Here is a 72,089-nt window from a genome sequence, read left to right as displayed (position 1 = left end):
ATTGGAACGCAGCCTTGGTATTCCCATGTCGCTTTTAACGACAGTACGCTTGGTTTGTTGACTGTCAAGACGTCAACGAGAAACGAGACGTTGCACTCTGAGCCAATAATGCAGCAGGAGGAGAATCACGCGGAATGCCTTGTTTTGGAAACAGACGACGACGACAATATTAATAATGGGGGGTTGACGTCGCGAGACAACTGAGATCATGAGCGACGCCACAGCGGTCGGTCTGTGGATTGCTGTTTAACGTTGAGGGTTCTTTCACGTGCGATGAAAGCTCACCACACGGCACCCCGTACTTAACGTCCCTCGCGGAAGACGACGTGTCTAAGCGACTTGTACCCTGCCACCAAGTTGCTGCCGTCCTCGGCCGGGTTCGAACCCGCGATCAGAAGGCAAACACGCTGCCGACTGAGCCACCGAGGCCGGGAAAGTGGTGGACGCGAGGGGATTCGATTGCCGGGCCTAATACACAGGAACCGAGCCCTGTAGCCACTCTGCTACTTCCGGATATGTGGCTTAAACTTCCTTTATTCTCTAACTCGCCAAATTTTTCGTTCTCATACAGCATTGTGCAAGGCCGTAGCCTCATTACGGGTTAACTCGTTCTAATAGCAAAATAATGAATATGTTAAAACTGCCATGCGTGCTTATTGTCATATACAGGGTGTCCCAGCTAAATGTGACAATTTTTAAACGACATTTAAAAAAAAACTTTTTTCTTTGTTTTATTCATTGCGCATCTCTAGAGTCGCGTCTTTCCTTATTCCCCAACACGAGAGGATGAAAGGGCGGACTATTGCCTCTTGTGTCCTGGAAAAAGATTAAAAGAAAACAGAAAATGCAGATCAAGATAAGGACAGCTCCGCTGGAGTCACCCGATACATTTGTTTTTGTTTTCTTTGCGCAAGTTAAAGCCAATCGTCGACGCATGGGGCGGCACTGTGCTCTTTCACTCTCTCACACTGTGGGTGAACGAAAGACGCTTTATCGATGATGCACAATGAACAAAAGAAAAGAAAAACGAGGTGTTCCTTCACAAATTTTTTTCGGATGATCTATCGAACGGATTTTTGTTCTGAAAACGGCTTTGGTATCTGGTGACCGACGAGATAAGATGTTCTCATTGGAACAACTTCGAAGCTTTTATAATAAAAAAGTTAATCATTTAAAGTTAATTAAGACATTGCCTTAGGAGTCTGCTAATGCTGTATTGTAATTGATTTGATATAGGAAAAAGTGATATATTTAAAAAATATATGGGCACATTTAGCTGGGACACCCTGTATACAGGGTACGTGAAGTAAGATTGAATACAAAAATACCCCAAAAGCCGGGAAACGACATAACTGGGCAAAAAAAGTAGAGAACTCCTACATAACATAACAAAATAACAAGTTTTACTCAGACGTTTCGTCCGTCATGCGACGGACATCATCAGTGCCAAACTGGATGAGAGATCATACAACCGGTCGCTATTTAAGGAGATGGGAGTATTGTTCGGAAAGGGGGCCACGGTTTTTGTTACAAGCCGATGGGTCACCACGTATGTGCCACGACTCTAGAAGCTTCCTGGGTCCCCATCTTTGTTCGCGAGCCAAGATCGCCGCGTTGTCGAAGTCGAAACAATGTCCCGTGTCCCAACAATGCTCTGTAAGCTCCGTCTTAAACCGAATGCCGTCGGTCGCGCTCTTTACGTCCCGTTTATGTTCTTTGAAACGAGTGTCCCGTTTTCCGCCCGTCTCGCCAATGTTGCTCGTGTCACGGTCTTTACATTGTACTTTGTAGACTACTCCAGACTGGTCTTCGGTGGGGACGGGGTCCTTCGGTGGAGACGGGGTCCTTCGGTTTCGATATTACACTTCGAAGTTTAACATGCGGTTTGAACGTAGTCCTGATATCCAACGGAAGCAAAGCCCGGCGGATAGATTCAGACAACGCGTGTCTGGCGGGTGCGGTTCCCGTTGCGCGGTCCAGATGTTTGCATGCGCTTGCCAGTGTCCTCGATAAACCTGCGTGTGTAGCCACGTTTCTCCAGATAATCGGCGATCGTCGCGTCCTCAGAAGCTTGTAACTCAGTGCAGGATGATAACTGTTCAGTTAAACTGTTCAGCTGTTCATTGAACAGTTATCATCCTGCACTGAGTTACAAGCTTCTGAGGACGCGACGATCGCCGATTATCTGGAGAAACGTGGCTACCCACGCAGGTTTATCGAGGACTCTCGCAAGCGCATGCAAACATCCGGACCACGTGACGGGAACCGCACCCGCCAGAAACGCGATATCATCCCTTATGGCAAAGGCGTTTCTGAATCTACCCAGGCAGCACAATGTACCGAAAGTCGAGTGCAATAGGGGTGGACGGTATCTGTCTTATCAGTGTTCTTTAGTTTCACGAGTCTGTTCAAGGCCTTCCGCCTACCCGTCCACCCCTATTGCACTCGACTTTCAGTACATTGTGCTGCTTGGGTATGAGCCGGGCTTTGCTTCCGTTGGATATCAGGACCACGTTCAAACCGCATGTTAAACTTCGAAGTGTCATATCGAAACCGGAGGACCCCGCGTCCCCTCGGAAGACCAGTCTGGAGTAGTCTACAAAGTACAATGCAAAGACCGTGACACAAGCAACATTGGCGAGACGGGCGGAAAACGGAACACTCGTTTCAAAGAACATAAACGGGACATAAAGTGCGCGACCCACGCCACACGGTTTAAGACGGAGCTTACAGAGCATTGTTGGGACACGGGACATTGTTTCGACTTCGACAACGCGGCGACCTTGGCTCGCGAACAAAGATGGGGACCCAGGAAGCTTCTAGAGTCGTGGCACATACGTGGTGACCCCTCGGTGTGTAACAAAAACTGTGCCCCCCTTCCCGAACAATACTCCCATCTCCTTAAATAGCGACCGGTTGTATAATCTCTCATCCAGTTTGGCACCGATGATGTCCGTCGTACGAAGGACGAAACGTCTGAGTAAAACTTAAAACTTAAAACTATTTTGTTATGTTAAGTCGGAGTTCTCTACTTTTTTCTCCAGCAATTGACGCGGCAAAGCTTGGTTTTCCCTGGAAGGGGTTCGACAATAACCCCAAAGAGTTCGTTCTCTTTTTGATTCTCCATCCACTGTTCTTACCCGTATAAATCCCGAAGTCTATCACAAAGATTTGTGATGTAATTATTGATGAAATTATTGAGCTTCACCGTGACCGGTTCGGTTAGGAGATATTGTCAAGCCGGTCACTGACCTCCAGACGAAGTCATTTACTGGTCCAACCATAAGTTGTGGGTTCTTAGAACCTTCAAAGAGACTCATCGAAACGAATCTAAAACAGGCTGAGTATGGCACAGCTTGTTCTCTGTTTCTTCAACTGAGACTACCAGGGATGCTTACAAAGTGGAGTCCGTTTCTTAGTTCAAAGGCCCTATCTCTTGTCATGGGTTCGTTGACCAGGGCAACACACAGCGATCGAGACGAATACGTGCGTGCTCTTGGGGGACCATCAAGTTGATGACCGTGCAAGCGCATCTTTCGCTTTTTACGAACTTGTGATTGCTTCTGGGTCATATCTTTTCCAGCAAATTGTGCTTCAGACTGCAGCTGGTGCCGCATCCTGTGCCTTGGAATATTAATCTCGTTCCTCTGGTTCAAGGTCGCTGGTATCGTCAGCAAACCCTGTCTTCAGTCAGCAAACAGGCCAACAACGGCACATGAAAATGTGATGTATTTGTCTCCAGAGTCACACATATCGCTGGAGATGAATCCCTTCGTCCGTAAAAACTTCTCTGAAAACATGAGAGAACTGATGTTCTGAGGCTGGAACAACATAGAAGGGACAAATACATACAAAGCCTCAATTTGCCTAAGAAATTAACGATGAAAGTCACTGAAAAGGTTAGCCAGCTGTAGCAGTCGAGCCCACATCTTCTGAATTGCCGGTCCAGTGCTCTACCAATTGAGCTAAGCTAACACGCCTTCTCAGCGGACGCACCCTGGAAGTCGCTGAGAAGGCTTGTTAGTTTAGCTCAATTGGTAGAGCCCTGGACCGGCAATCCAGAAGATGTGGGTTCGACTCCTACAGCTGGCTATCCTTTTCAGTGACTTTCATCTTTCTCTGAAAACGTTGAAATCACGAGCGCAGAAAAATGCACACCTGCATAACAACGGACAAGTGACCCAAAATACCCGATTGAGTACCGAAAGCAAAAGCCGGTTGCCAGAAAAGAAGGTAAGGCTCGCATCGGACTTCTGGGGCAATTAACAAAGTCAGTCGGGTTCACGAAGTTCGACGGTACACCTCTGTTTACCCCACCGGAAGGTGACGTAACATCCATTTCTGTCAGGTTCTGTCACAGGTTCCGAATCACCTTATATCTGCTGTCCTACCTCAGGAGCATCTTGTGGTTGCCTCTGTACGTGGTCGCTTGAGGCCTTTCCTTCCTCCTGGACGACCGTCGCCGTCACCGATCCCTTCTCTTCGGTCACCTGCAGTAAGGCTCCCCCCGTTCCCTGAGTCGCAGACGTGGTTTCAGGATCACCATCCTCCTCCATCTCGTCCGGTTGGAAGCCCCTGGTACATGCGTTGTTCACTACTGACGTCACTACGCTAGCATAAGTGAAGACCGTACACGTGGTGGTAGTGTGGTCCTCTCGCAGCTTTTGGCAAGGTGGCCAAAGTCCCCGCATCTCTTGCATTGTGGCGTCTAGCAGTGGAACGAAAAATGACCCTCCATGCCACACCGCCTGCATGCCTTTTTCATCCCTTAAATGCACATCACCTTGAACCCGTCCTTGAACCCGGGCTTCGACGTAGTTTGGAGTGTCAGTCTTTACTTCGATGATGACCCTCCTGCTACCTTTCTCTTTACCGATGGAGCTTCAAGAAAATACTCCCTCTAGGCCGATATGACCTTCCCGTACATCTTCATTACGTCGGCAAGGTCCTCGTTCGGCACTTCCATGGGGAGGAAATGCACCGTAACCAGAGTCGTAATGCTGGCAAGAAGCACGAGCTGGTATTCTCTGCTACATCCAGCACACCATACTCGAACAGCCCTTCGGCAGCGCCCTGCCCGAAGGGGTTAACACCCCTGGCGTCTTTACCAACTGCCTTAAGCAGCCCCATGTCTCTCAACAGTCCCTGTGTTGATGAGACGCCATCTTCAGGTCCTTGCCGTATTCCCCAACTCGTGGGCTGCACCCTGGTACCCTGTTGCGTGCTGCATATCTACACTTTGATCTTAGCCAAAACGCCGAGAAGCGATCTTTACACACCACAGTTTACACTTTACAAGTTGTTTGGGAAAAATTCATTCAGTGAGAGTCGTAATTACGGGTTGCACTTACACAGGTGTATTGTCATCAAGCAGGAGAGCTACCACTTGCACTTATATGTATTGGCATCAGGGGCGGATCCAGGGAAGATTCTCGGGGGGCGGGGGAGGGCTAAAAAAAGAGAGAGAAGACGGGGGGGGTCGCCATGTAAGACAGCGAGCTGCTTCACTCTCACTTCACACCAGAACTTTAACCACTGTGCAGTGTCCTGTCCGGCGAGTTCCGCGCTCTGGGAGGAGGCGAATGTGATTCCTCCTCGCACCACCAGCGTCTTCGCTCCCTTTTAGGCAATGAAGTGTTCGTCGGCGAGTATATGTCATGCCCTTCGCGCAATCTTGGGGCGGAAGGCGCACGCGGGATTGGCGGGATAACGGAGCGTGCGGCAGGAAAATCTGCCGGAAGGGGGGGTAGGGGTATGTCTCAGGGGCGGACCCCCCCCCTGGATCCGTCCCTGATTGGCATCATGGTGGAAGACCAGCCATATCTCTTGGCTGGCTCCCTTTAACGCAACAAACGCACTAGTCTACAACCATCGCAACGCCAACACCCGAAGACGAGCTCACGGCAGGTCTGGGATTGATGTACGTGCTAGATGCCACTTTGCACTTATGCGTGTATTGTTATCAAGCAGGAGAGCTGCTGATGGAGGTAGGCTCCTTTACACTAGAAGCGCACTATGCTGAAAGGCAGGACAACAACGCTCCTAAGGGAGATTGCTGTTTTTGCGTGCCATACTATTCGAACAATTCATGATATACGGGAGATGATATACATGGAAGTCTAGCAAACTGCCTGGAACTCATAGGTATATTGCCATCAAGCAGGAGAGCTACCTATGGAGGTAGGCTCCTTTCCACGAGCAGGAACACTAGTATAGCACTATGCTGAAACGCAGGATAACAACGCTCCTAAGGGAGATTACTGCTACGGGCCGTACCATGCCAACAATCCATGATATACGGGAGAGTGGCAACGGAGGACAGTACAAGTCTAGCAAACTGGCTAGAAGAGAATGTGCCACTCACCCTGATCATAGCGGAAGATGCGAGTGGAGCAAACCAGCGAGGGGAGCACTCGGCTGGGCCGAGCACTGCGTGCTCTTTGGTGACCAGCGCCCGCAGTCCAGTACGAACTGCCAGAAACAGACTTAAACTCCCGCAGTCGGGGCCACCGAAGGCTAGCCGGCACCGGCGTATCCAAATTTGGAAAGTTATTTGGTTGTAGACTAGAGCGTTTGTTGCGTTAAAGGCAAGTTATTGGATAGCAGAGAGAGAGTGTATTGGCATCAAATGGAAGGCCGGCCACAGGGGCCGGCTTCCTGTAGCAAGTTGTTGGATCTCATGCGTGTATTGGCACCGAGGCGGAAGACCAGTCACAAGGTGTGTATTGTCATCAAGCGGGAGAGTCACAAAAATCTCAGCTTATATTCTCACCAAGCATCAGAAATCTCAGAATAAAGGTTATTCATTCTATGTGGGTTACACACGAACCAAACAAGTGATAAGCCGCTGTAACGATTTCGTCAGCATGCAGCTTCAACGGTGTGCAGGGTAAGCTCTCTCTCACAGCGCCCCCTACGTCCAAGTAAAGAGAAACGGTGACTTGTCGGAAAGTGGCCCTATGGGCACCGTGCGCTACAGTTTTCTGTCGACGGCAGCGGCCCCTCGAGGGGAAACGCGCCGTATTTCCCTGGTACCAGCCAGCAGCGTCTAGCAGTGCTGTGCTGGTGTCGCCGTTCGAAAAGAGCGATTAGTTGAAGCTGCCTGCATAGAAAGTCATAGTTGAAGATAAAATGGAAAGTAATTCTATGTGGTAATCCGCCACGACAACTAACGATGAAAGATGGAAGTCACTGAAAAGGTTAGCCAGCTGTAGGACTTCTGGATTACCAAGTTAGAGTGAAAGAGAGGCAACTTGCCGTAAAGTGTTCGTCCTTCTCTCTGTGTCGTCCCGCCGGTTCCCGCCGGTCACGTATTTGAGAGAGCGCTTTCACGGCAATCCATCTAACTTCCTGCTCAATCCGTTGTTTCTAACTCATTTCGTACAATTAGTATATTTGTCAGTGACCAGTTGGGCATCATGATGCGGACTAGGCACAGCAGCTTGCGTGCAATAATTGCGAAATACACCAATGAATGACCAATGAATATAGTGGAGCTTGGCTTAAAATAAGGTCTGCTATGTGTCGGACAGTATCTATCCCTTTTACTCGGACCCTAATTTTGCGGCGTGTCGGCAAAGACTGGCTTTTGGAAGCCTGGTCTTCCTTCAATATACAGCTTGCATGCGAACACAGGGGAACATGGGAATTATTTGTCCTCCCCGAGCTGCGCTTCGCCACCCGTCATGTTTTATGTAGTACGTGCATTCTGTCCCTATGATCTTATTATCCTTGCCAAACCTTGCGATCTCGGTTTACAAGTGGTTCTTTGCTCCTTCCTATTCATCCACAATATAAAAAATGGAAAGAAAGAAAAGAAAAAAAAACTGATCATGCGTTTGTCGAACAGCAAATATGTGTGTCTTCTTAGCTCTCGTCGATTTTTGTTTCATTTTTTAGCATAGTTTATGTCGTGTTTTTCTTTTGCATGATATTGCTGGCTGCTTCTATGTTGTAGTTTGCGACAATGTGTCTGATGCTATGTGCGCCTATACGAAGGCCGCTGTGGCCGTTCTCTAGCAGTAATAAAACGTTATTATCATCATTACATATCCATTTTCAAAAAAAAAGGAAAAAAACACGCCTTATTTATATCCTGAAACGATCTTGATTGACTGATTGATTTTTATTATTATGACCGTGTGTCAAATGCAGGCACAAATGGCTAAAAGGGCATCCCCTGCCTTGAGCAACATCTGTGTGAGATATGTGTTGAATGATGCAAGGCTGGGAACAACAACAACAAATAAATGAATGATAATGAATGGGGAAGTTCGCCACGTAAGTTGCGGCCCACTACCCCAAGTGAGGCAGGATGAGATGTGTCCTGATCATGAGGTGATGAACAATGCTAAATAGGGCCGATAGTCAGTGGAGTCAGCAACGCATCAGAACGTAGGCAAAACCACAGCACACAAAACCACACACACAGCACACAGGTACGCCGGCACATCATAGGGTAGAGAGGAGACCAGTGTCCCGGGATTGGGAACAAGTTGGCTACGAAACTTATCATTACAGTGCATCATCACGTTAACGGATTATGCATGAGAAAGAAACGAAAACGTTTTTTGCTGCTATCTTCATGGTGTATATTCAAATTTGTTGTTGTCTGTTGTTGTTGTTGATTTCTATCCTCGTAGCCTATGTACTGGACGTAGCTGGCCTCCGATTTGTAATCAATAATTGGTAATCCCTTCCGGATACCTGACGTAACTACAGGCCACAAATACTGCACGTTTGTTTGTGCTACACACTGTGTCACACATTGTACATAGACACATAATGTTCTACGTGCAAATGCTTCCTCCTCGCATAGATTTTACGTGTTTCGTATTGCAGAGGAGATGCCCTTTCTACAAACTTCCACACAAGTAGTCTCACTGTTTAATGAGGCCAAAGCCCCAAAGACGACAAATAAAATTCGGAAAACCATCCCGTACGCACCAAAGCTGCATACGCGAAGGCGCCGATACGTCAGGGCGTCAGTACCAGACCGTTACGCAAGAAATCGCCACGGGTGTCGCCAGGTGGGCGCAAGTCGCCATTTTCCCATGCATTTCGCCCTATTCCCCGCATCAAACGCCGGCGGCTGCCATCAGACGTCCCATGGTTATTAGCACAGAAATTTCTTCCTGCCATATTCGGCGCAAAGTATAACGTGTCTGGTTACATTGTGCTCAAAGTTGGATAATTGTTTGGATCGCAGTGGATTACTGATTCAATCCAAGACATCCAACCGATCCGAGCCAAGCTAAATGTGAATGTCAACTGTAAACAAACTGTGCGAAGGCGAAGATCATGCGAAATCGGTGGTGTATTGTACTGAGGACAAGACGTCTTTTGAAGTTCTTGATCTCCAGTTCGCTGCAGAGCCTTGTGGAATAGGTGTTGTGGCTTTCGTCGCTTCAAGCCTTCTTTACGTCGTCGGACTCGTTGGAGTAGTCTTGTGGTGTTTGCCTTTGCGTGTCATTTAGCGGTTTTATGGTTTTACCGTGAGCAGTGGCCTGTGTTCTTTTTGGTGAATTCGTTTCAAGTAGTTACGTTAGTTAGTCAAGTGAGTTACGTTGCAGATGGATGATTGTGCTAGCTGCATCATGCAATTGAACTATTAACAGATGTATCAAGTTAACATCTTTGTACACGTGAGTTTAAAGAAAGAAAGAAAAATGAATTGAGCATGCTGACGGGTACGTGGCAAAGAGATCGTAGCTCGATGCACGATATGAAATCTGCCTTGATGAAGCAGGATAACGACTGCACAAGGTAAAGGGATGCGTGTAGGTGAATGAGAGAAGTACACAGAACTTTGTTGCAGCAAACAAAATCTGTTTATTAATATCAGTGGAGCAAAATTAAGCCGTTTCAATCGGCAGTCGGCAGACATGCCGTTGCTGCTGAGTACGCCAAAACATACTGTACAGTGCACTCAACAGTAGACATGGGTGCTATACAGGCTATATTTGAACTAACTGTACTTGGGTATGGCTTTTTTGGGTTAGGTAACAGAAGAAAAATGTGGAGGTACCATGTTTGGAGTTCCCAATTTGTAAATCAGGATGACATCAGGTACTGCTGATGCATTTGGGTGTTACTGGTTTCTTTTTTTTTCCTTCTTCTTCATTTTTTTGTTTTTTGTACAACTTGATCTCAGGTAAAGGAGTAAGAAGTCAAATATACACTTGTCGCAAGTTATAGTCACAAACGCCAGATCTTGTGATAATAAATGTGCCTTGCATAATTTATTTTCTCACTATAACAATTTTGCATAACACATATGCATTCACATTGGCACTAAATAGTAGATGTGATATGTTTGGAGTTACGACAAGAATTGTGTTAAACCTAAACTGGTCCTCAACTGATTTGGGAGAATAATAAAGTGGCAGATGAGTTTAACCCATCAAAGTCAGACCTTAAATATAATGTCATAGATATAATAATTATACAGGCTGTTTGAAATGTGATTCTAAACTGGCCATGCCTAACATTCAATACAGGAGACACGAGCACACAGCAAAGGACACAGGGCATAATACAATCACAAACACATCTAGTGAACATTGTATCATCTAACATAAAAGAGCAGGGACAGTGACTGGTTTGTGGTGATCCATTGAAGTGTCTCACATGTCTCACAGACATGGTCACTCTAAATATTAAGCTGAAGCATTGTTGTGAAAAATAACTGCCTATGCCCTTGCCACTGCTGATAGACAAGCTATATATTATGGATCTCACTCTGTTAAAGCCATCGGTGACAGCGTCCCCAGAGCTGTTCCTAAAACATATTCGATCTATGGTCGACAAATGCTGACAGCGACACATGCAGGGATATTGTAAATTTATGACTTAGCACCTCTTAGGATAGCAGCACCTTTGCTCTTACACTGAACGAGCTAATCTGTGCAAAAACATATAAAATGCTTAATTGGGAGCGTGTCAGCCTAGCTAACCCGGCTAAGGATGCCAGCAACTTGGTGGTAGGGTACAAGTTGTTTAGATACGCAGTCTACAGTGAGGGACGTTAAATGTGGTGTGCCATGTACTGAGATTACAGTGCACGTTAGGGAAGCATCAGGTGGGCAAGAATAATTCACATACTGGCCACTGTGGCGTCGTTCATGATCATAGGTGTACTTTGACGTAAAGTGACAAATTATAACAATATAGAATCTGCAATGATTGGATACATCATCACTTGAGCATCAAGTATGAATGAAACATTATATGCTTCATTTGCGAAGTGTCATTTTCAGCTACATACACCGTGAAAGCAAGGAAAATCTACACATATACATGCACTGATTCCTGACCAGAATTTGTTTTGGTAGGATGTCCCTTATGTAGGACTTTTAGCTCGCTCACTTTCCCATTTAGATAGTTATGTGACTGGAGTGCAATATGCTCCTTCATGGGAGCCTGCATTATCGCAAAAAAGGTTATCAAGGAAGTGACAGACCTCTCTTGTGAAGCATGATGCTTTTCTACAGAGAGTTGAAAAGTGTAACAACAGTAGCGGGTTAAGGGACTTCTTTTTAGGTCACGTCTCTGCTGCATCTAGGGGATGCTCGTAAAAAGCGTGCAGAAATACACAGCAAGACAAACAACAAGACTAGAAAGCATACGAAGAAAATCTTTACACTGAATTTTTAATTCCTACCAGTACATGGATTCATTGTCTGCTAGAATACATGTGAGAGCAAAATTTTTCACATTACCAGAGAGATGGCATCTAAGCAGGCTAGAATACTAGTACACTCGCTTAGCAAACAACATAATTAGTCTTCACAAAAGCATGTATCTTGGTTACATACGTGGCACCAGCAAGAAAAGTGCAGACATTTATATATATGTACAGATACACATATACAGAACACAATATATACACACATAACCCTTTCTAGCACTTATTGGTTCTTGAACAAAATTTGTTTTGTTAAGATATGCCTCACATAGGACCCCTGGGCTTTCTCACTTGTCCGTCTAGATAGTTCTCTCAACCGAAGTGTTATATACTCCTTCATTAGAACCTTCGTCACTGCTATTACATGCCCTGGGTTTTCAAGGAAGTGGTCAACTTGTGTTGCAGCATGATGCATTTCGACAAAGAGTTGAACCGATGACAGCACTAGCGAGTTAAGAGACGCTTTTCCAGGGCATGCCTCTGTTTTGTTTTTGAACACTCTTTCAGCACAACGTAGGGCATTCAGCACGAAGAGGGAAGGGTAGATAACGTCTCCCTTACCTTTGAGAAAGCGGAGGATACTGCTTTCATTGGTGTCCACAATGGTGTCAAGGCACCCAGAACACGTTATTTTCTTGCACACAGTCCCGACTAGCACTCCCCCAATGTACTTCATCACTTCGTCACTGAAATCTGTCAGGCCAAACACATTTCGGTAGTCATGGTCAAGGAGGAACAGAGCTGAACTTCGTGAAGCATGTTCACCAGGGCTCTCCTCAGTGACATCCATGTCTTGACGATGAGCTTCTCTCTCAGTCCCTTGGTGTCGCAGCATTACTATGCCCTCCAGGTCTGGAGCCACATTTCCCGATGCAGAGCTGCTAACGTCAGCATGCACTAGAAGCGCTCTGTACGCGTAGCGGAACTGGAGAGCTGAGGGATTGTTGTTCCATCCACCTCTCTGTCGGACGCATCCAAGAAACGTCTCCAGGTGGTCCTGGCTGAGGCGATAGGTGCAGATGTACCTACAAGGAATTGTCATTGGGGCGATGTAATGTGTACGCTCTTTTGCAATGCAGCATAATGAACTGAATCATTAATAGGGTACACCTACTTATGTATAACGTGTGCTGAATACTTGTGCAATTACCTCAGGTGCATTTCATGTTTTGTACCTCGTAAACGCCAAGTATTTAACATCATATGTTCCCGTCATGATCCTGAGTGCCAAAATTGCACATGCCTAAATCTTGCTTTAGTATTCTGTGTCAAGGAAGGTCCTAAATAAAAGACTGTTACAAAACCAAAACAAATGAGCAACTGATAAGATACAAATACCATTGAAAGTCTGTATAGATAATGCTACTAAAGGCATCAGCTCAATGTGGAAGAACAAAACTTTTGAATTATTTCTGCTGTTCCTAACATTCTCAATAATGGCATGCAATACACACACTATACACTACTGGTAAAAGCTCCTGTGCTCCCATACCTGCACATGCTTTGAAGGGAAAGATAGTCTGTCAGCTCTGCTACACTTCGAAGCGTGAAAGCAAGGCTGATCACAGACATCCTCCGGCCATCTTCGACAGCTAGCCTTCCAGATGGGAGTCTAGGCGCCATCAGCCTGGATGAAATCTCGAGCATTCTTCTTTTCTGCTCTGGAAATTTTTCAGGGTGAAGAGGTGCTTTGGACCCGGTGCCGTGTGGCTTGTACGAGTTCAGCAGGTCGAAAACCCTACAATAACAATGATATATACAGCTTAGTGGTACATGCATTATTTGGATTTTAAGATAGTTGGACTTACTCATTCACATCTTCCAGAAACTTTTCCGTTCCTTCACTTCCTTGAAAGGACGGCAAGCCAAGTGTCCTGGCCAACTTTAGTGCAAGGGTTACTGATCCACTGAAAGTCTCTGCTGCGAGTCGTACCTTCATAATCTGCATACGGTAGTCAATGTGTGCCCTAGTGAGCTTATTCGCTGCTCGGAAACCCTCCTTGTCTTGGAGCTCATGCAGCTGCACGATGTAGCTCCACTGGATCACCTGCAAGGCATTTTGTTTTAAGTTTCGAGAGGACTATGAATCATTTGGTGAAAACTTACTCCATACTGGTTGCAGTAGAAGCTGCCTTTGTCTCCTAGGAGATTCCGCAAAAGCTTTAAGGCGTGAGCAGCATCAAAGATGACAAACACTTTGTCATCTGCCCTTGTCGGGTGCGGGAACCATGTGCGGAACTGCTCAGATGCCTGGACGTGGATGTGGCAGCCAAAGAGCTTTCCCATGCTGACGTTCGACGCGAGCCCATCACATACAATGCAGACAACATGAAGGCCACATTCCTCCAGATTCTCAATTGCATCAATAACGATGGACTTCAGCAGGTCCCCTGAGCAGCCGTTGTTCAGAAAGTATGCAATAGGGAGCTTCCATGGTGACGCCACACCAACTGCCATCAGGACAAGGGAATCCGTTGCTAGCCGTACGTCGTCACAGTCTTCACGTGTCATAGACTGCCCAAAATTTACATACCCAACAACCTTTCCACTCTTTTGGTCGAGCTCACACTTCTTTCTAATGCTCATCCCATCCATCATTATGGAGCACAGCCACTCCTCTTCCGTCGCACTCTTGTGCTTTTCCTTGAGGTGATGGAGTGACTCTGCTGTGAAACCTGGCCATGCGTCAACTACCTTTCAACCAGCTTCTGATTGTTTCTTCTCTTGGCATTGGGAAGTGCTCAGATAAAAATTTGTAGGCTCTTGGCGAGTAAAAGTGGAGTATTGTAGAAAATTTCCTAAAATTTTCAGTGTACCGGCGCCCAGATGGTTTCCTTTTCTGGTTTTTCTTCCACTCCTTTAGAGTTCATCTGGGAGTTCACCGAATGAGTCCAGCTCCTTCTCTGCTTCATCCGATATGAGATTCCTCTTCTTCAGGTCACTTATTAGTTGCTGCAGGTTCTGAATTTTTTTCTCTCTTCTTTTTATGACTTGTTTTGTTGCATAGAGCTTTTTTCTTGCTTTGCCAAGATGTTGATGAATAACTCTTAATTTTGTGCGTGGTATTGTCTTTGAGGAGTAGGAATGGTCTTCTAAAGTGACCTTTCTCTGCTGAGGAGTTGACATGAAATGGTGACTCTCCTATAATTATAAATGATGTATTAGAGCTGCTTCCTTAGGAGTGAAGATGCACATGTACAAGATACACTCACATGGAATTGCCTCTTCGAAGGGGAACTCTGTGCCTCAGGTTCTGAAATGTCACTCGAAGTAGCCATTGTCTGAAAAGAAAGCAGAACAGGCCTATTGTAAACTGATAGAAAAAGTACAAATTGTTTTAAATGTCTTTCACTTGTCGCAAAGGGTAGATGCTGCCCTGCGTTGACATGTTCATGTATGAGAGTAAACTTAACAAAAAAAAATCAGAAGCACACTGATGTGGCATTTGGAACATCTGAGCACTCACTAACCATGTGAAATTACCACTGACTTGCAACGAAGCACACGTGAACCTCCATATTAAAAAAATGCATGGTGATCGTGATTTATTTAATCATCAGTTTGTCAATGGTCAATGTTCCTGCAAGATATTCCCATTAGCTGAGGTTCATAAATCGAGATTTGTAATAAGGAAAGGGATACGTGTGTTCCAGAGGGCACGCTTAATAAAATGAGGCAATTTGTAAATGGAGAGTTCAAAAATCGAGGGATGATTGTTTTTTGTTTCAATGAAGATATAATTACATTGACATATTTTTCTCTCTCTTCTCTCACCCACTACACGCTCCGACAAAGGAACTGCCCCCCCACACACACACACACCAAGGGTCTGGATTCACCCCTGTACATAGGTCCCCTCACTATGCTACGTTGCACTCTAAGCTACCCCACATATCAAAGAGATGAACGACTGAGCAGCCAAGATGTAGAACATGTCGTAGCACATGGATCTTTGATAGAGACAGTTGTAGTGTCTGCACACTTTGCTGGAGGTTCTTGCTTGTTTTGGTTTTGCATGAAAGTCTAAGCCATAATTTCATGGTTTGTTAGTGAATTTTAATTATTCATCATGTGGTGGATGATTATGCCTCAGATAAACCCACCCATGTAACACAATTTTCAATATTACATTTATGCAGTGATCATGTATTTTTGCTAGACCCTAACAGATTTGAAAAAAAAACCTGCTCAAACAAAAAAGTGTACCTCGAGCACATCTTCAACTGAGTGGTCCAAGTCAAGCTCTTCCTCTGTCACGGCTTCGTGGCAAATGCTTGAAGGTCCAGGGGCTCGCATTTCAGGTGTACTTTGCTGTGGGTACTCTTGGACAACCTACACACGAGCAAGATAAAATTACATTTATAAGTTACATCTATGCAGCAATCAGGTATTTTTATTAGACCTTGGATTTGAAAGACCCCTGCTCAAACAAAAGGTGTACCTCAAACAGATCTTCAAGTGACTGGTCCAAGTGAAGCTCTCCCTCTGTCACGGCTTCGTGGCAAATGCTTGAAGGTCCAGGGGCTTGCATCTCGGATTCACTTTGCTGTGGGTTACCCTGCATGACCTACATACAACGACAAGTAGAATAAAATTACATTTATGCAGCCCATCATGTATTTTTATTACACGTTTCAAACGGATTTGAATAACGCTGCTCAAACAAAAAGTGTACCTCAAGCACATCTTCAACTGAGTGGCCCAAGTGAAGCTTTTCCTCTGTAACGGCTTCGTAGGAAATGCTTGAAGGCCCAGGGGCTTGCATGTCGGATGCACTTTGCTGCAGGTACCCTTGCATGGCCTACACACAAGCACAAGTAGGATAAAATTGAGAAAATGCGCAGACAGGCATGTTGACACTAAAAAGAAAGAAACAGTGTAAAGTGTCCATCACCTGAATATGTATACTTTCTTGACCTGCTGCTGGAATGCTAGGGCGTGCATCAGGCTTCAGGACAGCTCGACTGTATCCACCATAAAAAGAGGACTGATGAAAATGAGTTGAGCGTACGAGGTCGTGTTTGCGGTACGTGTAGGGTTTCGCATTCACTTCCTCAAGCCACTGAACACATTTCGAATATTGTTCCGTATGTTGTCGGGGAAGCCTGTAGGGTGAGAAAATTTCATTAACATTACAACAGAAACGATAGAAGTAGTGCCCTTATTTCCTTATGTAATGGTTGCATAATACACCTTAAAATATGTCAGAAAAGGCAAGTGCATGCATCCCCGTGACAACAGGAACAAAGCCTTCCCGTGTAAAGCCGCGATACTGCAGCTTCTACTTGGCATATGTGCAGAGTGAAAATGTCTGGGTCAAACAATATAACTAGCTGGGATAAGGTCGGTGGCAGCTCTGAGGGCAGGGGTGTTCAACGGCATGTGCCCTATAAGCCCTATCTAGGCAATGTTCTGTCAGTACAAAATTTATTGAGTTTAAATTTAAAGTTCGGGTAAATATTACAAAAATAAGTGAATATTTGCATACGTTGGTACTCTGATGTACGTAGATGGTTTCAGAGACTCCATTCGCATACAACTGGAATGCAATTTCTTTTTCTGATTCAACATTACCACTTTTTAGATATGGTTATTGGAATTGATGGAATACCTCAAGTGGAGATGTTTATTTTCCCTATATGTTGGTTTTCAGTAACTGCAACTTATTTTTAAACCCTCACGTGCTAATTAAGGTACGATCTCTCTGGATTGTTTCCTGCTTCGGAACAACGTCAGTTAACCTCGATTTCTCTTGGAATCCCAGTTACATATTAGGTTCTTTCACTTGTACTTCATATTCTTCGAACAGCATAGCGATCTGCGCGCCTGATGGGTGAAATTCACTATGCAACAGTGCGCACATTTAATGTTGTAGCACGCTGCACCTTCCGTTATAACACGCGAGGACATTCGATCATCACATGCACGCGTGTAGCTATCGGCCGTTTGCAGCACAAAAAAACGAAGAAGAAAAAATTCGGTAGCATCACTGATCTCGATTGTAAAAGGCTGGATGGCGGATAGGGAGCGCGAGCGTGAAGAAACCGGCCGCCATCTTACTGTACCCACAACAGTCGCCGCAGCGATCATGGCAACTTCTTGCAATTACGGTCGTACCAACCGTACTGGCAAGGTTACAGGGCCTAAATTTATACAGGTGAGTCACTCTTTATCGAGGAATAAATAGGCGTCCATTCTGTATATTTAGTTGACCATTATGAAGTGTTTTTTTGCCCAAAACGAGCACTGGATGCAGGTTGCTTGATCGCTCTTCCGACGTTCAATCGAGCACACTTGCATTATACCCGGCGGCAAATACAGTTTGAGTGCATAATATGCTTGAAAGAACACGTTACACTACACAGGTAGTGTTGTCATCAATATATGTGCGAGCACTCGAGCGCTTTTTTGCATGCATTGCTAGCATGGTACACGGTGTTCTCTGCGGAAGCAAGTGGCCAAGTGCCACATTCATTTCTTTGAATTACCTTCACGCACAAGTTCGGTATTACGTCATAATGAGACCACGATTGTCACCTTTTTTCATGTATTGGTATTGTTTTGTGCCTTGGTTTGATTTGTGACAAAGAATCCTACGTAACGGTGGTGTGGCGCGACTTGAATAACGCCTTTGTGTCTGAGCTGTATCGTCAGCTTGTTACGATAGTAATAATTTGTAGCGTGTCGTGCTATTTGTAGCAGTTTTTAAGGCAAAAGTGGTCTCTCAATACAGGTTTTGTCATGAGGGCTACCCAGTGAATTATCTGTGCAGTGTGATACGGCTGGGTGTACAGGTAAGTATCACGTTCCTCATCCACTGGTTTCTACTTTACAGGAAGGAACAACCTCAGTGCACGCACTGTGGTTAGCCTCTCTCAGTTCTGCATATTTTCTTACATGTTCACATCAGAAACACACCTTAGACTTTAGGCTCCTTCACCCAGCAATAAAATAATTAGAGACTATAATTCTTTTTAGAAGAGTTCCCCATATTCTTTTTAGAATAGTTTTTAATCTTTTTAATTTTTAGAAGATACAGGGATTGTAAACCATGTTTTAAACTGATGTTTTAACATTTGCCCAATGCATTTATTAAACAACATATTCATTTTTAACTGGTTGCACCCAAACCAATGTTCTGATGTATTATTTCTTTTGTTGTCGATGCACCATAAAAATTGGAATAACCATCATCAATGCAGGTTACTTCACAGCTGCCTCAACATACTCAAGAAATGGGTGCAGAACCTGCGTAATGCCCACAAACTTTGACTACCACAGCACCTCCATAAAGTAAAGGCATATGTGTCACATGGGATTTTTAAAGGCATTCACAGTATATAATACCTTGTATGAACTGTTGTTGATCTAAGCAGCCTCTACAGTACACTCTCAGAAATTAAAACTTGTCAGGGAACTGTGATAATTGTCCCAGTTAATAGGCATGCATATGTACGCTATAAGAAGAAAATTATTTATTGAGAATGCACTACTGTTGATCACACTCGTGCAGCTGTAGGTTTACCTTCGGCCTCTTGGAACTCTTTTTTTTTAGTTGCCTTAGCTGCAGGAGGAGTGTCATCGAGCATGTCAACTACTTGCAGAAATATTGACGTATTTAAGATTATGACACAGTTTGAAGGGTTTCAATTCAGGAAATTTGCAGTGGCAGGGCCTGCCAGAGTGAAACCTACTGAATATTTTATGGTGTCGAAGTGGCAGTTCCTCCAGGATAGGAATATCTTAGATGGGAGCAAAAAGCTTGAAATTAACAAAGTGTTGTTTGCATTAAGCAATTTGTAATACACTGAACACATAGGCAGCAAAACAAAAATTTAAAATTCAGCATGTATGAAAATTGGGTGCAACAAATTTGCATAGTGTACGTGTACATTGTCATTCCTGAGATATATATTGTCATTGCAGGGAGGTCACAAAACAATAAATGTATTGTTTTGTCACTTCCCTGCACATTCATTGTATCTTGAAATGCGTATATGCCAGAATAAATGTTGAACTTGAAAAATGTATATTCTCTTCATTCATAGAGCATAACATCACTTATCTTCTTTACAAAAGCATATCGTGTTACATCTTTGTCACGCAGAACGCACAACCAAGAAAGCCATCTTCCATTAAATATCACGTTTCAGACATGATTCAGTTGGTATCATTTCATAGACAGGGTACACCAGGGCTCGAGTTTCAAGCTCCAAATCGTCATGTTGCAGTTTGGGAACCGTACATGTGTAGTGCAAGAGAGCCCTCGCACATTAAAATGTAAGATGGGAGTCACCGTTACTGAAAAGTAACTCCTATGAGAGAGTCTGACGCTGCAGAAAAGTGTGCAAACTGCGGAAAGTGTCATAGAAGATCTTCAGAAATCGTGCCTGGTTTCACGGCAGTGCTACCACACTCCCTTTTAGATGACGATGATAATGATTGGAGTTTCAGATGTGCAGCTGCATTTTTTGCAACGTGCTCCTCCTGCTTCTCTGGCTACTCATGTTGTTTACATCTACTGTTGATCACATTCATTTATCACATATTATATTAGTAGTATAGATTCGAGCCCCACAACGACATCCTTTTTCTAATCCAGTTCTAGGAATTTCTAATCCACCACCCATTTCTAATCCAGGTGAAGCCAGGTCTAATCCAGGCTCCACCACTTCAGGTGATCCATCCAATTTCTATGAGATTGGCTACCCTTCATTGCCGCATTTGTTCATTCGCTTATAGACACCAAAATTATCTATTCTATTCAATTCTAATTTGGCTCATAGGCTTCCAAATCGCTCTTTTTTCTAATCAATTTCTAGGAATTTCTAATCCGCCACCCAATTCTAATCCAGGTCAAGCCACTTCTAAGTCCTCTGGTTGGTTGGTCACAGCTCCACCCCTTCATCCATCTAATGTCTATGTGATTGGCTGCCATTAATTGCCACAACATCTGGTCACTCGCTCGTAGACACCAAAATGATCTTTCTATTCAATTCTAAGTCGGCTCATAGGCTTCCAAATCGCTCACCGGTCTATTGGTCCGGGGGTGGTCACTTCCACCCATTTCTAAAACCTAGTGATTGGCTTGTTGGCTTCCTGTCATACATGCTCGATAGACTCATTTGTCATTTCCACTCTCTAGTTACTCGGTCACACGCTTTCAACTGTATATTGCTTCATAATTCCAGCTGCAACATAGACAACCGCTCGTGGGTCAATCCCATTCATTTCTAGGCCAGCTCACAATTCCTTCCAAATTGCTTATTGGTCCTGGGCGGCATTCTTTTTTAGCCTGCGTCGACTCTCAGCAATGGTTGGCACACAAAAACATGGTAAATAGTTTTCAATGTTTATTGAGTACATCATGGCAGTCTCGGAGATATTGTAGTTCTCCCTGGGGACACATCCATGCACGCTGTATATCTCCGCTAACATCCATAGTGTTCTTCACATAGGTACTATATGGATCACCCAGGCACTCATCCCTCTCTGTCCATGACCCAGAGGCAAACCGCAGGAGAGAACAGCATGTGACAGAAGCATTAATTCTCTTCCTGCACATCTTCTGAAGCAAAAAAGAACATTATGAGCTTCACTAGTTATATCACCCACTTAAACTTACCATATTCATAGCTTCCATAAGGATAGGAGTCGATGTCATTGCACAGGTATCTCTTGTCGTCGTATGCCATCAGACTTCTTTTGACATTTCTGATGGTGTACATACACTGCTTCTTTCCAACGATTGATACTTGTTCATTCGATACGCTCATGTGATTGAACAAGGTATTGCAGTACGTCTCATGGAGGAGGTGCTTGCGTACAATATTCTTTTTGACTCCTTTAGCTCTTGCAATTTGCCTTCCTCCAGCTAATTTGATGGAGTACATTTTAGCTTTCAAACAGACTACTTCCTCAATAGGTACACTACCAGTTTCGCTTTTGAATGCCCCAAGCCTTCCACGATTCTTTTCACTGTACAGTGGATGATCCCGATCGAAGGAAGACAAATCTAAGTGGTCGTCGGCAATCGCTCGTAACTGATCTTCGTAGTCCTTGCAGAACAGGCCGAGGATCAGAGAATCCGTGTCAAAGTAACAGGTAATCACCGGACAAGTGAGCTTACTCAGCAAGGTTTCATAGTAGAATGAGTACATGGTTAATTTACTCAGTTCCAAAATCGTAAACCCAATCTGGAGCGGGAAATCGCATCGCACTTTTCTTTTGCGCATTTCGTACATGACACAATCCGGAGACAAAATTTCCATCCTCACGCATTCCGCCCGACTCCCGAGGCGACTCGCCGTCTCCTCATCGAAGGCTACTCGAATATCACGCATGTTAAATTTATTTAGAAGTGTTCTCCCAAAGACTGCATTATTTGAGAGTTTGTAGAAGTTTTTTTCGAATGTCGTGCCCGAGGCAACACGTCTGGCAACATTGTCCTCGATGTAGGGACGCAGGAATGGCGCCTGGCGAAATTTTAGAATTCTGTGAATTTTTGTCACCCTCATGCCTAATCTACAATAGAGTGCGAGCAGCGCGTAATGAACGACGTACTCGACTTTGTCCTTGCACGTAAGCAACAGCTTTTTGCTGTTAGCGGGCTGATACATTAATTCTTCGAGAAGCCCTTGCTGGAATGGCGAGAGCCATTCCTTTGGGACGACTGCCTTCTCAGGAGCCAGGGGAAAGTACCGTGTCAGTGCGTGGATAGATTTTGGATACTCCAAGTCACATACATACACGTAGCCAACGTCTGAATCAGTGGGGTGACGCATAAAATCCACGGAGCTAAAATCCTCGACCCATTCGAAATCACCAACGGGGAGGTGCTTTATCATACTGAATCCGTAAAGATTGTTGCAATCTATGTATGATATGTACACCTCCTCTTTATCGGGATCATACCCACTACACAGAGGGTTGTTAGCCCGCAAATGACGCCTGCTCGCTTGACAGAGCCCGCCTCTAACGCCTGATTCGATGGTTCTGTACATGTCCTCATCGATGATTAACTCCAATTTTGCCTGCGTGTAATTTAGAGCACATTGCCACGAATAGGATGCCAGAGAAACACAATGAAGCAATTCCAATCCACGCGCGCTGTAGCACAGACGTCGGAAGTGCTGCATCACGTCCGCATGTAGTAGGGCATCCGTTTTCAAGTACAGTGCATTATAATCTCTCAAATTTGAGCATCCAAAATGTTCAAATACGAGCAACGCATACTGGTAGTCCTCCTCACTTATATCCTCCCCCGTGAGATCGTTTCGAAAGGAGGATTTTTCTGGCAAGGTCAATTCATCATAGACTGCAAAAGAACTGACATGGCTGTACGGGAATACACCTTTACGAAGTAAAATTTCGTAGTCGTTTCCAAATGCCTGCTTCAAACATTGGAATGCCTCTGCACCACCCATGGATTTGACGGTTTCCACGAGCTCCCCCAGCGACGAATTTAGATATTGCATGGTATCTCTAAACAGGAAGGTGCCAATTTCGAACGAACGAATTTTTTCCATGGAGCTGGCCACAATGAAGGGAGGTCGCTTCCACCCAAGAATGTGAAATTCCCGCAGCAGCCCGGCCAAATCGTAGGACAAATTGTGTACCATGATCGGCAATTTTTCCCTCGTCGTGCACGCGACGTTACAGGGGTTACACAATGTCGCGATATAATTTGTCTCGCCCGCACTACAACGCTTTGAATGGTCGTGATGCCGGACACGGGGTAGATCTTCGGTAAACTCCTGTTTACAGTACGCACAGTGGGTAGCAGCTCTGTGCTCAGCGCATTGCTCATCATTCAGCACCATTGCGGCGGGGCAAGCGTTCAGGGCGATCATCTCATCCCGCATTTCCATCAATGCTCTCACACACTGCCTCGCAGCATCTTCCCCATGGTGCGTTCTGATGCGCATCACCTTTGAGTCGTGGGTGCGCACAAGCACAGCACAGAAGCTAGAGGTAATGTGACGTTGCATGCCAACACCACTGGGTGCGAGTACGCTCTCAGTGTCCAACGCAACGACGTAGTTGTACTGCTGCATGTACTGTATTTTAGTAAATTCTACAAAATTTTCTCCGGGTTCACAAAATTCTAATAGGATTTCGTTCACGTCCGCGCAAAGGCGTCGATGTTTCGCCATGCTCTTTTCCTCATTAAAAGAGCGAGTGCAACGTTCGCATACGAAACGCGTGTTCTTTCTCGTCAGCAAACGCTCGAGGGACTTAATTCCGAAAAAATGCTCGTCAACCTCCAATAAGTGAATTTTCTTTTCGCTTTCCAGTTTTGGGGGTCGTGACACGTGCACTCCCTGATCGACGTACGCGTACACGTACACAGATATCCTATTTTTCTCTTCGAACTCGTCCAGATCAGAGAAGGATACAGGGAAGTGACTAGGCCACCAGTACTCTGTTGCATAATTTTCACATTTTTTCCACGAATTCCTTTCCTGTGGATGCAGGAGAGCGAGTGTATTGTATTTAAAACATTCACCCTCCTTGTGTGCTGGTAAATGGATATTCGTTAACACGTTCCTGCGTTTAGCCAAATTTGTGGGAAGTACCCCCTCGCATCCAAACTTTTTAGTTTTCACAGCGGAAATACACAATTGAACTTTTTGCACGTCAGTGGATACAAACCCACTACCCTCGCGCTGGTAATTTTCAATGCGTCCGGTGGACTCCTGAATCACATCCATCAAAGTATTTATGATAGCTCCATCGCTGTGGACTTCGCGAGCAAGCGCCATAAAATGAGCTATGTGTGCGGTTACATCCCCTCGATTTTCTTTCATCATTAGAACGTCAGAACAAATGCAAAACCTAAAGGGTATTCTTTGCGCTCGCAAAATAGCAATTATATTGTGGAGGTGGTTCATTAAATATTGTCGCAAGTCTCTACTCCCTGATCGTGAACAGATGCCAATAGCACAAACGCTTTGACGATACCTCGAAATGCGCTATCAGTTTTTGAAAGAAAGGCAGGAAGGAAATGTCCACATAGGGATGTGATCGCTCGACGTGAGCATGCAATGTGCAGGTGAAATGTCTGGAGAAGATGGTGAATTCTCTTCCAATGGCTCATCACCCATGATATCATGAGGATCAAAAAAGCAGAACACGCATCTAGGCACTGAAAAAAAAAGAAGAAACACTAAGAAAACGTGGCACCACAGAGCGTGGATGAAAAATACTTACTTTTGAAGCGAGCTCCGCACACTCCCGAAACGATGCGAAGACTGCTGCCGCTTTACCACATCCTCCCCACTTATATAGCGGCGACCTCGCTGCATGCCCCAACATGCACGGGTGCGAGGAGTCGTCATATCCTAAAAATAACTCGCTCTGCATGTTCAAGGTCGCAGCTTGCCTTGGCTTCACGTAATGCTCCGTCCGCCTACACCATTGCCGCACCTGAGCGCAAAGTTCGCGGTCTCATCACATGTCATTCCGACATGCAAGTCGCTTCCATGAGCATGCACACAACCACCCCTTTTTGGCTCCGGAATTTCAATAATATTACTTAAATGAAAACAAATTACAGTGAAATGCAGATTCGTCTCACACAGGAATTTCTACCCTCAGCGTTAAACCCTCAGATACCAGCATTTCTGCTCGAATAGCAAAATAGCTATGACTTCAAAAATTAAAGCTAACTACCGTCAACTGACAAAACACCCATTTCTCCTATCAGATAATTATTGCATAATGCTACATTCAGTCGCATTGTCCCTTCGTAGAGAAACCACAGGACAAGGGTACACAAATTCACTTAAGGGAAAAGGCTCAAGACCTCAGGAATAATCGCAGAGTCACCACACATCGCTACGCGGCTAGCACAAGATAACAACAAGATACTAGCAGCGAGTAGAATCGTAACACTGCTAAACAAGTCTCAACATGCCATGATGACGTCACAAACCAAGAAAAAAGCACACACGCGCGCGCACACAGCAGCTCAGGAATGCTCAAGGAGAGGTGCTTTATAGGAATCTATACTCCTGGCTCAGACACCAACATTTCTGCTCAAATATCCATAACTGCAAGATTAAGTACTGCTTACTTCATCGAGCACCCAATAAAATCAAACAAACAAACCAACTTTCCATGATAGAACACTATTCAGCTTTACCAAGTGATTTTCTTCTGCTTTAGCAGTGAAATAAAAAAAGAGCCATGAAAAATTACATATACTTTTGCTTGAATAGCTATAACTGCAAAAAGAAAGAAAACGAAGCACATGCTAATAAACGGAGAAAAAGGCACCCATTTCTTGCTATCAGATAATTATTGCATAATGCTACATACACAGTCGCGTTGTCCCTGTGTAAAGAAAGGCACAGGACAAGGGTACACAAATCGAATTGGGAAAAATCACTTCTACTTCGCGCAGCATAATACGATATACGCTGATTTTTTTTTTTTTTTTACGGGCGAAAATTGCAATAAGAAGCCACTGCTATACAAGTGCAACAACCTTATTTTTAAACCAACATTTCATGCAATACCACATAAATTTATCACTCGAGTCACACGAAAAGGCATACACAATGTACTTACAGGTTAAGTGGGGTCACAGTAGCACACACACACACACACAACACACAACACAACGAGCGACAGTGAAAAATAAGAAATTACACGCACTTCTGCTTCGAATAGCCAAAGTGTCAAGCATGACAAAACACATTTTTCTACCACCAGAAAAATTATTAAACAGAATAATACAATATTCGCAAAAATTAAGCTTGTGTGGCAAAACACACAACCTGAGGAACACACCCATTCACATCTGCTTTCTGAATTGTTATACAGGCGTGAGCGATTCGATAAGAATATAAAGCACACTGCTTGGAAAAGCATATATCATGTGCAGCGCGGTCTACTCTATTGAAAATGCGATAAACCTTATTTTCAAAAAAAAAAAATCACAGTCGGCATAATATACGGCAATATCGGCAATATCACTGAAGTCAAACACATTGAACTTACTTGTCAAGTGGGGTCCCAGCTGCACAAAACGCGCACGCACACTCACACATTTTTAGTGCCTCACAAACGAGCAAAAACCCAAGATCTAATTCACAGCCACATAAATTCATATATTCCTCACGTCAATAATTATCCAGCCATCGTCAAAACGGGGAACACGCATATGCCAATGCGAAACAATAGGCCTTCGCGCCGGATGTAATACGATATCGCCAGTCGACCGTCCCAAAGCAAAAAAGAAACACTGCATCTCAGGAATTGCATGTTGCCTATACATCCAAGAACAGCGTGCAGCAATTATAACACAGAATGAGATTCATTTCTTTGTACTTTTGTTTGCTTGCATATAAATTATTCACAAGAAATATTACAGAGTGTAAAAGGAGAACAGCATTCGCTACACCCTGTAGCTCTTATCATTTTTAAAACAAACCAGTTTTCATAACCACACTACCATTCACTAAATAGGGGAGTCACTAATGATTCAAATAAGATAAAATATCATTCCATCATCATTGATTGCAAACTTCACGCAAGAATAAGCAACTGCTTGCGCGTCGTATTTCTCTTCTAAGAAACATCAAATCTCGCCGTGTTAAACACCAACAGCAACGATTTTTTTGTATTTTGTATTTATTTTTGTCGTTTCCAGCAGCTCATTACTTTGTGCGAGTCATCAAAAATTAAAAATTCTGATCTGCTGCTGTTAAAGTGATAAAACAGTGTGCCTGCACGGGAAAATATAACGGAGCGCGCGTCATCGCGTCAAGCGTGTCCTCATTGCGTGAACGGGCCGGGATGCGGCTCACGTGGGGGGCACACTGTTTATCACTTTAACAGCAGCAGATCAGAAATTTTAATTTTGGATGACTCGCACAAAGTAATGAGCTGCTGGAACGACAAAAATAAATACAGAATACAAAAAAAATCGTTGCTGTTGGTGTTTAACACGCGAGATTTGATGTTTCTTAGAAGAAAAAATACGACGCGCAGCAGTTGCTTATTCTTGCGTGAAGTTTGCAATCAATGATGATGGAATGATATTTATCTTATTTGAATCATTAGTGACTCCCCTATTTAGTGAATGGTAGTGTGGTTATGAAAACTGGTTTGTTTAAAATGATAAGAGCTACAGGGTGTAGCGAATGCTGTTCTCCTTTTACACTCTGTAATATTTCTTGTGAAATATTTATATGCAAGCAAACAAAAGTACAAAGAAATGGAATCTCATTCTGTGTTATAATTGCTGCACGCTGTTCTTGGATGTATAGGCAACATGCATTCCTGAGATGCAGTGTTTTCTTTTTGCTTTGGGACGGTCGACTGGCGATATCGAATTACATCCGGCGCGAAGGCCTATTGTTTCGCATTGGCATATGCGTGTTCCCCGTTTTGACGATGGCTGGATAATTATTGACGTGAGGAATAATTATGAATTTATGTGGCTGTGAATAGATCTTGGGTTTTTGCTCGTTGTGAGGCACTAAAATGTGTGAGTGTGCGTGCGCGTTTGTGCAGCTGGGACCCCACTTGACAAGTAAGTCAATGTGTTTGACTTCAGTGATATTGCCGATATTGCCGTATATTATGCCGACTGTGATTTTTTTTTTTTTTGAAAAATAAGGTTTACGCATTTTCAATAGAGTAGACCGCGCTGCACATGATATATGCTTTTCCAAGCAGTGTGCTTTATATTCTTATCGAATCGCTCACGCCTGTAATAACAAATTCAGAAAGCAGATGTGAATGGGTGTGTTCCTCAGTTTGTGTGTTGCCACACAAGCTTATTTTTGCGAATATTGTATTATTCTGTTTAATAATTTTTCTGGTGGTAGAAAATGTGTTTTGTCATGCTTGACACTTTGCTATTCGAGCAGAAGTGCGTGTAATTTCTTATTTTTCACTGTCGCTCGTTGTGTGTGTGTTGTGTGTGTGTGTGTGTGCTACTGTGACCCCACTTAACCAGTAAGTACATGTGTATGCCTTTTCGTGTGACTCGAGTGATAAATTTATGTGGTATTGCATGAAATGTTGGTTTAAAAAATAAGGGTTGTTGCACTTGTATAGCAGTGGCTTCTTATTGCAATTTTCGCCCGTAAAAAAAAAAAAAATCAGCGTATATCGTATTATGCTGCGCGAGTAGAAGTGATTTTCCCAATTCGATTTGTGTACCCTTGTCCTGTGCTTTCTTTACACAGGGACAACGCGACTGTGTATGTAGCATTATGCAATAATTATCTGATAGCAGAAATGGGTGCCTTTTTCTCCGTTTATTAGCATGTGCTTCGTTTTCTTTCTTTTTGCAGTTATAGCTATTCAAGCAAAAGTATATGTAATTTTTCATGGCTCTTTTTTTCTTTCACTGCTAAAGCAGAAGAAAATCACTTGGTAAAGCTGAATAGTGTTCTATCATGGAAAGTTGGTTTGTTTGTTTGATTTTATTGGGTGCTCGATGAAAGTAAGCAGTACTTAATCTTGCAGTTATGGATATTTGAGCAGAAATGTTGGTGTCTGAGCCAGGAGTATAGATTCCTATAAAGCACCTCTCCTTGAGCATTCCTGAGCTGCTGTGTGCGCGCGCGTGTGTGCTTTTTTCCTGGTTTGTGACGTCATCATGGCATGTTGAGACTTGTTTAGCAGTGTTACGATTCTACTCGCTGCTAGTATCTTGTTGTTATCTTGTGCTAGCCGCGTAGCGATGTGTGGTGACTCTGCGATTATTCCTGAGGTCTTGAGCCTTTTCCCTTAAGTGAATTTGTGTACCCTTGTCCTGTGGTTTCTCTACGAAGGGACAATGCGACTGAATGTAGCATTATGCAATAATTATCTGATAGGAGAAATGGGTGTTTTTGTCAGTTGACGGTAGTTAGCTTTAATTTTTGAAGTCATAGCTATTTTGCTATTCGAGCAGAAATGCTGGTATCTGAGGGTTTAACGCTGAGGGTAGAAATTCCTGTGTGAGACGAATCTGCATTTCACTGTAATTTGTTTCATTTAAGTAATATTATTGAAATTCCGGAGCCAAAAAGGGGTGGTTGTGTGCATGCTCATGGAAGCGACTTGCATGTCGGAATGACATGTGATGAGACCGCGAACTTTGCGCTCAGGTGCGGCAATGGTGTAGGCGGACGGAGCATTACGTGAAGCCAAGGGCAAGCTGCGAACCTTGAACATGCAGAGCGAGTTATTTTTAGGATATGACGACTCCTCGCAACCCGTGCATGTTGGGGCATGCAGCGAGGGTCGCCGCTATATAAGTGGGGAGGATGTGTAAGCGGCAGCAGTCTTCGCATCGTTTCGGGAGTGTGCGGAGCTCGCTTCAAAAGTAAGTATTTTTCATCCACGCTCTGCGGTGCACGTTTTCTTAGTGTTTCTTCTTTTTTTTTTCAGTGCCTAGATGCGTGTTCTGCTTTTTTGATCCTCATGATATCATGGGTGATGAGCCATTGGAAGAGAATTCACCATCTTCTCCAGACATTTCACCTGCCACATTGCATGCTCACGTCGAGCGATCACATCCCTATGTGGACATTTCCTTCCTGCCTTTCTTTCAAACTGATAGCGCATTTCGAGGTATCGTCAAAGCGTTTGTGCTATTGGCATCTGTTCACGATCAGGGAGTAGAGGACTTGCGACAATATTTAATGAACCACCTCCACAATATAATTGCTATTTTGCGAGCGCAAAGAATACCCTTTAGGTTTTGCATTTGTTCTGACGTTCTAATGATGAAAGAAAATCGAGGGGATGTAACCGCACACATAGCTCATTTTATGGCGCTTGCTCGCGAAGTCCACAGCGATGGAGCTATCATAAATACTTTGATGGATGTGATTCAGGAGTCCACCGGACGCATTGAAAATTACCAGCGCGAGGGTAGTGGGTTTGTATCCACTGACGTGCAAAAAGTTCAATTGTGTATTTCCGCTGTGAAAACTAAAAAGTTTGGATGCGAGGGGGGTACTTCCCACAAATTTGGCTAAACGCAGGAACGTGTTAACGAATATCCATTTACCAGCACACAAGGAGGGTGAATGTTTTAAATACAATACACTCGCTCTCCTGCATCCACAGGAAAGGAATTCGTGGAAAAAATGTGAAAATTATGCAACAGAGTACTGGTGGCCTAGTCACTTCCCTGTATCCTTCTCTGATCTGGACGAGTTCGAAGAGAAAAATAGGATATCTGTGTACGTGTACGCGTACGTCGATCAGGGAGTGCACGTGTCACGACCCCCAAAACTGGAAAGCGAAAAGAAAATTCACTTATTGGAGGTTGACGAGCATTTTTTCGGAATTAAGTCCCTCGAGCGTTTGCTGACGAGAAAGAACACGCGTTTCGTATGCGAACGTTGCACTCGCTCTTTTAATGAGGAAAAGAGCATGGCGAAACATCGACGCCTTTGCGCGGACGTGAACGAAATCCTATTAGAATTTTGTGAACCCGGAGAAAATTTTGTAGAATTTACTAAATACAGTACATGCAGCAGTACAACTACGTCGTTGCGTTGGACACTGAGAGCGTACTCGCACCCAGTGGTGTTGGCATGCAACGTCACATTACCTCTAGCTTCTGTGCTGTGCTTGTGCGCACCCACGACTCAAAGGTGATGCGCATCAGAACGCACCATGGGGAAGATGCTGCGAGGCAGTGTGTGAGAGCATTGATGGAAATGCGGGATGAGATGATCGCCCTGAACGCTTGCCCCGCCGCAATGGTGCTGAATGATGAGCAATGCGCTGAGCACAGAGCTGCTACCCACTGTGCGTACTGTAAACAGGAGTTTACCGAAGATCTACCCCGTGTCCGGCATCACGACCATTCAAAGCGTTGTAGTGCGGGCGAGACAAATTATATCGCGACATTGTGTAACCCCTGTAACGTCGCGTGCACGACGAGGGAAAAATTGCCGATCATGGTACACAATTTGTCTACGATTTGGCCGGGCTGCTGCGGGAATTTCACATTCTTGGGTGGAAGCGACCTCCCTTCATTGTGGCCAGCTCCATGGAAAAAATTCGTTCGTTCGAAATTGGCACCTTCCTGTTTAGAGATACCATGCAATATCTAAATTCGTCGCTGGGGGAGCTCGTGGAAACCGTCAAATCCATGGGTGGTGCAGAGGCATTCCAATGTTTGAAGCAGGCATTTGGAAACGACTACGAAATTTTACTTCGTAAAGGTGTATTCCCGTACAGCCATGTCAGTTCTTTTGCAGTCTATGATGAATTGACCTTGCCAGAAAAATCCTCCTTTCGAAACGATCTCACGGGGAGGATATAAGTGAGGAGGACTACCAGTATGCGTTGCTCGTATTTGAACATTTTGGATGCTCAAATTTGAGAGATTATAATGCACTGTACTTGAAAACGGATGCCCTACTACATGCGGACGTGATGCAGCACTTCCGACGTCTGTGCTACAGCGCGCGTGGATTGGAATTGCTTCATTGTGTTTCTCTGGCATCCTATTCGTGGCAATGTGCTCTAAATTACACGCAGGCAAAATTGGAGTTAATCATCGATGAGGACATGTACAGAACCATCGAATCAGGCGTAGAGGCGGGCTCTGTCAAGCGAGCAGGCGTCATTTGCGGGCTAACAACCCTCTGTGTAGTGGGTATGATCCCGATAAAGAGGAGGTGTACATATCATACATAGATTGCAACAATCTTTACGGATTCAGTATGATAAAGCACCTCCCCGTTGGTGATTTCGAATGGTTCGAGGATTTAGCTCCGTGGATTTTATGCGTCACCCCACTGATTCAGACGTTGGCTACGTGTATGTATGTGACTTGGAGTATCCAAAATCTATCCACGCACTGACACGGTACTTTCCCCTGGCTCCTGAGAAGGCAGTCGTCCCAAAGGAATGGCTCTCGCCATTCCAGCAAGGGCTTCTCGAAGAATTAATGTATCAGCCCGCTAACAGCAAAAAGCTGTTGCTTACGTGCAAGGACAAAGTCGAGTACGTCGTTCATTACGCGCTGCTCGCACTCTATTGTAGATTAGGCATGAGGGTGACAAAAATTCACAGAATTCTAAAATTTCGCCAGGCGCCATTCCTGCGTCCCTACATCGAGGACAATGTTGCCAGACGTGTTGCCTCGGGCACGACATTCGAAAAAAACTTCTACAAACTCTCAAATAATGCAGTCTTTGGGAGAACACTTCTAAATAAATTTAACATGCGTGATATTCGAGTAGCCTTCGATGAGGAGACGGCGAGTCGCCTCGGGAGTCGGGCGGAATGCGTGAGGATGGAAATTTTGTCTCCGGATTGTGTCATGTACGAAATGCGCAAAAGAAAAGTGCGATGCGATTTCCCGCTCCAGATTGGGTTTACGATTTTGGAACTGAGTAAATTAACCATGTACTCATTCTACTATGAAACCTTGCTGAGTAAGCTCACTTGTCCGGTGATTACCTGTTACTTTGACACGGATTCTCTGATCCTCGGCCTGTTCTGCAAGGACTACGAAGATCAGTTACGAGCGATTGCCGACGACCACTTAGATTTGTCTTCCTTCGATCGGGATCATCCACTGTACAGTGAAAAGAATCGTGGAAGGCTTGGGGCATTCAAAAGCGAAACTGGTAGTGTACCTATTGAGGAAGTAGTCTGTTTGAAAGCTAAAATGTACTCCATCAAATTAGCTGGAGGAAGGCAAATTGCAAGAGCTAAAGGAGTCAAAAAGAATATTGTACGCAAGCACCTCCTCCATGAGACGTACTGCAATACCTTGTTCAATCACATGAGCGTATCGAATGAACAAGTATCAATCGTTGGAAAGAAGCAGTGTATGTACACCATCAGAAATGTCAAAAGAAGTCTGATGGCATACGACGACAAGAGATACCTGTGCAATGACATCGACTCCTATCCTTATGGAAGCTATGAATATGGTAAGTTTAAGTGGGTGATATAACTAGTGAAGCTCATAATGTTCTTTTTTGCTTCAGAAGATGTGCAGGAAGAGAATTAATGCTTCTGTCACATGCTGTTCTCTCCTGCGGTTTGCCTCTGGGTCATGGACAGAGAGGGATGAGTGCCTGGGTGATCCATATAGTACCTATGTGAAGAACACTATGGATGTTAGCGGAGATATACAGCGTGCATGGATGTGTCCCCAGGGAGAACTACAATATCTCCGAGACTGCCATGATGTACTCAATAAACATTGAAAACTATTTACCATGTTTTTGTGTGCCAACCATTGCTGAGAGTCGACGCAGGCTAAAAAAGAATGCCGCCCAGGACCAATAAGCAATTTGGAAGGAATTGTGAGCTGGCCTAGAAATGAATGGGATTGACCCACGAGCGGTTGTCTATGTTGCAGCTGGAATTATGAAGCAATATACAGTTGAAAGCGTGTGACCGAGTAACTAGAGAGTGGAAATGACAAATGAGTCTATCGAGCATGTATGACAGGAAGCCAACAAGCCAATCACTAGGTTTTAGAAATGGGTGGAAGTGACCACCCCCGGACCAATAGACCGGTGAGCGATTTGGAAGCCTATGAGCCGACTTAGAATTGAATAGAAAGATCATTTTGGTGTCTACGAGCGAGTGACCAGATGTTGTGGCAATTAATGGCAGCCAATCACATAGACATTAGATGGATGAAGGGGTGGAGCTGTGACCAACCAACCAGAGGACTTAGAAGTGGCTTGACCTGGATTAGAATTGGGTGGCGGATTAGAAATTCCTAGAAATTGATTAGAAAAAAGAGCGATTTGGAAGCCTATGAGCCAAATTAGAATTGAATAGAATAGATAATTTTGGTGTCTATAAGCGAATGAACAAATGCGGCAATGAAGGGTAGCCAATCTCATAGAAATTGGATGGATCACCTGAAGTGGTGGAGCCTGGATTAGACCTGGCTTCACCTGGATTAGAAATGGGTGGTGGATTAGAAATTCCTAGAACTGGATTAGAAAAAGGATGTCGTTGTGGGGCTCGAATCTATACTACTTATATTCTTATATATTATTGTTATATTACCACATATTCGATCACATTAAATTTAAAATTTAGCATATATGAGAAAATATCAGGATGGAAGTTGCTATTCATTGCTCATTCCAACCTAAAATTGAGTGCTACAAATTTAGAGAGCGTACCTGATCATTGTCATTCCTAAAATATATATTGCCATTGTAGCAAGGTCACAAAACAATAAATGTAGCCTTTTGCGACCTCCCTGCACGTTCATTGTATCCTGAAACGCATAAGTGCAAGAAATAAATCTTGAACTTGAATAAACTTGATGTTGTATAAACTTGACATAAGACGTTGAATAATATAATGAATGATATAAAATATTGAATAAACTTGAACTCGTATATTCTCTTTACTCATCATCAGTGATCTTCATTACAAAAGCATATCGTGTTAGACTTTTTTGTTTGCGTTTCACAGACTGGGTACACGAGGGCCAAAATGACAAAATCACAACTGTGTCAAGCTCCAAATAGTCCTGTTGCAATTTGAAGACCATATGTGGAGCTGCATTTTTTCGAACATGCTCCACATAACAAGCATGACAAACTTTTCTCACGCTGCAGTTGTATCCAACAAAAGCATATGAGCGCTGGAGAAGGACATTCAGTTTGGCACAACCGCGCCTGCAAATAATCAGAACAAATAAAGGAAGAAGCAAACAAACATAGAAGGGCTGTACTTCAAAAAGAGATAAGTCCTGTGTCTCAAGGAGGTGTTACCACTTTCTAAGTAACTTAATTGATTAAGCTTACATCACTATACCTGATTAACTGTCCTAAAGAGTGTGATCTAATTGCGTGAAGTAATTATTTGGGCTGCTTCGGTGTGTCCATATTTGCGAGGCAAAGCACCGCTGTCGTTTACTAAGAGACTCGTGCTAAGGCGATGCTTGATATAAATCATACTAAACGCATACACGGCTAAAACAACGGCTGTGATTCTACAGAACGATCTCTTTCTGCCATGCGAGTATATCTCTTCCCGGACCGTTCTTTATGGAACAATTTTTGTCCAGAACGCAGTACGGGATATTATATACATGGTTGTTGTTAACCTCAAGTCGTTTCTTATTGAAATATTGGCTGGGAAACGTGCTGTAGTACAATCCCCAGCGCTGCACTGCAGTGACGGTCTAGTTTCGGAATGCAAAACATAACGTAATTAAGAATCGAACGGCAGGACACCTGTGAAACACTGTTAGGATACATCAGTATACTGGCACCTTACAAAATTGTGTGATGACAAACAACGACAAATGCTTGCAGCGCAATAAATACTCACAATCTCTGTTGCCTCCCATTGTTTTCTATGGGCGCACACAGCACTTTAGGGCCCACCAACATGGCGGCCCGAAGGCACGCCTCTCCCCCACGAGCCCCTCTCCCATGCGCGATCCAGCCTTTATACATAGAGATCAGTGGGTAGCATGTGGATGCGCGTATATACAAACACTACACCCGATTTCAGATGATCCCTTTTTCCGATTATTTTGATTCTGTAGCAGAAAGATAGCGTAGCAGAAAGATAGCTCGCTTGTACTTTCGGGTGTGCTTTTGCGACCATATCCAAGTATCGGTTAACTATAGGCTATAGCTATCATCGGTTTGTAATCCTGCGGAATCTCTGCGTCGATTTGAGAAAGCGAAAGTCCGCACATTAGGCCACGCAATTTCTCAAAATATATGGGTTGAAACGTAATTTTATATACACGTGGTTGATTATTCTCTATAGAGTTTCATTGCTTCAGTCTCAGTTCCTTCATGTTTAATTATGATTTTTTCTTCTTTTTTTTCGCGAAGGTTATATGCGAAGCCCCTTGTTTTCGTCGCACACAAAGCTTACAAACAGGTCAAACTAAAGTGAATTGCTTGGATATTACGGTCTAGCTAAAGGCAACAAATAAGACATTTCACTTTCACGATAAGATTTGCTGTCTGAAAAAAAAGAAAAAGAGAAAAGAAAAGAAAGGAAAAACAGTACGGAATGGTTCGGAAGGAGAAAATACTATATCGTTACAACGAAGTTGTACAACCAAGGAAACACGAACTCAGTTCACTCAAAAACATATTGGAAGAATTTGACGCAGATGAAAGTTGGTTACTTACTTGTGGAAAGATATTCTTGGTCCCTTGTCCCTGTAGTGCTTGCAGCTCTCTACGATGCACTTATTGGGCATGTTGACGTTGCTGGCTTCCAAAACTGAACTGGAAGCTTTCCGATTTCGGCTCCTTTTAAAGGCATCGCTAGCCAGGAAATCCTTGAAACCGCTGATAAACTCACTAATTAAAGTCGCCTTGACACGTTTTATGGCTTGACCGGACTGACGGCGCCGGAATAGAAACCGAAACCTAAGTGGACTCTATAGTTACAAAGTTGTGTGGGAGGCTGGCTTGAAAGACTACATTGGAAACAGAAAATGCAAGATATGACTCAGTCTTCTTTTAATGGATTTATTAGCACATTTTACAAGTATTTGTTTGGCATTACAGTGAAAAACGTCAACCATGAACCAAAGACATCGTTCAGATTTCTTCCGTCAAAACTAGCGGACTCCTCCATTTCTGGCGGGGCAACCCGGGGACGCCTGATGGCGGCTTCCTTCGTTTGACGGTAGTTCTGGGTGAGCTCCGGTTACCTGGCTTCCCCCGTTTGTCAGGGAGAGGAGGAAGGCTGAGCGGTTTTTGGGTGAGCGGGAATCCAATCCTGCAACTGAGTCAGAAGTTAAGTTTGCAAAGGAAAGACTATTGATGTCGATCGCGTTCAAGAAATGATCCGATCCGAACAGAGAGATATTTTCCATGTGAGTGACAGGGCTCCAGGCACTGTGTAGGTCATCATAGTGGAAAGCAAATAGTAACAAAGCGCCCACTTCACAGGTCTCGAAGAAGGTTACAAAAAGGACCTCCTCCTTTGCTCTTCTTTTATGCGTTCTGTTAATACAGTTCAGGCGTTCAGAAAACACGCTATTAACCGGCTGAAATAACCCCTAGAAAAAGCTTGCAAACAGTATGAATGCATGAAACCAACATACCGTCTGAACTGTCGATCTCCTCTGAAGGCGCTTGAGGTTTGTGTGTTTTCCGCCGTCCCGCTAAATGTTCCAGCCACAGAACATACCACTCCCACCATGCCCTTTTTCCGTGTGAATCATGACGCGGACTTCCATGACCTTCCGAAGATAGTGCTTCTCCCGTCAACAACATGCATACCAATAAAATTCATTTTCGGGATACCTCTCCGTTCAGATCACTTCTTGAATGGGATCTCATTTGTACACACCGAGTATCGTGTCATTTCTATCCAACTACGCTCAAGCTTCTTTAATATAGATCTCGTGCATCAGCTCTCATATTTATATTAGTCATATATGTTACATCTCTAAGGAGAGCTATTAGTAAGCAGGGGAACAAAGGAAGCTGTGCAAATCAACGGGCCGCATACCTCACGATACAGAACATTTCGAGCACCGGATGAGTAGCAGTCAGGAACCCACGTGACCCTCTCTGGCGAGTTGAAGAAAGTACAGCTCGAAGCAGAGTTAACTGGAACGCCACTTCGACCGCTGAATCGGGAAGAAAATCGCCCTAGCGGCGCTTAGGAGAAATAAAGGGAAATAATGTTTCCACTGTCCTACTTATGGCGAATTGGGGTGGTCATTTAATTACAACACCGCCTGGCGCTCGGAAATTGCTAGGTCGGCTCCGGAGCTGGATCATGTGACAGTTGCCACCCGAACATGAGTGCCAGGGATCTGGCGGTTAGGATCAGGATCAGGCTCGCCTCATCCCTTTTGAATCCGGGCAGAGTTCGTACACTTGGATCACGCTAGGGCCATCGCGGTCGCCTGTCTTCGGGTTCCGTTGTCTGCTAAATCACGTAAGCTTCGACGTGCGGTCCAATGAGAGCACTCGCCACCGTTGCAGTGCGGATTTGACGACACCGGATATAGTTGGGCAACCCGCTGCTCGATCGTTTCGAGACCTGACGAAATAAGTAAAAGCTGGGAAATTCCGGGCGCACGGAAAGTGCCACGCGAACATGCAAGATTGCTTGACTGCTCGGGATCTGTCAAAAAAAGAAAAGAAAAGTTGCCACCAAATGACCACCACTCGCCATGATACTGCGAGGGTGTCCGCCTTGGCATGAGTTGTTGACTCGGCATTACTCTCAACGGTGGTTATCATCGCGATGTTTGTTTGGGTTTGAGACGATTATGCAAAGGTGTATGCTGGCCGATATCACGCGGATACGATGCTGTTATCTCATTGATACGCGCAAAGGTGGACAGCAACTCCAATAAATTTTCCACTAGACCCTGTGCATCTTCATTTGTTTTATCACAAATCTGAAAATGCCCCACTGAGCCAACGCGACCACTTTCGCGTGTATCAATGAGATAAAGGCATCGTATCCGTGCGATATCAGCCGGCATACACCTTCACATAGTCGCCGCAAACATAAAAAAAAAAACATTGCGACGATAACCACAGCTAAGGGCAATGCCGAGTCAATAGCTCAGGGCAAGACTTACACCTCCACAGCAACAGTGGGACAGTCGGAACACTGTTTGCCTTTATTTCTCATAAGAGCCGCTAGGGTAGCTCTCTCCCCGAGTTTAGCTCCGCCAGTCGAAGTGGCGTTCCAGTTAACTCTGCCTCGAGCTGTACATCGCATTCCCGCATAATTGAGAACCGCTCACCCTTCCTCCTCTCCATGTTAAACGGTGGACGCGTGCAGTCTTGGGTAGTAACTAAGTTACTTTTAACTTGTAACTGTAACTAGTTACTTTTGGGGGTAACAAGTTACAGTAACTAGTTACATTTCCAGAGAAGTAGCTTTTAACTGTAACTAGTTACTATTTATGTGAAAGTAACTGCAAAATGTAACTAATTACTCGAATAAATGTCGTTCCTTTTTATTTCTTTACTCTACCTTCCCCTACTTCCCCCTAAAAGTGTCTTCCTTCCTTTTCTCGGTAATCGGTATGAGCCTCCTGCCTTGGGTCCTGACCAAGCAGGGAATTCCAGTTTTGCGAACAGAAATTAGTTGAAGTTAGTGACCCTCAACGGTCGGAGTGAGTCATGTGTGAGTAATAGTGTCACTGCCCTAGTTTGCCTTCTGTGGATATGGACAAGGGAATGATTATGCACAAAGGGAAACTCACTTGTGCTCCGACCAGTGCAATGGCTAATCCTGCTCCGGTTGCTGCTACCGTAAGGTTCCGTGGCCGCTCTATGAAGCAACCTTCCGAGTTTTTATCATGGAAGGACGAGAATAATAAAGTGCAAGCTATGGAATAAGACGTACTCGGCAAACAGGACGTCAACTTCAAACCTGAACAAGCATCTTGAGGCGTGTTCCTTGTTCTAGTGCATGTCTCTCTCTGTCTACACGCTAAGAAACGCGTGCGTGTCACCGTGCTCTTCTTTTTCACAGCGATGCGCCAGGTCACATGCACATGTCGTATTTTTCCGTGTCGGATAACCGCACATTAACTTATACTGCTTCTGGTTAAGTGCAAGACAACTTTTATTGCACTTCAGTAAACATAAATAAATGTATGTTTTATCAGCCTCCCATTGTCATTTTTATAAAAGTCACTGTAATGTAACTAAGTTACTTTCGCTCAGTAACTGTAACTAGTTACTCGACCAAGAAAGTAACTATAACTGTAACTTAGTTACTATTTTTGGCAGATAAACTGTAACTGTAACTCAGTTACTTTTGAAAAGTAACTTACCCAAGACTGGACGCGTGTCCTTTGAAGTATCCCGCTTTCGGTGGTTCTCGGCGCTTGGATGAAAAGATCATTTGGGGGATATGGGTCACTGCTACTCGCATGCCCAGATCAACCGAAAGCCCAGAACCTCCGAATATTTTTTGAAGGAAATGAGCTTTTGGTTCAATTGGGACGTCGGTGGAAATGGCCGTTTGGAGGATATGATCTGCTACCGCGCTAAAGTTCTCAAAATTCCAAGAAAAGCTGCACGTCAAGCGGAAATGAGTGACGAAAGCCAGGTTGAAAGACCTCCGTAATCCCTTTTTCTCGGTGTTCAGAAGAAACAACGCAGAAAGGCCTCTGATTCACCCTGGCATCGACGACCTTACTGGGGGAGCCGGAAAAAATGTCCCCTGCGGAGAGGCTACTTGGAGTTCTCCCCAAAAACCAACATAAGGGTGTTGATCGATCGCACGATGGTACTTAGACGGCAGTTTGTTGCTACACGTTTACTGAGCATCCTGTCATTATATGCTGTATGTCCCCGGAAGAAATGCCCCGTGTGGAGGGGCTACCAGGAGTTTCCCCAAAATAAAAAATCGGGGTGTTGAACAATTGCAACAAGTTGTGCTTGTTGGTGTGATAGCATACTGCAATATTTGTGTACGGGAAAGACGAGGACATTGCTTATCATTATTATGCCTGTATTGCCTGTCATTGCTTATGCTTATTCTGTGCTAACAAGTAAGGGTCAACATGTTCGAAGGAGTAAGTTGAAGCTAAGTCTATTCACAATTACAGTCTAATGATTCTCTTGCTGTCGCATCTACACGGAGATATTTGCACAAGAGATACTTTCATCGATACTTACACAAGTCCGCTTTAATTCATCAAGACGCAATAGGAACACTGCTGAAAAAGCGTGTAAAACTGACGACTGTGGATCTGCAAATGCGGCTTCTGAATATTTGTATGCATTGGGAGAGAAGAGCCCGGAGCAATTTCTTCGCGGCATTGGACGAACAATACGATTTTAACGTCAGCCGAACACGTTCGGACCAGGAGGTACGTCAATAAATATGGAATTGCGGAAGAAATATAATGGGCGGCATTTCTTTCTATTCGCTTCACCGTTGTTTCGTGCCTATTGAGAATAATATCCTTTATTCACTCTTGTAACTGACTCTATTCCACCCGCGTCTGTAGGTACGTAATTTAATGTTAAATACGTTCTCTGGTACGATCAAATCAAAGTCGGTACATTGTTTTGCGCTATAATGCTGCCAGAGGGGTTGGGAAATTTGACGTTTTTTTTCAGGTGGCAATTTTTCCGGGGACATTTTTTCCTACACCCCCTTACTCGACATGGGGAACTGCGCCCTCGTTGCGTCTTCCGAGCAAACGGCGTCGATCAAGTGGTGCATGTTCCATCAAACGCCTTCGATTAAACGGCGTTCGACCAAGTGTCCAGCCTCCTGTCAAACGTCCTTCGATCGAACGGCGTTCGATCAAATGTCACGGAACCCCAAGTCGGTATCAAGTTCGCAAAATATGCAACAAAAACTGGTAAAATATGCACAAATATGCAAAGTTGCATTTCAGTGCTTTGTGACCACTCGTACGCCTCTCAAAATGAACAACGGCGTGCCAGCACGCCCTTAACCCCCCCCCCTTCAATAATCAAGCGCAGCCGCTGCAGCGCAAGAACACGCTTGGGAATCACTATGGCTGGCCACTATCAAAAGAACGCTAATAACAAGGCCGAGTCATCAAAAGGCTGAAGGCTCAAACTGCAGAAAAAAAATCCCAAAATGCGAAAACGCGGAAGGCCTGGCAATCATGACGTCGGAAACCTAGAATGCCAGATAATCGAGAAATAATCGTGAAAATAATCATGAAACGGAATCTAGCGGAGTTCCAGTCGCGTGTTATTTAATTTATTATTTGCATTGGTTGCACGTATTTGCACTTTAGTAATTGAACTGTGCTTGTCGACATCACATTCATAACGCCAGCTTTGATGCTGTTATGGCATCCCCGAAGTGAAGTGAACAAAAGTCTGGTCTTTTCCAGCTGTCACATTACACGGCGCGAGCTCCGTCACATGTCACAACAAACGGGCTCCCCTCGTTTTCCCTCTTGCCAAGGTCTCCCCTCATCCCGCAGCCAACCCCCCCACCCCCACCCCGCCTCCATAACAATGCCCTCTCCCAACAACGTACGAAAAAAAAAAGCTTGCACGAGCTGCTACGAGTCGAGCCGAGCACAGCCGAGCAACGGCGCGGCGGATGGACACCCTGCGGTCGCTAGCGGAAGTGTGTTCCTCCGCCGCTCAAAACCGTGTGGAAACCTACGTTCCCACAACCTCGGGGCGTCAGCCCGTTCGTTCCGTGCGCGAAGGAACAAGCAGCACAACAGATTCAATCAGAACACATACAGGTTTATTTTACCTCCAACAGCTTGCATCCTCAACTGCCCATGTTCACTTTTCGCCCGGTTTTTAAATCCATTGGGGAACGCCCCCACGGTCCCGACCGGTTCGCTCCGGTGTCGCTATCAGACTGCGATGCGGTTGCCACACTCCCCCTCCTTTTAGCTTACACAGACATCAGGTCCTCGTGGAGGTCAAGTAGGATGTCTTCAGTGGAGAGAGGTGCCTGCGCCGTCTGGGGTGGGATGGGTGGTCGGGAGGGTCCCGACTCAGCGAAAAGCTCTGGTTCAGGTTCAGGTTCGCCTCATCCCTTTCGACACAGGGCAGGCACCTTGAGGTGCCATAGGCGAGGTGGGGTTCGGGCTCGTCTGTTCCGTGGCGGGGAACACTCTGCACTGTTTGGTTGTACTAGTTTTTTTTGCGTAGTTGAGTAGTTTATTGTAGTAGCTAGAGTTTTTTGCTGTTAGTTTTTTTTGTGTTTGTGTTCTTGCGTGTGTTTTTCTGTTTGTTTTTGAGTTTTCACAGCTCTCGCCCGCTACCTGTGTCCCGGAGCGGATGCAGCGTTCACCGCCGCTACACAGGTACCACCTCCGTAGCGGACCCGTGGTCCCTGGACGGGAGTGTGCCCGTTCGGAAGAAAGGCTGCACTCCAACGCCTCGGCGCCATCGGAGCCGAAACGACCAGCCGAGGGCAAGGAGGCACATGCCGTGCCTTCGTTCCAAGCTACGTCGACTGAGGTACCTGCAGTGCCGCAGTCTGACGCCATTGCAACAGCAGAAATCCTGTCACGCATGACGGAGTTGTGCTCGTTGGTGGTTCAACGCCTGGATGCCGGGTCGGTTTCGCCGCCGCAGGCACAAGCGCCTCTACGACTCAAGTTACCGGTGCTTACCTTCTCAGGTTGCACCGATAGGAAGTCTGTTGCCGATTTCCTGGACGACCTTACCGCCTATCAGACGAGTATGGGAATTTCGGAGGAGGTTCTAATCCAACGCATCCTGCAGGTTGCTTTGGTCGGAGACCAAAGTGGTTGAGGAGGGGCGGACCGGCCCGGCTAGCTCAGTCGGTAGAGCACGAGACTCTTAATCTCGGGGTCGTGGGTTCGAGCCCCACGTTGGGCGCCAGTTGTGGAAACCTAGGTTCCCACAACCTCGGGGCGTCAGCCCGTTCGTTCCGTGCGCGAAGGAACAAGCAGCACAACAGATTCAATCAGAACACATACAGGTTTATTTTACCTTCAACAGCTTGCATCCAGCAAATCAACTGCCCCTCTTCCCTTTTCGCCCGGTTTTTAAATCCATCGGGGAACGCCCCCACGGTCCCGACCGATTCCCTCCGATGTCGCTATCAGACTGCGATGCGGTTGCCACAACCGGTCGTGCCCCTCCGCGAGCGATCCATAGGAAATACATGGGGTGCGCCTGAGCACGACGTAGATATAGTGCGCGTCTAAAATCAAGTTTCCACGTTCCGTTTATTGGGCGTTTCCGTTTATTCGGCGAAATATTCGAAAGCGAGCCATAATTTTTATATTTTTGGGATCACTGATTCATAATAAATCAATAATTAGTCATATTTCCGGTATACAAGATGGGGCACTGATTCTGAACTTATTCTGATGGGGCACTGATTCTGACTGCACGTAACACAAGTACTAGCTGTTTTTCTGTTTCATCACGTTCGGTATTATCAACGTACACCACGCTCATCACTTAAAAAGAGCCTGTGGTATACTGAGTGCGTACCATTCACTGCGTTTCGCGGCCGCTTCTAGGGTTACTGCCATTCACACTGAACAGAGTAAAGTGAGTAATACCAACTTTGTTCCCGTCGCTGTCTTTGGTTCCACGTTGTTTACACAATGGAACGCAGCAGTGCGTGGGCATTCTTGTGTAAAAAAAAGGTAGATCCCGCAGTGTATGTGCACGTACAGGACGATACATGCAGCACAGGAGCAGCCTAACGCGCGCGTTTCTCGACTCCACCAATATGGCCGCCCTAGTTACAACTGTTACCGGTGTTACCGTGAGATGGCGCGTCGCATTTTGCATATCTCCTATTGTGTTCACTCCGAAGTCAGAGTGGGTTTCGCCAGAGCCTTGCGGGTTAAACTGGATCCCCTCTGAAAGTCAGAGGGGGTTAGGCAGGATCCGCTTGGGGTATCACATGAGGAACACTAAACACGAAAGGAAAGGCAATCCAATCCAATCTATGTCTTCGTATTATTTGAACGATTTCAAAGCTGCGTCGGTTGGATGGAGCAATATAATGGAGCTACTGAAACTGCCCAGCATTGTATTCCAAGTTCAACGTGCGTCAGGCGCATATAGGAGGTGAAACACAATGCCTCGCCTCGCCACGAAACCCCCATCGCCGCTGATATCACGCGATTGCAAGTTGCAACAGAACAGGGTCGGATTCACACACGCGATCGTAAGTTACGCTAAGATGCGCTAAGACGTCGTAGCCTGCGATGCGCGTGGGTACCCCCTTTGACGAGGAAGAGGAAGTGTCTCGCTTCCTGTCACGTGCACCTCGGAGAGAAACAGCCAAAGGGTGCGAGACTATGTTTTCGCTATGGTAACGATGACGAAAATTTGTAATCACACCAATAAGAGTCGTCCCATTAGAAGAAGACCAAGTTGTTCGTCCCCAAATGTTTTGTTACTGCACGTGCTCTCGGTCTTTCGGTAGCCGTAATGGATGCCATGCAATCACAGGCGAAACGCGTTCGATGACACAGCAAATATATTCCCAGTATGTTCGTCTCTGGGAGGGGGTGGGTGAGGGTGTTTTGTAAGCGGTGTGTGGCACTCAGTTTTGCAGCTTTTATGGCTTCTTTTGCCTTTCTTGCAGACAATTTGGAGGGGTGTTGGGGGTGTCTTAGCGGGCTGTAGGGATGCTTGAAAAATCCCTGCGACCCGATTTTACGGAGCACAAAGTTGAAGCATTTGTTAAAGGTTACCAAGCTAAAAAGTGCCTCAATGTCACTTCGGGGGATGGTCTCGAAGGTTCTGTGGCAAAGTGCAATGCGTTGGCGCGTATTACGGAGTCTTTGTTTCCCGTCACCAAATCCACCGCTGCCAAATAACGCCGTCATCTTTCTTCGTAAGACTGCTCGGGAGCTCTCGCAGGATTCCGCCGTAAGCTGCGAAGATTTTGCGACGCGCGCCTTTCGTGAATCTACACTTCGTCGTAACTTTCCCGTACGACGGAGTTACGACAGATTCCGTCGCACGAGCTCTTTGTGAATCCGACCACTCCTCCAAATTGTCTGCAAGATAGGCAAAAAAAGCCATAAAAGCTGCAAAACTGGGTGCCACACACCGCTTACAAAACACCCTCACCCACCCCCTCCCCGAGACGAACATACTGGGAATATATTTGCTGTGTCATCGAACGCGTTTCGCCTGTGATTGCATGGCATCCATTATGGCTACTGAAAGACCGAGCACATGCAGTAACTATGGTGGCTAGAATATGTACCTGGTGTGACGTTCGCGGGCGCCGGCGCGAGCTATCCCCGGAAGAAACCGACAGATGGCGCTGCACGGAGTAGCGATGCCAGTTCGCAGCAGCTTCGCTGTACATGAAAACCAGGGTGGGGTTTGGAATAAAACGAGAACACGGACTATAATGCGTTTGTACATCCCATTTTAAATGGCATAGTCTGTTTCGTGAATTATGTACTCCCACTGACTGAAATTAATCATATTAGGATATCACGTTAGTTTCATTGCTCACAGTTTCAAAGCGCGGGTGTTCCTTTTCTTTTCAGTTTGTCGTCAAGCTATATTAGATGGCATTTTAGGTCTTTAGCCACCAAAAATTCACTAGAAAGACATTGTCATACTACAGGTACTTTTATTCTGAAAACGCTTCCACTTCGTGAGGCAAACCCATAAAAAAAGCATCACAGCTGAGCAAGAATGCTAACGTATGTACATGAATCTCGGGAAGTGTACCTTCACAAACTAAAATCCATGAAGAGCAAATACAAGTGAACATTGCAAAGCACTGGGCACAAAGAAGATAGCTTATAAAAGGCGGCTTTGTTTAGATAACCTCAGCCTTGCCCTCTTTTCCTTCCGCGTTTGATTTACACCTTTTGCATAGAAGGTCAGCCTCGTTATGATATAGAACTTCGTTATTTTCTGAGTTAGCGACACTTGATGAATCTCGCATCCCACTGCTGGAATGTGCCCCCTTATACAATTGAGCACATCCAGTACACTCTCGGAGTTTAGCTCATGCAAACTAAAGACATTAGTGAAAGCCCCTTCGAGATACTCGATGAGTTTGTAAAACCTTTCCGTAACATATAAAAGGCCTCCACGGTCAATGGCTTGCGTAAAGCTGGAAGGATGGAGGGGGTCCCTTACAGGAGAATCCCTCAAACAAGAAGCGGAACATTCCGCACAGTTAAGAGTGGCAAGAGATTTCCTTGCTGTATACCCTGCAACATAGTATATCAAGCGCGAGTCACTCTTCTGTTGAACACAGGACATGTGGTCAGAGTCCATCCTTTGTTGCACACAGTCCAAGTCTCCGGCATCCATGAGAGCATCCAGCTCTCCAGTTGATGAAGCTCCTTCTGCGGTGCTTAGAAGGGATGACACAATCCCCTCTGAAACTGCACATCCAACAGGAGATTTTGCCAAGTTATAAAAACTGAAACAGTTTGTTGCTACTAAAAACTGTGTTGGTGTTGGATGATCATTCGGTCCAAATGTCTGTCTGATTATGCCAAAAACACGTTCCAAACTGTCCTGGCTGAGTCTTGCGGTCATCAGATAGCGATAGCCATGAGATGATAAGTATTCCAGAAGGCTTGTAGTGCTCTTGAGGGTGACTCTCAGTCCTTCCGCAGTACTCTTGCTCAGGAACCCGCCACTTTTTGCATGTTGCTCCCAGACGTTCAAGAAGCTCAGGAACTCCTCTATGTAAGCTGCCTCCGAAGAGCGGAATCTAAGAAAACAAGAAAACAAAGAGGGTTATTAGTATATTGCTCCTATGGCAGTGAAAGCAAGTTGACAATAATAATAAAGAAAAAGATCCTGAATGCCAAGCCTTCTTGGGACATCTCATTTGCAATGGGAATTTACCTCAGAGCATCACTACTGCACCTTGACGTCATGACCTTGATGAGTCTGTTAACGCGCTTGATAAAGTTCTCTGTGGCTTCACAGCTGCCATACTGTTTTTCAATAGTTTGCCTGTACAGAGCAAGGCCCCGCAGCACCTCTTCGCTGAACAAGCGAAAAGCCAAGTTTACCCGCATCTTTTCAAATGCATTTGGGAATAGCACTGAGTGTGAAACATGAGGCATTGCCCTCAGTGTCAGAACGTTGGAATCGGCCTTCCAGGCAGCCTGGATGTGCTCTTTAATTACCTGTGTGCAAGACCCAAGCGCCCAAAACAGAGAATGAAAACAATGCTTCACTCCATATGGCGACAAAGTAATAATGGTCGGGAGAACCCTAAGCTTTTGTGGAGACAGAAAAGAGCATACCCTTCCATGTGGTGTATCAAAACCACAGTTGAGCAGGTGTGGGAAATCCGACACAAAATAAAGGAACCTGTTCAAGTCGACGGGGTGAGGAGCGCAGCACTTGATGTCGCTGGATGTAGCCTGCGAGGAATTAACACCAGGTTAATTCCAGAGCCGCGCTAGAGTATCACGCAAACCTACCTTAATGCCGAATCGTTTCCACATGCTCCGATTCCAGGCTGCCCCGTCACAACAGAGATAGTCAACCTTCAGGCCTGCCTGCTCACACTGTAGGATAGCATCAATAATGATCTTCGATAGGATATTTTCCTTCACATTTCCTGATGATGCAAAGACTCCTGTAATAATGATTAGAAAGGGGGTGTGATCCCTTGTGGCTCAAATGTGTAAAACCATTATCAGGTGTCATCACTCACCGACTATCTGTGTCCACTTCCCTGAAAATGGTTGGAAAAGCAGTACTAAACCGTGGTCAGCTGGAACAGCTTTGTCCTTTTCAGTTGTGAACTGACCCAGGTCAACAAAACCATCCAGTTTTCCTGATGACGTCACAGTGATGTTCTCGGACGGCTTCATTTCATCCAAAACGATCCCACCATGGCATTCAAATTCCTGCATTGTGGCAGTCTTTTTTGCAAGGGCAGAGAATAAGTTTGGGTTGAACCCAAATCCACTTTTATAGTTTTTCAAGTAGCTACGCAGTGTTGTGGGGCTAGGAAGGCACAGGATTTTATGTCGTCGAAGGTGCTCGTATAATCTAGGACTCTTCATCCTGGAGCAAAAAATGAGAAATGAAAATGAAGATCGCTAATTCTTCTACTCCTGACGCTATTACAAAACATGGAAATGATGTGGTTGTTACCTCATGATAATACATTCAAGAACCCAGTCCTTTGTGTATGGCATCCCTTTGTTGGACTTCCGCTGAGCTGACTGAAAGCAGTGTTTGACTGCCAGTTGCTGCTTGGGAGGTAGGTCTTTAATCTGAAAAGAATTATGTGGGCTATGCTTACATGCTCTTTTTGCATGTCTAACTGCTTTGCACAATGTTACACAACACAATATTCACAGAGCTTTCAAGTGCACATTGCTTTCATGTTACTATTCATGTGAATGCTTTACCTTGCTCTCAAGCACCGAAACCTCAGTTGCAGCTGTGTTTGCATGCAGAACGGATATATCCTCTTTCAGCTGGCGTACTTTCTTGTCCCTACGCATAAGGCGCTGCCTCATCATCTTAAGAGTGACGCCTTCACGTGCAACTTTTCCTCTTGCTTTGCACCTTTGTGTGAACAGGAACTTTCTTGCATACTTGCAATGAAGACACGCACTTCCTGTAAGCAATAGCAACGTGTAATTTTACGTGCCTTATATGTGGCAGAGGAACAACTCAGTGGCAGGTGAATCTTACCTTTTTCTCCAACAATCCGACTGCATTTCTTGCTGATTGCTTGACCGTCTCTGACACTCACAATGGTTGAGTTGTTGACATTGACAGGGACAAACTCATCTACTGCACCGCATCCAATGCAAAGCGTTAGTTCATCTGTCGTGTTGAGAAGACTTTGCAGCTCTTCTATGGTCTGTATGTCACAATTGTCATGAAGCTTCCCTTTCATATACCTCGCGCACTGTATAGTCTTCTCAGGAGAGCTTGTTTTGATGATAAGGAGCTTCTCGGTTAGAAGATCGTTACCTGCTTTGTCCAACACGGAGGTGGAGAGCACAGTGGTTTCGCCAAAATTGTGTCGCATCCATACACCAGATGGAAGTTTTAATGCAGCTACTTCAACGTTCACTGACGTTCGGTTACTTGTTTCGTCAGGCACATCCGTTTCATCGTAGTTCTCTCTGTTCAAAAGCACTGAGGGCACAGCGGCGACGTCAACAGTGTTATCGGTGCGTTGCCTTTTGCAGGGCTGTTGTTTATCACAGCCCTCTGAGTTGCGTTCCTTACGCTTTTGTGGAAGCTTCTTAGAGAGGTAGAAGGGACAATTTGGAAAAATCGTTGGCACGGCATCTGGTTTGAGCCGGAGACGTTCCCTCCCCATTTGCACAACTTCTCCGTTTATCACAACACGTCCTGCGTAATGCCTATCGATGAAACGCTCGTCAAAGTGTAGTTCACATACCACAGAATTGGCCTCCAGTTTCTTGTCTTTGCGAGGTATATTTCTCTGCCATTCGACAAATAGCCCGCTGTCTTTTGGCACCGAAAACAACGCACGCTTTTCCTTTGCAGATCGGTATCCACTTGAGCAACCAGTCACAAAACAGTGCCTTGCTCGGTATTTCTTACTTGCTTCGTTCATGTCGAGCACCGTCTGCCCGCCTTAGGCGTCGAATGCACCGTCCTCGTCTTGCACAAGCACGAGTACGGCAAAGAGAAGCTAAAACAGTCGACAAACCTGTCACGACAACAACGTATACAAATAGCAGCGTCGCTTTATGGCTTTATCTTAGCATCGCTATGACTGTCAGCGCACCAAGCGGTCGTCTTCCAAGCGAGGCTCGCATGCTGTAATGGGGAATGGCGGTCGCTCTTCACACCAGGTACATATTCTAGCCACCATACAGTAACAAAACATTTGGGGACGAACAACTTCGTCTTCTTCTAACGGGACGACTCTTATTGGTGCGATTACAAATTTTCGGTATCGTTACCATAGCGAAAACATAGTCTCGCACCCTTGGCTACTTTGGCTGTTTCTCTCATTGCATTATTATTTTTTTGGTGATTGCCTTAACACGGTTATTTGTAGAGTCGCCCAAGGTCTCAGCCTGATGCTTCAATCCTTCCACTCACTCATTGCGTATTAGGTGCCAGTTTGATTCAAAATATGCGTGAACTTTGTTGCGCCCTGTATCCTATTCTGTGTGTTCCCTTCTGCTGTACAAGGTGAAGAGCCTGGTACTCACTCTCTGGCTTTGCAGCCGCTGCAGAATTTCGAGCAGACATGTATGCTTCAAGCTGGTGATTTCCATCGTGTCTGTTGTGATCTCCCTCTGGAATGTTCGGAGCGCATGGCACAGGCATATGACTTGTACAGCAGAAGGGAACACACTTTTGGGTACCTTTCTTTCGATAGAGTCATTGTTGGTCATGATCACTTCTGTTTGTGTCACTGATCCACAATGCGTTGCAAGCATTTCGGATAGTGCCTGCAGCGTGGCTTCTTCAGTTGCACAGACCACACGTGCGACAATCTCACTCTCACCATTAGAATGCTCGACAGCAACAATGTATAAAGGCATCCTTCTGCCATTCGTTTTGTGTATGGCATCGACAAAAACAACCCCAGGAAAGTTCTCATATGCCCTTTTCATGTCACAGTCCTGATAAAAGAGGCTAACTATGCTGTTTATCCTCAGTGACTAGTACATCCATGATGTTTCCCGCACTTCTGTTGCGATTGCATCCAAAGTAGAGCCATTGACCTTCTCTGATTTCGTTGCACTTGTGGTATTGTGAAGATCCCTCAGCAGTACCGTTTTCCACTGTTGTAGAAGTAATTCCGCAGGCGCTTCTGCAGCGGTAACTTCAACTTCGCTTCCATAGACCAACTTCTTCTGCCAACTCCAGAATCCCCTCCATTTACACCTCCACTTTACAGCTATCGCTGTAAAAAAGCTACGAAAGGTACCTCATCTTAAAATCACGGGCAGATAGGATGACGTACCGCAACATCGGACATTCTGCTGCAAGTGATATTCAACAACTGAAAACAGAATGAAAGCGAACAGCACGGTTGAGTACGGGTTGCATATGGGTTGACTGTGAACTGACGCGCACATTGAAAGATTCCGGATTTTTTGCCTTTTTTCACGCTTACGTTTGGTTTGGCCGCGAAATCCTCGTTGACTCAAACTGATGCCCCCGGCCACCATGTTTACAGCGGTACGTTAGGCCGTAGTAGCACAGTTCTTCCTTGATGGGGCGCACGATGCCTTCTTTTCCTCGCTATAGGTATATGGATTGTACGTGACTTACTGATACAATATTCAGCGTACACTGTACGCCCATACTTAGCTATTGCTGAGCTGAACTCATGGAACGAAGTGAAAGTTCCTGCTTCTTGCATCGCAGGGCACAACAAAAGCGCAGTAAGCGGGCTTCTGCTAGCACGTGCACCGAAGCCAGCTGCTACACGCAAAGGGGAACAGCAATGAGCAAAGGGGAAGTCTATACGACGTCAAACTGCTATGATGTTATGCTGAACGGGATAGCGGGATGGGTAATTTTGCGCTCTGGTCCACGGAATTAAGTCAGCTCCTACCCTGTGGTCTGATCCACAGAATAAGTACTATGTATTTGAAACGCGCGAAGTGAAGTTCACCCAATATCTTCTCCGCAGACCCCGACAGGCCGAGTGTAAAGCTGTCGAGGGCGGCGTGATGGAGTAACTGCCAATAATCCTGGCGGTTACCGTGGTACAGGGAGCATCCCAAATGAAGACTACTGAGGGATGCTCGCGTGTCTTCTGTGGTGGGTAGTCGTCCTGAACCACCCAGATCCCAGAGCAAGAGGGTTTGCTCTCCCCTCCTTCTTTCCCCTCCCCCTCTTCCTCTCCTGGGTGAACCGAGCCGCTACTTCAGAGTAGGCTGACCGCACCTTCCTCCTGCATCACCCCCCCCCCCCCGAGGATGGCCGTCCCGTGGTTGCTATACGGCATGGCCAAAGTTCATCATCCACCTAGCAGCTCCAACGATGGTGCTCTACCAGGAGGCCGTGGCTGATTGGATGCACTACGTTCGTCAGCCTGCCTCGACGGAGCTGGCCTCGCGTCCCCGGATGGGGGCCCCGGCCAGGAAGTGCAGGCGAACGATATCTTTTTTTCGCGAGCGACACCGCCAGGCAAACCGAGGGCGCGCCGTTAGCGGCGACAGCCTACCCCGCTCACGGAACTACGGGGACCGACACGACAGAGGACCATGGGTTGTTGGCATGGTGTCGTCCATGACACGTGAGCTGCGGACGGTCATCGTCGCCAAGAGGGACACGGGAACGCTCGCGCGCCTGATCTGCCGCTACGTTGCTCCCAGGCTCTCGGACGCCAACGACGAGTGAAGGACATACAAGTAGGTGCCCTGCCTACACGACAGCGACGGTTCTCACAAGTCCCTCAGTCACACTCCGTTGAATCACAGTGTACACTTCGTTAGCCGGGAAATAACACCCAGCGAATTGAGAGCATGTGGGCTACGGTGAAGCATGAGGTCATGAGGAAGGGAACACCGAGGGCCCTGTTTCAGGAGCACCTAGATTGGCTAGAATGGCCCTCGCAGGTGCCAGGACCCTTTCCTCTGGCTCATTGACCTCATTGCAAAGCACCGTATCTACAGTAACCTATGACTGTTGCTCTGGAAGTCACGCAGGTAGGGCAGCTCCACCTTGTTGGGCAACCATCGTCATGGATGCACCCCTGGACGACAACACCGCTCACACACTGTCACCTGCAGCTCCCACAGTTCTATCGGCAACAACCTGGAGCGGAGCCACGGGTTGAGAAGCTCCGAATATATCTGACGCTTTTGGATCACCGATCCGAACTTCATGTAGGGGGACATCTCAAACCCAAGAAAGTGATAAGAGGGGCTAGATTTGCGGACAGCTGTGCTTTGTGTACGCATGTATGTGAACGTGAGTCAAGTCGAAAATGTGTGCCTTCGAGGGCATCTACAAGGACAGCTTGCTCGCGAGTACAGAAATTGCTTTGTGCCACCTCTCTGTCATTTGTACTTTGAGTTGCGTATCGCAGCTGTTGCCTGTGTGGCATGCCTACCGTTTCCTCTTTTTTTCTTTGTGCAGATGTTAATACCTTCGAGCCGTATTTCGACTCACTTGTGCTATTCCAGTAAAAGAGTGGAGTCACGCGCGACGTCTAGTTTGTTCTGCGTTCTGTCGTGTAGTGAGTTTTTGGTTTCTTGTATGTGTGCATGAACAATGTTTCAAGTCAATCAACAAATCTTCATCTTGAAATTGGTCCACAACTGTTATGCTAAATCAAGATACTAACAGTGTCAGATGATTCTGAGAGAATGGATAACACGCTGCGCAAACACTGTGATAACAAACTGTCCAGTTACACGTTCCAGCCAGTAGGGGGAATCACTTCTGCGCAAGACAATAGAGAACGTTTGTTCGCACAGCGCTCAGAAACAGCGTAAATTGTCGCCAAAACAGAAGTACTGGCGTGTTCTCCTTGCTTTTCCCTCGTCAATGACCATTTTTGTAGAATTCCAGGACTATCCGTCGATTTGTATTGAGCCTGAATTCGCAAATTTTTCAGTGCGCGACACTCTATCGAGATAGCAGCACACGTTCGAGACGCACCAAACTTTAATTCATTAAAAATAAACGGCTCGACCTTATCCTAAAAAATACGTCATTGACTAGAGAAAAGCTAAGAAAACACGCCAGTACCAATCTTATAATAACAGTTTAGAGCGTCCACGTGTCCTGTGTGAACGAAAATCACCCACAGACTCCTGAACTACTAAACGCAGACAAAAAAAGAAGAAGAAGAAGTGGATTGGGGGAAAAGCCCGGTGCCGCCTACTAGAGGCTCAGAATGAGATCGATGTCCCTCAAAAAAGTGATTATAGCTGCGGTCAGCTTGTGTCTTTCAGTGGCCGTCGAATCACCAAGTAGTAGTTGTGATGTGCACGTACGCATATGTTTTGTCCTTCACTCTTAAAGATGAACTTCACCGCATAGCACGCTCCTAGCCAACCGTAATGTCAAATGATATCGTTATGATTAGATTTGTTGAAAACGGTTGGCGTACGCCTTTTCTGTGACACTTATGCAGTTCCTAATTGTCACAGAAAAGGCGTACGCCTCCCGTTTTCAACATAACAGGGCAGATATCATTTGAGATGATGGTTGGCTAGGAGCGTGCTATGCGGTGAAGTTCATTTTGAAGAGTGTTGGGGCAAGAGCTTGGTCCTTGCTTCAAGATGTGTTGCAGAGACCGACCGTTCGGATACTCGCGCTTCCAAAACTACTGTCGCCCAATCAGCTCGAAGGAAACTGACGCCAGCTCTCGGAGACCAATGAGCATCCAAATATTTACACGTATGATGCGCAGACAATCAGAAATCTTCAGATCAGCTGCGACGGTGGCGACAATATTTTGGAGGCGGCGCGTTTCGCTTTAGAGCCGGCACCTGGCAGAGCTACCAGAACACGCTCCGCCCTTATTTATCCTACCTACTTACCTAGCCGCTAACCACGGTCCACCGGTGCCTCAAGCGCATAAACAGTAGGAAGGTCGCACTTTCCTACGACGTGGGGGCGCTATGTGCTATACTCAAATAAACACACGCGATAGGGGCAAAAGGTACGACATGGCAAAAGGAGGAAAAAGTGTGGCGCATATGTGTAAACGTGTATTACAATTAATGTGATGTGGTGATATTCCGTTCTCTGCGTGTGTGTTCATGTGCATATTTTGCGAAAGATTGCGAGTTTCGCCACGTTGGCAGTCACACCACGTTGCGAGTCAAGTGGCTCCACGTTGTAGGCCATGCACTCGACGCGCACGTATCACACGTCGGCACAAATTTCTCTTTTATGACACAACCTACAACCTTCCGCATTCGGCGAGAACACGCCGAAGGGGCGGGCCTCGCTATGATATGGGCACTCCGATAGAGCGCGAAGATTGCAGGATCAAGGGCTCGACCATTGGTTGAGGACGCGTGGCCTACATCCCTATTCTTCACGCCTTCTTCGCGTAACAACCAATGATAGGCGAGACACAAAGTAATCGAGGTCCACTACTTTGACCAGAACAGGGCCCCAGGCGGTCGATATGTAAAAACGATCAGATCAGGCGTGAAATGTAAATTCATTACCATTCCCGTGAACTTTGCTCCGACCTTAAGATAAGAAGCAGTAAGCACGCCTAAGTTCCTTCCCTTTCGATGCCTGAGATTGGAGACTCCCCAAAAGCACATCAAATGGTTCATTTAAAAAACACAGTCGCAGTCTCCAGCGATTAAAATATTACTTGCCCCCAAAACAGACACATCTAAGCTGCGGAAAAATTCATTCCTTGGTCCGTTATCAACTGGTGCGTAAACACAAACTATTCTACATACTTTCCTCCCAACGTCGATATCAACAGTAACTACAGTCCCATCATCGTCCCTCGAATACTTCTTACTCGCTCCGCGGAAAGCCTGCGACAAACAATTGGTACCACCGCGTGCTCTTTGCGAGCCAAAGCCTGTGCACCATCGGGTGCACCTTTCGAACTTGCGAACATCAGCAATATTTGTAAAGTGCGCCTACTGCAAACAGACGATGTCTAGGTTTAACTGTTATGCCTCCTCTTTCACGCAAAGCCGTTTCCGCCCAGATCTCAAGCCCTTATAGTTTGAAGTAGCGGCAGTGAATCCTAACAAAAGAATGACACTAAATACTGTCCGTGCGTTAGTTCTAAAGGATCCTATATCCACGAAGTCATTTTAGCTTTTGCTACACAAGCTTTTAGCTTTTGCTACTGCTCGTTGAGGGAGGTAGCTGAGCTGACCCCGTAGATGATGCGACACTTGGGGGTTCTGAAGCCTATACGGCGGGTCCCCTCACTACCTCCTCAGACCTGAGAAAAAATTACAGAAAGATTTTCGATGAAATCACTTGATCCTTGCTCAAAGTATCGAACTTAACTAGACCAAAACAAAACAAAATGAAAATCCTAGAAAACGACATATCAAATTTCGAGGAAGAACTGTGTGTAACCCGATCGGGTACCAGCATGGGACACCCTCTGCTGCCGTCTGCTCCAGATAGCCTGTAACGACTTTTCGTTGGCCGCTCTTCTTGGCCCCGTCTTGCACCCCAACCAGTGGGCTGTCACTGCCGCTCTCCTCGGTTTTCTCCGAGTCTCAGGACTCGTGAACTGCATGTAACGTTGTGCTAGTGTTTATTCTCTTCTTTCTCTCTTTCTTTTTCCTTTCGTTTCTTTTTGTTCCTTTCTTTTTTTTGATTCCCCTTCTTGTTTTCTCTTTCTCCTTCCTTTTCTTTTTCGTTTTCCCCTTCTCCCTTTCTTCCTTTTTTTTCGGAATAGCAAGCCGGCTCTTTGCCTGGCTAACCTTTCCTTCCCTTTTTTTCTGTATAAACATACCCCCCTCCTTCCGATTGGGTACTACAGGTCATGGCGGTTACGAAAGTCGAGAAGACGACTGCGATTTAGAGGGCACATAAGCAAGTCGCAATTGACGCGGCAAACCCTGGTTTTCCCCGGAAGGAGTTCGACAATGGCCCCAAAGAGTTCGTTCTCTTTTTGAGTCTCCATCCAGTGTTGTTGCCCGTATAAATCTCGAAGTCTAGCACAGAGATTTGTGATGTAGCGAAAATGACATTATTGAGCTTCACCGGGTCCGGTTCCGTTAGGAGATATTGTCGAGCGGGGCACTGACCTCCAGACGAAATCATTTACTCGTCCAACCATAAGTTGTGGGTTCTTGGAACCTTCAAATAGACTGATCGAAACGAATCTCAGCCTGAGTATGGCACAGCTTGTTCTTTGTTTGTTCAACTGAGAGACCAGGGATGCTTACAAAGTGGAGTACGTTTCTTAGTTTAAATGTCCTATCTCTTGTCATGGGTTCATTGACCAGGGGAACTGCCAGCGATCGAGACGAATACGTGCGTGCTCTTGGGGGACCATCAAGGTGATGACCGTGCAAGCGCACCTTTCGTTTTTTACGAACTTGTGATTGCTTCTGGGTCATATCTTTTCCAGCACATTGTGCTTCAGATTGCAGCTGGTGCCGCATCCTGTGCCTTGGAGTATTTATCTCGTTCCTCTAGTTCAAGGTCGCTGGTATCGTCAGCAAATCCTGTCTTCAGTCAGCAAACAGGCCAACAACGGCACATGAAAATGTGAAGTATTTGTCTCCAGAGTCACACATATCGCTGGAGATGAATCCCTTCGTCCGTCAAAAATTCTATGAAAATGTTGAAATCACGAGCGCAGAAAAATGGAGATCGAGGATCTCCAGGATCTCGATCGAGGATCGAGGATCACAACGCTGCTAAAAGAGATTGCTGTTTGTACGGGCCATACCATGCGAACGATCCATGATATACGGGAGAGTCGCGACGGAGGACAGTACAAGTCTAGCAAACTAGCTAGAAGAGAATGTGCCACTCACCCTGATCATAGCGGAAGATGCGAGTGGAGCAAAGCCAGCGACGGGAGCACTCGGCTGGGCCGAGCACTGCATGCTCCCTGGTGATCAGCGCCTGCAGTCCACTACGAACTGCCTGAAAGAGACCTAAACTCCCGCAGTCGGGGCCACCGAAGGCTAGCGCGCACCGGCGTATCCAAATTTGGAAAGTTATTTGGTTGTAGATTAGATCTTAGTGTATTGTCATCAAGCAGGAGAGCTTAGGTGTGTATTGTCATCAAGCAAGATAACAGGAGAGCTTAGGATCTTAGGTGTGTATTGTCATCAAGCAGGAGAGCCACCTATGGAGGTAGTCCCCTTTGGACAGACACTAACTTTACGTTACAGTCCTACAAGCTGGATAACAACACTCTCTAGGAGAGTTTGCTTTTCGTACTGACCATACCAAGCTAACAATCCAAACACGGGAGAGCCGCTACAGAGTGCAGTACGGTCCTGGCGAGCTGGCTAGAACATGATTTGCCACTCACCCTGAACGTGGCGGAAAAGACGAGTAGACGTCAGCCAGCGGCGAGAGCACTCCACAAAACCATACAGTGCTTGCTCACGGACAATGTGGCTACGAAGCCCTGCCCTGACAGCCTGAAATATAGCTGCGTCTCCGAAATCTGGGCCACCGAAAGCCAGTCGGCAATGACGGATCCAAATTTGAAAGTTGATCACAGTAATTAATAAAGCCAATTGTTTACGATGAACGCGCGGAACAGGCAATGGTAGGCCCAGGCGACAGTCGACAGCTGGGTTATCTGGGTTACTCTGCCTCACAAAATGCCGCCTATCCCGCTGCGAGACAGGGAGGGGGTACAGACCACGAACTGTGCTCCACGCAACATCTGTCAGGCTATAGAGGCCTGCTACACGATGCCACAGGGCACCCGGCAACAAACATAAACTGAAAGCATGTTCTGCTGACTCCCTGTACTCGCAGATGGAACAGCCGGGTGACGTTATACCAAAACGGGAAAAACGCTCACGCAGCGGCAAGACGTCATGCGCTAAGCGCCACTGAAGACTGGCCCGACGGGCGTCCAGCCAGCCAGCAGTGGTCGTACGCCACGCTATGTGGCGCTGAATAGGCGTCGAGTTCGGGGGTGGCCGATTAAGCGCAAGAAGTGCCATGTAAAGGCGCCGCACAGGCCATGATGTTATGTCATCATCAGGGAAAGAAGCTCGCAGGCTGCGCATTGCCACAACGTATGCCTTCAGGTGGGGAGCCACGCACTCTGAGCGCGGGCGAGTGTGTGTCAGGTCAGAAAAAAAACGAATGTCGGGTCCTAACAGAAAAGTTAGTAGACCCTGAGCAGGATGCCGCTGCTCTAGGAGACCCTGAAAGATCGCGCGCAGACCTAAGGCAAGGCACTTCACTTTGAAATCGGGCACCAAAAGGCCGCCATCTACGCAAGGCCGATACATACGACCTCTTGATACCCATTCTACAGAACCGCCCCAGATAAACTGAAACGCCGCACGTGTAGCGGCCTGAAAAGTAGTCCGCGGAGGGATGGAGATATTGGCTAAATACCAATATTTACTCAGAAACCAAGACGCAGCAAGGCGCGCTCTGCAGGTAATGGGGAGTACGAGCTCCTTCAAGTTCCGGAGCACAGGAATACTACGCATATGGACACGTGTCCAGGTACTGGGAGATATTCCTGAAGGCAGGAAATCATACCCAAGAACGCGCACGGCATTCTTCACAGGAATACCAAAGGGTGCGGAGCACGACGGGATGAGGTTGACGAAAAGTAGTGCGCTTTTATCTCTATTGATCTGTGCATTAGAAGCCCTACCGTAGCTTTCAATTGCCTGGAGAACATTCCCGATAGCTTCCTCGTCGGTCAGGATGAGAGACAGGTCGTCTGCATACGCAAAAAGCGGTAACGCAGATGTGCCCGGAAGGGCAAGCATCCGGGATGCAACCGAGGATGCGAGGGACTCTAAAAGCGGGCCAAACACTAGGGCATACAGTGCCGGTGACAGGGGGCAGCCCTGGCGGACACCCACCTTTATGGGGAAGTTAGCAGAGGTACCCCCATTGACACCAATGGAAGCTGACGCACCAGCATACAGTGCTCGGAACCACGATATGATCTCGCGAGCAAACCCACTCGCCTCCAACACACGGTACATGTATTCGTGAAGCACACGATCAAAGGCCTTCCTTTGGTCAAACGACACTAAAACACAAGGTCGCCGCCGACTATGTGCCCAGTACAAGGCGTCTCTTAAAGCCTGCGTATGAAGCGTGATGGACCGCTCAAGGACAGCACAGGCCTGGAAAGGAGGAATGACTGTACCAAGGACTGGAGAGATCCGTTGCAAAATCGCTTTTGATAAAATTTTGTAGTCAGTATTAAGCCATGAAACAGGACGATAGGCATTTGAGTCTTGTTTTTTGGAAGCATCCTTGCACAACAAGGTGACAATGCTCTCACGCATGGACGGACAGAGGAGACGTCGTGCCAAGCACTGATTCAACAGGACTGTCAAAGGCCTCCGAAGAGTGGACCAGAAGCATTTATAAAATTCAGCTGGGAGGCCATCGGGAGACTTTCCTGTGTGAAGAGCTTTGACGGCAGCAGTATATTCGTCCACAGAGAACGGAGCTGCGCTGAGCTCGACACGTCGTGCGTCCGGCAAAAACGCTCGACCCTCGACGTCGGCAGGCTGCACGGAGTCAAAAAGCGCCATAAAATGATCACGCAGCAGTGATCGAACTCCATCAGGGTGCTCCTGAACCGAACCGTCGGTTGCAACAAGTTGCTCGATCACACTGGGAGGCCGACGGAGGTAACGGCCAAGCAAAAGGCGAGAGCAATATGCTTCTCACGACCAGCGCTCGACAGTCTGTGCTGCCGCAAACTGGTCCCAGAAACGTAACCTCAGAGAGGCTAGACTCCCTAGCACGTCCTGTATTGCTTGATCATTGCCTGGGCCTCGCGACCCAGGATGGCGCAAAATAGACAGCACTTGCCGGAGGTGCACAAATTCCTCCAGGCTCTCCCTTGCACGCCTAGCTCTCCATTGACGAAAAAGTCTCGCGGCTCCTAATTTGGTCTCTTCCCACCGTTCCGGTGAGACTAAACTGTCAGCGCAGCGATCAACAAGGAACGCTTTGACGTCGTTACGAATTTCTGTGTCTCGCAGTAGCTCGGCACAAAGCCTCCAACAGCCGGATCCGGAGCGAGAACCTCGCAACTCAGTGAGCGAGAGACGCACACCCTCATGGTCAGAAAGATCTCCAGAGGGAAGCACATCACATTTCAAAACATGGCTACCCAAACAAGGAGAAACGTTCAAACGGTCAAGTCGGCTATGTGCACCCTGAGCATTGCACCACGTGTTCTGGGAAACTCCAGGATTTATGTGCGAAAATGCATCTATGAGTCCTAGGCCGCCAACTAATTGCATCAGGCCCTGGTTTACAGGCCTGCTTCCACTCCCATGACCGTCAATAGTGCAATTAAAGTCCCCCGCAATCACAAGGTTTGAGTTACCCACCATGAAATAATCGAGTCCCCTAAAAAATTCCGTACGGTCACCCCGGCGGACCGGAGCGTACAAGTTCACAATTCTGAGAACTCTGCCCGCTAGGTCCAACTCAACCGAAATAACGCTTTCATCCCAATCGCGATCAAACCACTTTACCACGCCGCGACAAGATGGAAAAATTATAATGCAAACTCCTGACCGACGAGGTGAGCCATGACTAAAAAACACCCTAACATGATGGTTCGCCTCTAAATTCCTGACAGCCCTTGCTGAAAGAAAATGAATTTCCTGCAGCAAAAGAATATGAATGGAATGACTACAAGCCCACTGTAATACTAAAAGTTGCTTAGTACAGCGAGAAAAACCCCTACAATTCAGCGTAGCCAGAGAAAGTGCCATAATTTGAAATAATGCCCTCACAAAAACTACCATTACACGAATGTTGCTTCCTCTGAGACAACAGCTGACGCCTGTGCCTCCATGTCAATGTCACCATCATTTTTACCCCACGCTTCGTCGTCACTCGAAAGAGATACGTCGCTCGGAAACCAGCGACCATCATCTACAGCAGGCTCTCTCCGAGGCACCTTCTTGCCCCCTACTATGACGACTGCATCACAGTTGTCATGGTCACACTCATCCTCACTTGAGTCGCTCGGAAGCGGCACGGAAACTACGGAGGACATCCCTGCCTCCACCCCATCCACTGTGTTAGGAGCGACAACAGCTGCAGGCTCCAATGCCACAGAACCCGCGACCTCCGACACTACAACCGCAGAAGGCGCACTCTCTGCTGGTGCAGACCCAGCGCCACCGGTCTCCGAGACATTTGGAATGCCCACCACACGGGACGCCCAGGTTTTCACCGAGCATGACTTAGCAGCATGGTCTCCCCCACACCTACGGCAGGGTTTCTCACAGGTAGCATGACCTACCTCCCCACACCTAGTGCACACAGGGACCGAGCAGGACTTTTTAAAATGTCCGGACTGCCCACACCTAAAACAAGTTCTCCGCATGCCTGGGTAGCGAAATATAAGTCGCCTACCCCTAACGCGGATGAAGTTTGGCACCGGGGACTTCATTTCCATAATCACACGGCGGTTGCCGGTCTCTATGAAATTGAGTTCCGGATGATCGTATGTCTCGCGGACAATGTCCTTTACTGTGCCATACTGGCCCAGCACTGAAACAATGTGCGCGTTATCCACACCAACCGGTGCCTTAGACACCGTAACTACGGTGAGGTTGGTTTCCAAAGAAACCAAAGGAATGGCAACACCATTTACATCTACAGAGGCCAAACCTTTCAGGGTTGCAGCCCCCTGGAGAGACATAGCTTTCAGCTCAAAATCTGACTCATCCTGGTGCTGAAAAGATCGTATACAGCCACCAGGAGCCTTCTTCACCAGAGCGAGAAGGAATTCCACGCGTGACACTGCCTGAGTCGGCGGCTGAGTCGATACTGTATTGGCATCAGAGCGGAACACCAGCCACACAGAGCTGAGTCGATGAGTCTAAGGGTTATTCATTCTATGTGGGTCACACACGGACCAAAGAAGTGATAAGCCGCTGTAACGATTTCGTCAGCATGCAGCTTCAACGGTGTGCAGGGTAAGCTCTCTCTCACAGCGCCCCCTACGTCCAAGTAAAGAGAAACGGTGACTTGTCGGAAGGTGTCGGAAAGCGGCCCTATTCCGAGCCGCTGTCCAGCGCTAGCGACGGTGTCGATAGAGGAGTAGCGGTAGAAGGCGATAACGAGCGCCAGGAACGATACCTGCCACTTTTGGTATTCCCATGTCGCTTTTAACGGCAGTACGCTTTTTTTGTTGACTGTTGTTAAGACGTCAACGGGAACGAGACGTTGCACTCTGAGCCAATAATATAGCAGGAGGAGAATCACGTGGAATGCCTTGTTTTGGAAACAGACGACGACGACAATATTAATAATGGGGGGTTGACGTCGCGAGACAACTGAGATCATGAGCGACGCCACAGCGGTCGGTCTGTGAATTGCTCTTTAACGTTGAGGGTTCTTTAACGTGCGATGAAAGCTCATCACACGGCACCCCGTATTTAACGTCCCTCGCGGAAGACGGCGTGTCTAAGCAACTTGTACCCTGCCACCAAGTTACTGCCGTCCTCGACCGGGTTCGAACCCGCGATCAGAAGGCGAACACGCTGCCGACTGAGCCACCGAGGCCGGTAAAGTATTGTACGGGAGGGGATTCGATTGCCGGACCTAATACACAGGAACCGAGCACTGTAGCCACTCTGCTACTTTCGGACATGTGGCTTAAACTTCCTTTATTCTATAACTCGCCAAATTTCTCGTCCTCATGCAGCATTGTGCAAGGCCGTAACGTCCTTACGGGTTAACTCGTTCTAATAGCCAAATAATGAATACGTTAGAAATGCCATGCGTGCTTATTGTCATATACGGGGTGTCTCAGCTAAATGTGACCATGATTTTTAAAGGACATCTAAAAAAAAAACATTTTCTTCTTTGTTTTATTCATTGCGCATCTCTAGAGTCGCGTCTTTCCTTCGTCCCCAACACGAGAGGATGAAAGCGCACACTATCCCCTCTTGCGTCCTGGAAAAAGATTAAAAGAAAACAGAAAATGCAGCTCAAGGTAAGGACAGCTCCGATGGAGTCACCCGATACATTTGTTTTCGAGGTATGAGGGGGCACTGTGCTCTTTCACTCTCTCACTGGGGGTGAACGAAAGACGCTTTATCGAAGGTGCACAATGAACAAAATAACCAAAAACGAGGTGTTCCTACACGATTTCTTTTCTGACGATCTATCGAACGGATTTTTGTTCTGAAAACGGGTTTTGTATCGTGACCGAAGAGATAGGATGTTCTCATTAGAAGAACTTCATAGGTTTTATAATTAAAAAGTTAATTATTTAAAGTTAATTAAGACATTGCCTTGGGAGTCTGCTAATGCCCTTCCAGGGAATGCCCTTCAGCATACGCTATATTGCAATTGATTTGATCTCGGAAAAAGGGATATATTTAAAAAAAATGGTCACATTCAGCTGGGACACCTTGTATACAGGGTACGTGAAGTAAGACTGAATAAATTTGATTAAGTCCGCGATTGACTTTCTTCTTCGCAAAAGTCGTTGAATATATCTATTCCTGACGCGACCAGTTCAAAGGTGGCGGCTTATCAACAAATAGCACAGCCGCTAATTAACGTTTGCGATTAATCATTATAATTAGCTAAAATACGTTGACTGCGTAATTGCAAAGATGTAGAGCATAACCCTTAGGGGCCTACCCCGCAAGAACCGAAACCACAGAGCCTTTTTGCGCTCTAGTAAAAAATGTGCGAACATACAAAATAATTGATAATGCGGGTTTTGCGGTCAATTTCTCCTCTCCCTGCAGCTGTCACACGCTGTCGAAGATCTCTCGGCCATTCCCCGAGAAGCTTCACTAAGTCTAGAGGACGATGGTCCAGTCTTTCTAAGGCGGCTCAGACTGGGGTCATTACGTTGAACATTGTATCTGGAGGAGTTAATTAATATATGTTCTCCACTACATTACACGTGAGGCAGTTCGGCGAGTTTACCTTCCCCATCTTGAATAACAGGACACGGCTGCGAGGGACGTCTAGTCGGAGGCGGTGCACCACTGACTCAATGGCCCGCGACTCGGAAGACAGAAGCATAAATTCGGACCAACTGCAAGCTGGACTCCGCATCAACCAACCATGTACGTCTGCAGGCGTCGTGACGTATGTTACGAAGCATTCTCTTCGCGTCCGACGCCGTGAAGTATACAGGGGTCTTGCTCGTTTTCAGGTGTGTCCTTACAGCCAAAGCATAGACAGCTACATTTCCAGGAATGCCTACAGGAGCTGGGATCCAATGCATAACGATGTCATGCCCTCTTGAAACAGCTGAGTGATACTGGCATATGACGTCGTGGGCAATAGGAGCTAGACTGCGGCCTGGCAGGAAGGCATTACTTTCAGGGAAGAGAATAGAGGAGAGAGAAGGGAGGCCCAGGCCCGCACCACACAAGGTATCGCAGGCCTGGGTCTCATAGAGAAAAGATACAGCTAAGGATAGTGAAAGTATATGTACAAGGGTTAGTATAGCCGGAAAAGAGATGAAAACAGAAAGGAGAGATGGTTGGGGAGCCGCGAACCCACAGCCAGGGGGACGTTTAACAGGCAAAGCAACGGCTTTTATAATTCACAACATACACCATATCATAACATACACACAACTTACATTTCATCCCCGGAGGCTGCTTCCTTCCGGAACAGTCAATCAAGAACACACACACACACACATTTTTTTTTAATACTGCATATCGTAAAGTCATGCCAACACCTAAACATGTGATACCATCAACGCGCACATCCCTAGTCAACAGCTGTCCAGTTCACAGCGCAGTCAGTACGAATCTCAGGCCGACTTCACTCTTCCCCCTCTGGTCCACTGGCCCCGCGCCGCGACACGCCATGCTACCGTGGTCCAAGTCATCCCCAGGCACCACACTGGTTCAGTCCACTCACTCCGTCGGTTGGTACTTCCTCTGTTCCTAGATCCTCCTGGGCCAACTTCTTCCCGTAACTGGGGATTTCCACGCCGACTCTTCTTCCTGGTCTTCCTGGGCCAACTTCTTCACTTCTCTCGCGTTCTCCTGTTTGTTGTTGGCAGGAAGGCAGTGCGAATTCCCAGCAAGCTTGCCCGCGAATCAGTGAATATCACCCACGAGAGGCCAGTTGGAGAAGAAGCAGTGTGACGAAGCGCCAGTAGAATGCCGTGAAGCACCGCAGAGGTCGATGACATCCGGTCGGACAAGCGAGCACTCAGCTGGACATATCTCTGTGGAATGACGGCAGCACACGTAGATCCCGCGTTCTGAGTGGATACATCAGTGTAAAACTGTTTTCTATCGCTGAAGCTGTCAATAAGAGCAAGGGTGTGTTGGCGCAAAACGCAAGGAGGTGTCGATTTTTTTTCTCAGAATGCCTGGGACCTCAAGGTAGACCACAGGCTGATGACGGGTATTTGTCCGACACGTGTTTGTGTTTCGGGATTAAAGCTCGGTGGCGGCATTATTGCACGATGTATGCGTGACGATTTCCTCTTAAGGATAGACCGAACCAATGGGTGACGACGATGGCTAGATTACGACAGGCTAGATTACGGTCGCATATGAATTCAAGGAAGCGATGGTGAGTAACCCTACGGAGGGGACGTCCGTGCAGGCTGAGCTGAAACTTCGATAAATGCTTTCGTGTGAAAGGTAAGGAGCGCTCGTGTCCGGCGACACATCCATCCCGCGTTGAGTGAGGAAGTTAACAGTGTTGTCGAGAGCGTCCTGCAATCTTCTCTGGAGTGCCGGCCATTGTTACCCAGAGCACCACAGGCATATGTCGTCAGCATACAAGCTTACGCGCACACCGCGTGGCAACAACGAAGCCAGGAGTGTGTTGAAAAGCAGTGGACTGAGCCCACTTCCTTGGGAGACACCGGGTGTGAGGAAGTGTGGTCCTGTCTTCCCGTCTTCTGTGCGCATGAACACATATCTTCCCCGGAGGAAATCAATAATCCAATGAAAGGCTCGACCTTTAATGCCCAGCTCCTTTATATATAGCTCCTTTTATATGCGCATGGCTGGCGGTGTCGTAAGCTCGTTTTACATCGAGGAACATAGCCACCGTGAGGCGGCGATCCGTGCCTTCCTAGCTCTTCTATGGACGACACTAAGTCAAGCACGCTGTCCATAGTACAACGTGAGGCACGGAAGCCGGACGTTTTTTTGCGGTAGAAGGTGGTTGGTCTCAAGGAACCAATTCATGCGTGCTAGAACAAGACGTTCCATGACTTTGCACAAACAGCTTGTCAAACTGATAGGCCGAAAAGATTCCAAGGCCCAGGGTGTTTTGCCAGGTTTCAGTACAGGGATGACTTGTGAGGCCTTCCAAGGATCCGGAACCAACCCACTATTCCAGGAGGAGTTGATGAGCTTCAGGAAGACCAGTAATGACGAAGGGCCCAGGTTTGCGATTGCCTGATACGGGATGCCATCAGGTCCTGGAGCTGAATGTCCCCGAGATCGAGATATCGCACTGTGAGCTTCTCGGTGGTAAAGTTAGCGTTTATGGGTCCATCGGTTGAGGGTATATGATCTGCGGGAAGGTCAGCAATAGTTGCTTCTGAAAGCCGACATGCCTTCGTAGATACGGCTTCTGATGGTCTTGTGAGAAGGCTACAAAAGGCATTTCCAACCGCCAAGGCCTTAAAAGGACTGAGGGGACTTACTGGAGAACTTAGGCCTTTCACCTCACGCCAGATCGGTGCATTAGGCGTTTGAGGAGACAGGCTCGCACAAAACGAGCGCCAGCTTCGTCGAGTCAGTCGTTCCCGATGGCGCAACGCTCGAGGATAGTGCATTCTCCCTCATTTTTTTAAGGGCACAGAAAAGTGCTACTGTTTCGATTCTTGCTCACTAGACTTCTCAGGGTTGTGTTGTCCAAATTTGGAATTGCGCGCTCAACAGGTTTTCAGGAATTATGAGGATTCATTACAAAAATAATCAACGGCTGCACTAAGTACACTGATAAGGCACATACCGTCCATCCCTATTGCACTCGAGTAGAGTACGTTGTGCTGCTTGGGCATCTCTCTTCCTTTTGTCTTTGGTTCTATAGTAAATATTCTAACAACACCTCCAGGATATGGAGAAGGCCTGTGCCTTGCGTCACACTGGAAGGCCTGCTGTTACTATTGTGGATGTTGCCATGAAGTTAATGAAAGCACGAACGAGAGCTCGAAGAAAGCTCGCGAAAGCTCGAAAGAAAGAAAGCTCGAAGAAAGCGACCTGCTCGAGAAAGCTCGAAGCAGGTCGCAAAGCAGGACAGGCCTCCATATAGGTGACGTAAGTGTGCATGCCCGACATTATTTAGCAGGTGTTGGTTTACCAATCACGTTTTTGTGACTCCGCTTCCACCTGTAGATGTTCTGAAAATAAGCAGTCTTCCGCTTGTTTGTTTATTTATTTATATTTTTCTAAGGGAGAGTGTTGGTAACTGACATGTCTTCTTGATGGTACCAGGAAAAGACTGCAACACGCAAAATTTGGAATTAAGCCTTGACACCTTCTCATGATAACGCCAAGAACTAACTGAAGCGCAGGGGCGGATCCAGGGAAGATCCTCTGGGGGGGGGGGCACTAAACAAAGAGAGAAGACGGGGGGGGGTCGCCATGTAAGACGGCGAGCACATTTCCCTCAGACGTCTCCCCAGGACACACATTTCTCATCGTCGAGGGTATCCCCATTCCCCACAGAGAACAGAAAATCATCATCAGGACAAGCCTTACGAGTGGCAATCACCCCGTCCCACAGGCTACTAGCAGCAGTCCAGAATCCTTCAGCAGCAGCGCAGCAAAGAAAAGCTTGACAAAAGCTATCAGAGCCGATTCATCACATTGCTGCCGTCCCAAACAACCTCAATCTAAGCAGGTTCTGACCGTGAAAGTGTCACGTACCTTTTTAATTAGATTAGAGGCAATAATGGCGAACTGAGGTTTTACCCTCAACGTGAGGCGCTCTCACGTACAACGTTGCTTTGGATAGCCGATTTCCTCAGTCAACGAGGTATTTTCGTCCGGACAAGACACGGCGACACAGAGCAATTCCCCATCTCTCAGGGGGTACCACAAGGAAGCGTCCTACGTCCGCTCCTCTTTAATGCCGTTATGGCGGGCATTGGAACCTGCATTCAGCGGAAAGTCAACTTGTCCCTGTATGCCGATGACATCTGTGTTTGGACTACAGGCACTTCCCGCCCAGCACTCCGTCAGCGTCTTCAGCGCACGTTAGATGCCATTCGCCTCTACTTACTCCAGGCAGGAATGGAGATATCCGTAGAGAAAAGCGCAGTTCTAGCCTTCACGCGCAAAGACATGCATAGATATCGCCTGTATATTGGTGGAAGCCCACTGGAGCAGGTGACACATCACAAGTTCCTAGGCGTGACTCTATCATCGAATTTGTCGTGGAAGCGCCACATAGACGTCATTGAACAGAAAGTCCAACGCTGGGTCAACGTGATTCGTCACTTCGCAGGTATGAGATGGGGGCGAGACGAGAAGGATCTCCTCATGCTGCACAATGCCCTGGTTCGTGGCTGAGTGATGTACAGCCTTCCCGTCCTACACGGACTTCCTCAGACACTGATTCAAAGGATTCGAGCCATGCTAGCGCGCAGCCTTCGGGTATGTCTTGGGGTCCCACGAGGCGCTGAAACCCGTCTAGTAGTGGCTGAGGCCAGGGACATCCCCATTGAGGTTCTCCGTACTCGGGAAACTGCACGCCACTATCTGCGTCTACGTGCCCGTCATAACCGTCACACTCTGATTCGCAAGCTTCACGCTAGACGGAACGCGACGGTTCATGCTGCTGTGACATCATTCAAACCTCATATCCCCAAATTCAAAGTCGACCAGACGGCACCCAAAGTGCCTCCATGGACGTTGCCATCGCCGTCTGTCACTCTCTCCATCCCCGGTCTCAAGAACAACAAAAAGAACTATCCTGATTCTATTCTTAGGCAACTTACCCTTGACTTCGACGAGGCTCAATACCGCAACAGTACCGCTGTATACACGGATGGATCGTCGACCAGGGACACTTCATCTTCAGCCTTTGCCATTCCATCACAGTCTGTTACACGTGGGTGTCGTCTATCTCACCGTACCTCATCGACATCCGCTGAACTTTATGCTATCTTGTTATTTTTGACATATGCGGAAGACTGTGAACCGCGGCACTGGGTAATTTACACAGACTCCAAAGCAGCTCTCCTGTGCATTAAAAACATGGGCATCCGCGGTTCCGTTGCCTCAGTGGTGATAGACATCCTGTGCGCCCTGAAGTCCCTACAAGATCGCTCCCACTACGTTGCCTTTCAGTGGGTTCCAGGGCATTGCGGAATAACAGGGAACCACGAGGCCGACGCTGCCGCTGCCGCTGCACACCAACAACGACCTTCTATGCCCATTATACTCTCGAGAGGAGACAGAAGATCCCTCCTCAGGCATTTGTCCGATTCCTGGTCTACCCTACAGTGGCAGCACGACATTCCAACTATGTCCTCTTTGGGGAATGTAGACCCAACGCTGTCATACCGACTGCCTGCAAAGCTTCCTCGTCCTCTGAAGTCACTCATCCACAGGCTACGTCTGAATGTGGCCTTCACTCCGTCCTATCGATACCAGCTAGGCTGTGAGGCTAGCCCTATGTGCAACGAGTGTGGCGTACTTGCCAACGTTGAGCACATACTCCTCCGCTGCCGGACCTATGTCAACGAGAGGCGTACACTGCAGTCGCAGCTTGCCACCCTTGGCTGCCGCCCCTTCAACTTGTCGACCATCCTCGGCCCTTGGGACACCGCGGCCGACTCCAGGGCGGCCTTACGTCACGTGGTTGACTTCTTTGAGGCGACAGGCCTAAAGGACTCACTATGACCCCAGCAGCGCCCTCGGACACTCCCACCACCACGATCACGTCCAGCATCGTCATCGACACTTCGATCGTTCCCGTCATCTCTCATCGTCATCACTGATCATTGTCACCACTCATATTAGACCCCTAGCTATGGGGTAGCGTTCCACTCCTAGAGTGGAAAACCTCCCCACTTCATCATCACAATATATATGTTGTTGTTGAGGTTCTACCTTACCGGTATTCGAGCCAATATTGCCCTTTTGGGTGCACAGTGGCACGAGCAGTAATGGGGAGTTACCGGTCAACCTCCCGGAATGCCGCGTTGCTGGCGAAAGGCGATGTGGCGAAAACCAAAACCACCGGCAGCTATACTCAAACATGGCGAGTAAACGTAATCTCCGTCTGCGCACATAGATGGCGCACACTTTTGCATAATGCGTATTGCTGCTGATAGCCGGGCCAAGGTATATCTAAAGAGGTAGCGCAACTTCCATAGGCCCCTGTGTCTTCAGAATGACGCCATGATAGAGACGGTCAGCGCCATCCAT

At 46.5% G+C, this 72,089-nt stretch overlaps 1 protein-coding gene, 3 long non-coding RNA genes and 1 other non-coding gene across 6 annotated transcripts; 2 read left to right on the top strand and 3 right to left on the bottom strand.

Moving 5' to 3' along the window:
* Window positions 1–21,019: 21,019 nt before the first annotated feature.
* Window positions 21,020–24,586, bottom strand: LOC135370682 (uncharacterized). 2 transcript variants are annotated; one of them, XM_064604472.1, is made up of 2 exons: window positions 21,312–24,586; window positions 21,020–21,254 (listed from the first exon to the last, which is right to left on the bottom strand). In XM_064604472.1, exons 1-2 carry the CDS (start codon window positions 24,577–24,579, stop codon window positions 21,232–21,234), a joined length of 3,291 nt encoding a protein of 1,096 aa, XP_064460542.1. In that variant the 5' UTR covers window positions 24,580–24,586; the 3' UTR covers window positions 21,020–21,231. The 2 variants fall into 2 exon arrangements, with proteins under 2 accessions (XP_064460542.1, XP_064460543.1); XM_064604473.1 differs by having other exon boundaries at window positions 21,020–21,251.
* Window positions 24,587–32,429: 7,843 nt separating this feature from the next.
* On the top strand, window positions 32,430–33,892 carry LOC135369800 (uncharacterized). The gene is made up of 2 exons (XR_010415125.1): window positions 32,430–33,600; window positions 33,658–33,892. It is a non-coding gene; the product is annotated as an uncharacterized LOC135369800 (long non-coding RNA).
* A 10,006-nt stretch (window positions 33,893–43,898) lies between these two features.
* Trnak-cuu (transfer RNA lysine (anticodon CUU)) lies at window positions 43,899–43,971 on the top strand. Its single transcript has one exon. It is a non-coding gene; the product is annotated as a tRNA-Lys (tRNA).
* A 4,431-nt stretch (window positions 43,972–48,402) lies between these two features.
* LOC135370144 (uncharacterized) lies at window positions 48,403–48,909 on the bottom strand. Its single transcript, XR_010415229.1, has 3 exons — window positions 48,779–48,909; window positions 48,543–48,700; window positions 48,403–48,482 (listed from the first exon to the last, which is right to left on the bottom strand). It is a non-coding gene; the product is annotated as an uncharacterized LOC135370144 (long non-coding RNA).
* A 33-nt stretch (window positions 48,910–48,942) lies between these two features.
* LOC135370143 (uncharacterized) lies at window positions 48,943–49,627 on the bottom strand. Its single transcript, XR_010415228.1, has 3 exons — window positions 49,485–49,627; window positions 49,225–49,346; window positions 48,943–49,134 (listed from the first exon to the last, which is right to left on the bottom strand). It is a non-coding gene; the product is annotated as an uncharacterized LOC135370143 (long non-coding RNA).
* Between the last annotated feature and the right edge of the window lie 22,462 nt (window positions 49,628–72,089).

Source organism: Ornithodoros turicata, chromosome 10 (genome assembly GCF_037126465.1).
Source record: "Ornithodoros turicata isolate Travis chromosome 10, ASM3712646v1, whole genome shotgun sequence".
Lineage (NCBI taxonomy): Eukaryota > Metazoa > Arthropoda > Arachnida > Ixodida > Argasidae > Ornithodoros > Ornithodoros turicata.
The sequence above is the reverse complement of the archived record's forward strand: the minus strand, read 5'-3'. Positions and strand labels throughout refer to the sequence as shown.

Bases quoted from the DNA above. Each gene is read 5' to 3' on its own strand.
- LOC135370682 (XM_064604472.1), bottom strand. From the start codon at position 24,579: ATGAACCACCTCCACAATATAATTGCTATTTTGCGAGCGCAAAGAATA. The intron at 21,255-21,311 runs GTAAGTTTAAGT...TTTTTGCTTCAG, and splicing joins TTATGGAAGCTATGAATATG to AAGATGTGCAGGAAGAGAAT.